The sequence below is a fragment of the Dipteris shenzhenensis genome, chromosome 32 (genome assembly GCF_047967505.1).
Source record: "Dipteris shenzhenensis isolate YYH24624 ecotype China chromosome 32, Dip_SZ_1.0, whole genome shotgun sequence".
Taxonomy (NCBI): domain Eukaryota; kingdom Viridiplantae; phylum Streptophyta; class Polypodiopsida; order Gleicheniales; family Dipteridaceae; genus Dipteris; species Dipteris shenzhenensis.
The window spans coordinates 39,977,497-40,049,585 of record NC_141627.1 but is presented as its reverse complement, the minus strand read 5'-3'; the positions used below and the strand labels follow the sequence as shown (position 1 = coordinate 40,049,585).

Sequence of the window (72,089 nt, the reverse complement as noted above, 5' to 3'; positions counted from 1 at the left end):
AAGTCTGTTGTTAGACTTCATATTGTAGAGTCAGTTTATTTCATAGTCGTAAATGTGCAGACTACAAAAGATTTGTGGAAGAAATTATGTGCCACTTCTGAGAAGGACTAGACAACTACAACATTGATATCTTTTGATTGGGAAGGGATTATAGGATAGCCAATACTCCAAAAATGGAAGTGGGCAAATATGATTTAAACACTTATTTATAGGTTGGGACAGATATGGATTGATATGCTTAGAAACTTAGATGACATGAAAGGGATTTATTTATGCTGGAGTAAGCAAAGATATATATATATATATATATATATATATACATATATATACATATATATACACACACACACACACACACACATATATATATACATATATGATACTCCACAAATAGAAGTGGGAAAATATTATTTAATTTATAGGTTGGCGGAGATATGGATTGATATACTTAGATATCTTTATATAGGAAGGTATATATAAACTGGTATATATGGACATTGGTTCAATGGGTTACCCATGCAACACATAGGGACTTGTATAAAGGTACCCCCTTATAGATGTAGAGGGGGATATTAAAATGAGGAAAGACATCCCATAACAACTAGGAAATAAGAGAATTACTCGGGAACATTATGTATAGCTATATATATATATATATATATATAGATAGATAGATAAAATGCTTTTTACATTGTGAGATAACTCCTCTAATATTGTAATTGAGTGAAACTTTAAATTGAGATTTGGTCAATAAGACTTGAAACACTAGTACAGAATGTCACTAACACTAGTACAGAATGTCACTAACTATCTAGAAGATAGATCATAAAAGAAGATGGCACACATTCAATAGAGTGAAAGTGAATGGTTCATCGGCCCCAAGATGCCTGAACATCTCCCAATGTAACTCTCTCAACACCATTCTATCTAAACTACATGAACGAGGAAAGGAGACTGAGGAGCAAATTGATAGAGAGCCAATCGCTCATGGCAATTCACCACATAGAACTTCAGCATTGCAAAGAGAACCTAGTTGAGAAAGGAACCAATAACACAAAGCTCGAGGCCCTGACTAGTCATACAAAGAGATCTTGGAAGGATTAGGAAGAGCGACATTATCTAATTACTCTAGATACCCATGTGCATTGGATATTGGATAACCAAGATTGAAACAGCATATTAAGCTCGCCCTTGACTATAATGCCAAGCTACCCTTTACGAACAACTCTAAACCTCCACGATACCATTGGACAATACATTTGGACTTTAGGTGAGAACATAAAACCATGGATATCACTTAGATAGAGGATGTAGAGATTCAATTTAGGATAAGGAGCCGTTAGTCCCTCCTGATGTTCACTTCTCATCCCCATCCATATACTCTTACACTTCAACATTCTTGCCATCGACCTGACTATAGATAGACAATTTAGAAAAAACGAGCCATAGAGCTAGGAAATTGATTAGTAGCACTTGCACAAGAGGCTAGTCGAGGGCTAGTTGAGTGCTCCATGGTAGTACAATGAGAAAACCCATAAAGTAGTAGGATAAGTCACTCTATAAAAAGGCCTACATGCCCTCAAATGGAAGGAGTATTTGTGTATATTTGTATGTCATTAATGTGTGGGTCAAAGACGTGAGTACTCAACCCCCTTTGTCTTCCATTTGTGATTTGTTTCCTATGTTGACTGCATCGATTCCTTTATAATGATGTATACCCCAAAGGACGTTAGGGATCTCGAAACAAACCTGTGCTACACATAGAGAAGAAAATGGTCTGGGAGACAAATAGAGGAATGCTATATACATTGTCATTTTTTACCTTATATGTCCTAGGTCTTGTAATCCCTTATGATACTGAGGATATTTTGAGTTCTTTAATCAGATGTGTGACGTGACATGCTAATGTACAAATGTACTAATGAGAACTATATTTTTTGTTGAGAACAGACATCATTTGATCATAGATTATAAGAGAAACTCTTGGTAAATCCAATTTAGAACATGTAATATCCCCACTACTTCAATCCCGGGAAATAGAGGCACATTTACTACTATATTACCACAAATATAATATTAGTTCTAGAGAGAAAGTTTAGCGTGTTCTTCCTCTTGATAACCAATAGGTTTGGAAGAACTTTGTAGAGATACAAGATTATGGTTTGGGATGCTTGTGTGTATATAAGCGGATTTCAAAATCGGTAACATCATATCCCATATGTAGTAATTGATTTTAATGGGATAGGAAAAGTTAGAGATTGAACACTATTTAAGATAATTATAGGGTTCTAATTGAACATGACAAAGTTCATACCTATGACCCCATTTGCATTATTCCAAAAAATGGTACTATGCAAGAGTTATATTAGAATAAGAAGTGGATTCGCACCCTTCTGGTTTACTGCATAAAGTGTAATAGAGTATAAGGAGTAGATTTTGGTATATAAATGAGAATATTTACAACTGAGAATTTATATCTGATATATGGGTGAACATGTTCTATTTCAGGAAGGAGTTATGAAACATTCCCTAAAAACCTCCCAAATAATTCACAATGGGAGGGAACTTATAAGTTCCATAATATTTTCCGTGGAGAGATTGAGATTCTTATGTATTTACTTACTTCAAAATTATCCCTCTTACTGAAATTGTCCTTTGAAAAGAAGTTCTATTACTTTTCTTTTGCCAATAAGATTATATCTTTGAAAATTAAGTGCCAAAATGTTTAATATTGCAAATTGAAATGAGTTACACTATGTACCAGCATGGATGCCTATAGTTCCACATTAAAAGGTCCTTGTTCTAACTTGTCCTTTATGTGGATGGATGCAAGTGAGTTGGTACATTTCTCATCTAGGTTTGAGGTTTGATGTAATTGGCTATATATGTTACTGGTGTGGACATATTGATATCGGCAACTTTAAGTGCCCCTTTTGTAATACATAGTACATGCAGTCATTATAAGGGAAGCTTTATGGCATCACCCAAAATTTTAGAGTGAATCCATTTTCATAGATGGAACTCCCACATACTTAGATAGAATCAGTAATTAAACTGAGAAATCCCTTTGTGGTCATTTTGCCTATGACTTTGGTGTTTAGATGTCATGCTCTAGAGGATGGCTCTTTTATCTGATGTCATGATAGAATTTGGATAGACCCAATGTGTTTGACAAGGCCCATGTATCCTTTCATACCAGACTATTCTCTATTATGTTTGCCAAAGGATGCTTGAAGGAATCAAACTTGGATATACCTTTGAAACATTACGTTGATAATTCCTAAAAATCGGGGATCATTTTGGTATATGATGGAAAGGTTTATGACACATATGGCATTGAAGTGTTTAATGCTAAGGGTGTGAGGATAAGATTTAGTGCAAGAAAGTTTTGGAAATATATGAATATTTGGTCTCCTTTAATTTCACTTGATATGGACTCAAGAATTTTATGTATGTTTGAAGTTGATATGGAAAGGAAAAGAGGAGTAGATATGTAGGAAGAACACGCACTAGTATAGGCATTGTGAGGTAAGAGAATATCATGACTAATGGTTATGCTTGGCTTTGAATAGTAGGCCTCTTCATGGCACAAGGACTTGATTGCTATCGAATATGGTTATGCTTGGTTTTGAATAGCAAGCCTCTTCATGGCATAAAAACTTGATTGCTCTCGGATATGTGGATCCATTGCCAACACTGTCAGTTGGATGCCAAGCCATAATGGCAATGCTGAATAAGAGAGTCCATGGAAGGATTATAGCCCTAGATATGCAGGAGATCAAGGTCCAAGGAATACCCTAAATCAAATAAACTATTGGTCATGCAACTTTCCATAAACTATCGGTGCAAAATATTAGTAATTGGTAAGGGTAATGTGGAGAAAATTGTGGAGGTCATCAATCAATTATCTTTGTCTTTGGATTAGTTAATGGAGGAGAATAATGCTGCCGTATTGGAATTTGCTAAAAAATCTCCAAATACAATGAGAAATCTATTTGTATATTCCAATTTTCCTCCTCCAGCTTGGCCGGTGTCCCCTGATAATTTGGGTTTTAAATTTTTTTCTATACCAAAAGGGTCTTCTTCTAATGTGGTACATTATAGCTTTTGTCAGCTTGAAGGGCTTTCTGAGGAGGTTTAAGAGACTATTCTTTTGGACCAACTAATGACCACTATGGTCACTCTGAAGAAGAGCTCTCTACATACATATACAAATGACTAGCTAATGACCACTATGGTCACTCTGAAGAAGAGCTCTTTACATAAATATATAAATCCTTTCTTCCCTCCACGTGTTTTGGAGGCTGAATTTCTAGCCTATGATAATAAGGTATGTGAACTACATGACATGAATCTTTTAGAACCCTTTGCACTAGACATGTGGATTTTCTTGGTAGATCTTGTTGACTCATCAAAATTGTTAAAGGTTGAAGCTAAAAGACAGGCACAAAACTTTAAGTCAGCGTCATGCACAACTATCCTCCTCTATCCAATTTTTGTCCGATGTCAACCTTTGCAACAAGCAAGTGCCCATCCCGCCCTATGTATTTGGGAGTTGTAAGAGTCATATTTTAGAGATAAAAAAGAGGATACTAAAGTATTTAAATGACATATTTAATTTTGTCCACCCATATATAAAGTGTAGATGCCTTGAAAACTAGCTTACAAAGCACAACCATTATGGTTTGATCATGCTATATGGTACATGATGAATAATTTACCAGCATTCTTTATGAACAAGCCACTCAAAGTTGTCTTTAATTCTTTCCTTTTATTTATGAAGGCAAGTGATATGTTTTAGTTTTAACTATATATCTCTTACATTCCTTGATATAAGAGCATGAGTACTAATGGCTATTAATTCCTTTTATTTATTTATGAAGGCAAGTGATATGGTTCAGTTTTGCAAAGCATCTCTTACATTCCATTACATGAGGGAGTTGGTATTAATGAGGCTATTAAAAATTTGGAGAAGAATCCCCATGCACCATTGTTACCCCAACCATCTCCAGGAGTGATGTCTTATGGTGAGCTGATGTTGAGATCTCCTGATTCATAACCCCTCAGGAGCTATGGATCTAAGAAGAGAGGACATTTTATAAGATGCATTGGATATATGAGGGGACATGGACGCACTTCGTCTTACGCCCCAAGGGGACTAAAGATGATTGAATGGTGGGTCAAAGCTGAGAGCTCAGTCCATTTAGATAGCCCAGAGTCATAGGTATAGCTTTCCAAGATTTTAAGGGGTGGCAAGACTATGTCTTTCATAGATATGAAGAATAAGAACCTTCCCATACAACATCTACTCTATGATGGCAAGGATTGACTGGTTATAGATATGTGAAGAGCATAAGAGAGAGGTGGTTGTTTTACCTCATGGCATAATAACTCTGTTGAGCATAAGGAAGAAATCTAACCACTTTATCCATGCATTATTTAATAACCCACTCCTAGAAATGTTTTCAATTCAAATTTTGATTATTAAGTTTTTACACCAATATGCATTACATGAAGTAACTGGCTTTATGAAAGATGTAAGCCTTACATTGATGTCGTCTGATAATTTGGATTCAATACTTTGTAAAACTTGGATGGATATTTAGATATGGTCTTGAGATTGCTTGCCACTACCAAATGGATCATTTTAGCAAGTTCATTAATAAGGAATAGAGACATGTATGCACCATCAATAATGACATCATTATTGAAGATACCTTGGATGGTCTTAGGACACATCCCTAGGATGCATCTCTTTGAAATTGATACACCAGATGGAATGTGTGATTCATTAGAGGGACTTTATGACCTTTTGTAGGAACTACTTGCTACAAATAATAGTAAACAAGAAAATGTTGGTTAAGGAAGGGGAGTCTCCCATGGAGACCTTGAGTATCAATTGGGAGATTCAGAGGTTGACAACGTCCCTTTTGATTACATCAACATATAAGTTTGTGGCATATATTTGTGAGAAATTTATATTTGATTTGGCACTACAGAAGTTTATCAAGTTAGGACTTCCACAGGGTTGATGATCTGAACATCCTTGACCGACTGGTCAAGGACATTTTACACTTCAACTTGCATTACCTTATCTTATGGCTAGCTACTACAAAGCCCACTAAAACACTTTTAGATGGCTTACAAATGCCCTCCTTTGTCTATTTTTGGAAATCAAGGCACATGTATCCTTTTATATCAGACTATTCTCTATTATGTCTATAGAAGGATGCTTGAAGGAATCAAACTTGGATATACCTTTGAAACATTATGTTGTTAATTCCTAGAAATCGAGGATCATTTTGGTATATGATGGAAAGGTTTATGACACATACGGCATTGAATGTTTTGTGCTAAGGGTGTGATGATAAGATTTAGTGCAACAAAGTTTCAGAAATATATAAATATTGGGGCTCCTTTAATCACTTGATATGGACTCATGAGAATTTAATGTATGTTGGAAGTTGATATGAAAAGGAAAATAGGAGTAGATATGTAGGAAGAATGCACACACACACACACATGAAACTTGATCCATATGTAGCCTTGTTCAACATTGAGAACCTTTTGGTTGGTCATTCACAGGTTCATGTGAACCAAGCCGTAAAGCTTTAGTAGTCGTGGTTGTAAAATCCTACGAGTTAGAATGCCAACAATACATATGATAGCTAGAAACACAAGATATACAACAACCCATAGAGTAGGCACAGAATGATAATGTTATGTAGAGGTAGTTGAGGTCATTAAAGGACTCTATGGAGAGGCATGATGGAGTGGATCATGCAAGCTTGTGATGTGTAGTATGTATGTGTGTTTCATTGAAAAAAGGTTTAATAATCATCAAGTGAAGTTCCAACAATCCAACAATAGTTGGGTGATCAAGAGATATCAACCGATTACTAAATATTTAAAAGCCTTATATGGGTGGAAGCATGTTTGGGTGGTATGCTTTTTGTGCTTGAAAGCATGTGCTAAAATAGCACTCTTTTAGCACATTTTGTGGGGTGCTTGGATAGTATTGAATGGTGTGACTTAAAAAACATATGGACTTGCATGGTTTTAATGTCCAGTCCAACTCACACTTTCACAACATGATGGCCACTCATATAGTTGTAACTGCCTCCCTTGTAACCAACTTGCTCTCTCTAGTCTCACTTCCTTCATCAGGTCACGACTCCTCTCTCTCTCGTAGGTTTGAGAATGGCTCATTGTGTTTAGAGATCTAGCAAGCTCTACCTTTCTCCATAGCCAAGGGAATCCTCCTTGGTAATCTAGCACATCACTAGCTTGTCTTCTATGCTTGCACCTCCCTTGCACCATGCATGTCGTCTCTCAACTGCCTCTCTGTGCTTGCGATAGCAAGGCATCATTTTCCATGCGAGCCTCCTTTCCCCGAAAGTGTCAGAGAAGGTGTGCTATAGCTTGTTTTAACTACGTGGACACCATGACTTCCATGAGTATTGCTTGACCTTGCTTACCCACTACTAGTCTACCAGGAGAGCCAATATGCATGTGATTCGAGATTGTGAAAGCTTATTGTTGTTTGCATGTCTGCATCATTGCAAGAGACTTGCCTATCAGATACATTATCTATTGCTCTTGGCTTGCACTTAATTTGTCTCTATACCAGTCACCTCTTCAATCATAGAAATATCACACTCAACCACTGAGGTTGTACCTAGGAGGTTCTATCATACTGCTGAAGACTTTCAAGAGTCTTATGGCCTTAGTATAACTGGCAAGTACCCATGAAAGTTGACAGATGTGGACTTGCAAAGTGGGAGTGGCTCACTGTGTTTGGTGAGCTTAGAAAGCCAAAGGACTATAGAATTAACTCCAAAAGCATTCATGACTCTGACCTTCTACAAGAAGCTACGCCTTTGTAGCACCCAACATATTACGAGCGTTCACCACCTCAGGCATTGTGTACATCATAGACGGTGTGCCACGTCCACTTGAAAACTTTTTAGATGATGGAAATAGCCCGATCCTAGGGGAACTCTGAACATCTTCAACCACTACTGTGGCCTCAAAGGGGTCAACAAAAAGACTCAGATTTTTCTAAAATCGATCATTTTACATTACAGGTTGCCCTGTTATTCAACTATGCACACCATATTTTTTGCAAATTCAGCCCAATTCACAGTGTAAGCATCCTTCTTTGTTGCATTTCTTGTAGCCCTGCAATGCTCAAGGGAAAAAACCCTCGCAAATGCAACCCTAAATTTATGATTGGGGGGAGCCTCTTGGTAGACCCAAAGTTCATCATGGCTCCTTGGTTCTTGTAACCTTGGCCCCAACCAGTCAAGAAGCAGTCTAAAACAACTCAAAGCAGTATGACTCCAACCATTCACGCAAAGTAGTGTGAAAGTAGTCTCAAACTCATTGCTCCAAGTAGTTAAAAAGCAATCTCAAAGTAGTTGCTCATTACTCCAACCAGTCAGAAAGCAGTCTCAAAGCAATTACTCATTGCCCCAACCAGTCAGAAAGCAATCTCAAAGTAGTTCAGGATGGCTCCAACCATTTGGGAAGTACTCATAGAATAGTCTCAAAGTAGTTACGTATTGCTCCAACTAGTCAGAAAGCAATCTCAAAGCAATTCATGATGGCTCCAAGCAGTCACATGAAGCAGTCTGAAACAATTTTCAAAGTAGTTCATCATGGCTCCAACCAATCAGAAAGCATCTCAAAGCATGCTCATAGTAGTCCATCATGGCTAGCTATCTCAAAGCATTCTCAAACAACAAGGCAATCTAAAAGCATGCATCATCAGTCTCCAAGCAGTATCAAACAAAGCATTCTCAAAGAAATGTCGAACAATCTCAAAGTAGTTTATCATGGCTCTAGCCACAATTCCTTAAAGCACTCTCAAATAGTCCCAAAAGCAGGTTTACTTGGTGTTTTTAATGCCTGGGGGAGTAAAAAAGTAGCTACAAATAAGCCAAAAAGCACTGAGTAGCTTTATTGCATGTGCTCTTCATCTAGTTCATCATGGCTCCAACCAATCAGAAAGCATCTCAAAGCATGCTCATAGTAGTCCATCATGGCTAGCTATCTCAAAGCATTCTCAAACAACAAGGCAATCTAAAAGCATGCATCATCAGTCTCCAAGCAGTATCAAACAAAGCATTCTCAAAGCAATGTCGAACAATCTCAAAGTAGTTTATCATGGCTCTAGCCACTAAGCATCCTTAAAGCACTCTCAAAGAGTCCCAAGAGCAAGTTTAATGCTTGGGGGAGTAAAAAAGTAGCTACCAAGAAGCCAAAAAGCACCAAGTAGCTTTATTGCATGTGCTCTTCATCTAGTAGCCACAAAACATTTTCAAAGCAATCAAAAAGCACCTCAATACAAAGCAATCCAAAAAGGCATAGTATTCCTAGGGGGACAATGAATGTCTAACGTAGTGTTGTGCCTATTGGAAGTACCCAATTCCAGCCCCATGAAAGTTAAAGCAATGAGTGCACTAGACCTGAGGTTCCTCTCATGAGAAGATGGACAGGGCACCTCACATAGCTTTTTCTCCCTATCCTCTTCTAATAGACATATTTCTTATTGAGAGACACTCTTGTTTCCTGAGTCCAAAATGTAATGTTGCTACATCATCGTTGTTGTCTTCGGCGCAAGGATAGCGACAACATTCCCTGATTTTCAACGAACAAACGACATTTTGTAGAGTAAAAATTCATTTTATGGACACCCAAAATCCTTGAAGCTTTTGTAATGTTGAATTCTTGGTTTTCTGGTCCATCATAGTTCATCACCATCATCATGGTAGACCTTTCGAAGAAAACTTCATTACAGGTTCATGGTTGCTTGACATGGGTTAAGGTGTTGCGGATGCTGGATACGATTTCTCCTTGCACAATTGAACTTCATTGTTGCCATTGGGCACATGCTTGACACTACAATGACAAATGATTTATTTGAAGATATCCTTTTGGCTACTAAGTCCATTCTGCTAAAAGAATGACACAACCTCATTCGGTATTTTTTGCCTTTTGTCCTCTGCTGCTGCTGAAGGCAAATACGTTAGGTGCACCTATGGAAAAGAAACATAAAAGATCACTACTTGGATTGCTACATGACATCTTCATAGCGTCATCCTGAAAATCAATCAAGAATGGAAAAGCCAATGTACACAAGCACCTACCATTTTACTAACAGAGAAAGATATACGACTAATAGTGGTATGAAGAGGTGATGGTTGACTCCTTGTTGTAATGAGCAAGGTGTGCAGCCTCCTGAGCAAGAGATTGTAAGATAAGACAGGGCAAACGTAGAGCTTGCAACAAAGGAAGAGATAATCTAGGAGAGACAAGAGCGACCTTGTAGGGCAGCACACAAGAAAGAGAGCTTGCAGCAAGGAGACACGAACCAAGAGAGACCAAAATAGTCAGGAGAGAGAGAGAGAGAGAGAGAGAGAGAGAGAGAGAGAGAGCACAATGGGAAGTTGTTGTTTTTTTGGCAAAAGACAACTACAAGGTTGTTACGAGCGTGGATGTGGAAAGTGGCATGTTGCACACGTCCTTTATTTTATATTTGGAAATCTACATTTGCAAGTTGCTTCTATAAGCACTCAAAAAGCAATGTCCATGGACATTGGTTTTTAGTCCAACCAATCATGCTTCCACCCATATCCTAATTCACCCTAAATCATGAGCTATCAACTGCATCATAGAGTTCACCTTGTGACAAATTTTGAGACCCAACTTATACATCAACACTTGACTCAAATTAGGTTAGCCATGTTTATTCAACCCAAGTCCTACATAAGGTTAACCATAATTAGTTCCACTCTGCTGAGATTCATCTCCATCATGTTTATAATATGCATATCACTAACATAAAAGAGTTTTAAGAAGGCACAAGGGTTGGGAAAATTTGAATCCAACCCAAACCCTAAAGGTGTATGTGTTCATTCATTCTTCTTGCTAATATAGTGTCTAGTTAGTCATTTGTTGTGTGGTCTCTATTTGTGCTGCCTCTCCTTATCTCCATTCTTCTTCTCTCCCTCTTCACATTCCTACAACAAAAGTCGAAATAGGGCTAACAAATGCAAGTAGCACATATGAGAAATGAATGCAACACAAGCCAAAAAACCGGGCCAATGACAAAGATAACAATCAAGTACCAGGAATCCCCACAATGTTGAGCACACGGACAGTAGCTAAGCCACTCTACAACAACAATAAGACTTCAATGATGCAACATACTCAATAGCGATGCTAAATAATAGCAGCAAAACATGAAAAAAGCAATGGAAAGACAGACGTAAAAAATACTCCATAGGTCCAAAGCTTCCACCTCCACACAAGGGATAATCCGTGTGCTAGATAGGGTTGGTCAAGTTAATACGTGGCACACAAGTTAGGCTACCTAGGTTTGTATAGGGTTGGTTAGTTGAGTGACATGTGGCGATGGCACCATAGTGCTACCCACCATACTACCGCATGGCACACAATATCACACTAACAACATCATCTAGATCCTCATATCACCACTTCATATCATTAGTGCCACATGGCACACAGTGCTAGCTAGCCAATGTTTACCCCTACTAGGCACACTATGAGCATACCTAACTCTTCAGATTCTTTAATATCAAACCTTGTAACAAATTGGATTCCATTGTTTTGTTTTGAGAGCCATCTTTGTTGTGTGAGGCACTTATCCCCTCCAGACATCTCATGGAGAACTCTTTGCCCCTTCCTTATGTATTTGGTGCACCACAAGTGTGGACTCCATGCTCCATAACTAACCAGAGAGTAGAGAAGATACCAAGACTCTAACGGACCCAAGCATACGGAACTTGCTTTGGCCCCTAGGCGTCTAGCTCACCATGCTAAAACTCCATTAGTTTTTGTACAAAAGCATTCATTCCTTCATTCGTAGTCTCAAAGTATACTAGTTCTTCTATAGCCATGATGGTAGTCATAAGAGAATAATTGGTGCTTTCAACTTGAATTACTTTGCCTTTCTGAGCATATACAACTTGGGTGGTGGTCTCTTGTAAACTATTGTAGTTGTTGCTCTTCTCTTGAGGATCCAGTGGCGATGCTTACTCTTCTTCATTAATCTTTTGTATGTGACTGAGCAGTCGGTGTGATTATCTCTTGTGTATTCGATGACTTTCATTCCAATTCTTCAACAAACACTACATCTCTTGAGATAATGACCATTTTGTTGATGGGATCATACAACTTGTATGCTTTGCTCTCATTACTAGAGCTAAACACCATGCATATAACTTAACGTCCAAGTTTTTGTGATAATTGTCATGTATGTGGGTATATGCTATGCGTTGGAATATGCAGAGATTCCCAATATGAGGATCTATCTAGTAAATGCCTCATGAGGTGTTATACCTTGAATCGGTTTAGTCAAAAGCTGATTAAGTAAGAAGTTTACAGTGTGAATTGGTTTTTCCCACTACTAATTAGGAAGATGCTTCTTACTAAGCATTGCTCTAGCATGTTTGTCAAAGTCTTGTGTTATGGTCTCCATCTGATACTTCAAGTACCATGATTGGAGTTGTCTAGATTAGCAAATGACTTGCTAGATGTAAACATGGTGCAAAAAAAGTACTCAAAGTGCATGCGACAAGGTTGCTGTATGAAACTGCAACCTACTCTACAAATGAGGATAGAATGAGCCGATGCCTAGAATGGGTATGGCACCTTTTACTGTAGTCGAGCACCATCTGACTTGCCATGGATGTTTTGTACAAAAACAAAACTTGAGATTTATGTGACTTGCCACCAGGAAAGAAGACGATTGCAAATGGAAATTAGGATCCCTTGTCCCACTTGAAAACCCCCACATGAGGAGAGCATAGGAACATGATACCAATATAAGATTGGGAGACTATTGCGTGAGCATCAGATCTGGGTGCCACATGGATAATTCTAGTGGAGGAAAACATCCAAGTGGAGGAAAACTTCCATAAGACAGCTACATGGGTAACCATTATAGGCTGCCATGTGGGGTGCCACATAGTCCACCATTAGAGATGGGTAGAAGCTCTAGAAGAGGGCAAACCTATGACTCATGAGCAACATGCAATAAGAACAGGGCACAAGTACAGGTTGTATAGTGACATTTGCAAGTCTTCTTGGAGCATCCACAATGCACACAACCTAGAAGTGTAAGAACATAAGGAGGAGCAAAGTTTCTACTCAGTGTAGAGCATCCACGACAGTCGACTACTACGCTTGTTTGGGATCTCTAGTATAGCTTTCTATAAGAGTGTTTAACTCAAATTGTACAATATATTTTGAGACATTTTGGATTGTTCTATTGTTGTCTATGTGCTTGTGATCTCTATCTTGTGGACACATAAAGTTAAAGTCTTGAATTTAGTCTCTTTGTTTTCAGAAATTCTTCATGCTCATCTTTGACTAGTCTCATTCTAGACTAGGCAAAGAGTGTTTAACTCAAATTGTACAATATATTTTGAGACATTTTGGATTGTTCTATTGTTGTCTATGTGCTTGTGATCTCTATCTTATGGACACATAAAGTTAAAGTCTTGAATTTAGTCTCTATGTTTTCAAAAATTCTTCGTGCTCATCTTTGCCTAGTCTCATTCTAGACTTGAAAGTCAAGCATCCGCAAATAGCAGCAACATTCATAGGTAGGTGTGTCTTTAATTTTTTGATGGTAACACCTTTGTGCCTTGTTGCAATTAGGCATGCCTTTTGCTCGTGCTCTTTTAGATCGATTCATCCTTAGAGGGGGGGCCTGGAGAATGGCATCTAGTGGGTTGTTGACGTACGGTAGGTCGTTTGCAGGTTGCGATTGTCGAGCTCTTGAGTAGATTTTGTAGACCTTGTTACAAATGCTTTTAGCACTGTATTTTTCGAGCAGAATTTCATTCTTGAACATCTCGGCTATCCTTCATGCAGGCTCTTGAGGGAATGCCTCCATCATTTGGCATAGTTTCTCCTCGTCCTCGTGTGACCATGCGGCATATTTTTGCTTCGCGAGTAGAGGGACAATAGTGTGACTATGTGGCATATTTTTGCTTCGTGAGTAATGGGGCAATAGTGGTTGGTTTGCTGGCTTCATTCCCAAGCACAAACATTTTTTTCACCTAGGTGTGTGGCCCACTTGATCACCATAGACGGTGGCTCTTGGAAAAGTGCAGCAATTATGGTTCTATGTCCATGTTGTTTGGATTTCCTCTGCAAGGTTAGAGGGCGGCATGGGGTCTTCGAACAACCTAACCCCTCACAAGTCACATGTTGCTCCACAATGTCCAGCAATGTCGTGTACTCTACTGTTGGGTAGAAAGCAAATAAGCACCTTAGGATGTCTGTGTTAGAAGGCCATGCATTATTGAATATTGCGTTTGGGTCCATAATACAAGATCGGGCAATAGGCCCAAGCAAAAAGAAACTTTTTTCGACAAAGTTGATTGAAGGCATTTTATGATATCTTTTCATTTTTTATGTTTTCGGCGCGAGGATGGAAGCCACTTCGAAAATGCACGCAATGCCTAGCTACACGTGTCAAGAGCATGCACTTTGTTTACAAATCCAGTGGCACAGAGCTAACAAATGATAGCAAAGCCATGCGATGCTTTATTGCAACAAACAGTGTGTACAATATGTTTTGTTATTTGGGCAAAAGGAAACACAAAACAAATTGGTGCATGCCAAGGAGAACTGTACAATCCTGTTGGCGAAAAAACTATGCGTGCTTTTTTTATTTTTTTGGAGGAGTGGCGGGCTCAAGTCATCTCCGTGAAAGCAGTCACGAAGCTGGCACTATTGACAGTGAACTCCCAAGCTGGCTTCCTCTCAAACAACATATTCCTGGTGGCAACAATGCTACGGCTATGGAATTCGATGAATTGGGGCAATGCAGGCCCAACACGTCATCAACATGCGTGCCGCAAAACAGAATGGCAACTTGAAGGCCCTCACGATCAATAACACAACCTTTCAAACAAGGATGCGCAAAGACAACTGACGCATTATGGCAACTGTAACAGAAGGGTCGCTGAGGGTCCCTGCTAACATGCACACCACCACATCCATCGCACTGGTACTCGACTAGCAGGTTGTTCAAGCCAACAAAGTGCAAGACATCGCTAACCTGCAAGTTTACAACAAAGAAAGGACGAGGGAAAGTAGAAAGTACTCTCTCTTAACTCTACGTTGCGCACTGTACCTTTTTCCCATAGCCTAGTTAAGACACCTAGCTGTCAAAAGTAGATTACAAGGTTGCGGGAAGGTATACGCCAAGAGCATGTCGTGCATGCATGAACGAAATGTTTTTTGTGACATACATCACGACACCCTCATCTACGAACTCTTGCACCAAGCGTGCAAGCATGTGTCGCCTCTCAGCTATGAAAGTCAATTGCGTAGCAACCAAACATAGTTAGTGATGCACAATAAGCGAGACATGCGAGGAGAAAGTCCAAGGCACGTGCTTGCTTACAGTGGCATGATCTTCATGGTTGGGGCCATTGGCGATAATTATCTGGTAAGACGGTGGACCGTCCAGGTCTACTTTGACGACAACAAATGCGACAGTCTCCATTAATGATACAAAGGATGCTTTGGTGGTCTCGACTTGGTTGGCCACCCATGGTCAAACACTCGTATAGTTTTTTCGGGGACAAAAGAGATCACACCATCAAATGGTTCACCCTTGATAATGGTTGTTGTCACATCGACACGTAGCGAGACGAAGGAGGTCCCACTATCGCCTGCAATTTTTTTGGTGATGACAGGTCCCTCGAGTCGGGAAAAAACATCGACCTATAGGAAATCCTTCAGTTGTGGGACAAAAGCGTGGGGGACATGGAGTGTGATTGTTTCGCAACATTGTGAGTCAGTTAGGTCCACTCGCATGAAGACAACATATGTCACGTCCCTTGCTTTGAAAGTGCCATACTTAGCCAAAAATTTTCCCTCGAACACGAAGCGATAAGGCATGTACTCGGATAGAATTTCTATGGGTAGCATAGGGAGGATGTTCGAGTTAACGAACCCAAGCTCTGTCGAATGGGACATTTGTTTGAAGCTCTTATCAGAAAAGGACACAATGTAAATATTATTGAGAGCCCTACTTGCTTGATTCACAACCTCTGATTGACGATCATCTTCCACAATGGATTGTCAAGACACAAGCTCTTTTCCTTTATTCTTTCCGAGCTGCTCGGCAACAAAACACATTTTAAATGATAGTGACCAAAAGACACTTTAAAGAAAATATACGTGCCGAAATCAAATTTCACCTTGCGCTACAACATGAAACACAATTTTGAGAGTTTTTGGGGTGTTCTTGTTTATCTTTGAGTTTTTGAGAAGTGCTGCATCTTTGGAAGCGGATTTTGATGATGTCAGGACAAGTGGAATGTCGGTCAAGGCGCAATGGTTTTTAGCAAGCAACCACCGGAGACTCAAACGTAACCTTGACTGGCAAGAGCGCGTACGTGTTCTGTGACAATCACTGCAGTGATTCGCTACCAATACGAGGGAAAAAGCGCGTGCTCGATAGAAAAAACGGATTGCTGTAGGAGAACAAAAAGCTGCTCTAGCGTTTCGACCGTATCCAACACTGGAAGCAGGGGAATCAGATGGACAAGGGGTCGGCTAAATGAAAGGAGCATATTATACGTGCGTAGATTTAGTTGCTTGTAGATCGCTACGCACTCGTTTTTCTGAGCGTCAGGGATCCTTCTCCAGTTTCGAGAACCTTGGGTTTGCGTTTCTCTGCGCCTAATAATGTTGCCTCGTTTTGGGAGGTGTGGGGAACATCCGCAACGGCGACACTTGAAGAATATGGTCGAGGCTCATCCATGCTCTTCATGTCTGTGAGTCAACCAAAAAACAGAAACGAAAAGGAACGAATGTGAAAATCGAAAGCAAAAGCGAATACGGAAGTGAAAACCCAGGTATCAACCTGCACTTTTTTCGAACTGCCTACTAGAAGTGTCCATGGAGTCTCTGGACAACTGCTGCTGTGAATCCGTTGACCCATGCTTTTCATCGCCAACAGACCGAGCAAAGCACTAACGACTCTCAGCATACAGCCAAGCTGTGGCGCTGCAACAACTAGCGAGCTGCTTATACTCCCAGGGAGGCATGGCAAACATGACCAGACGAAGGACCGGCAACCCAAATAGTACTTGCAGTATTTGCCCATGCCCTTCCCACTAACAGAAAGGAGGAGTTCGTCGATAGGAAGCTAAAAAATTAAAATAAAATTTACAAGAAAGAGAGGGTGGGCTTGTTTTCAAAAGAAAATGGACCCAAGCAAGGTGTAAAACCAGTTTTCATAGCATCACCAAATCAACATACTTGCAAGACCAACAACACTAAGAAGTTCGTTAATTTGAACGAGCAAAGTTTGGAGAAATCAAAGAATCATGGTGGCTGCTCCTCATCCTCGCTGCTGCTGCTCCTCTCCCTCCTCCTCCGACCTCTCAAGGTCCGACCAACTTACTCGTTTCTCCCACCTCCTCTCCATGGCCCCCGTCTCCCCCTCCCCTTCCTTCTCTTCCACCTTTCGCCACCCCTGCTCTCCCGTGCCTCGCCGTAGCTTCTCTCACCATTCCAGAACTTCCTTCATCAGAAACGGTACCCATTTCTTCCTCCATTTCTTCGTTCTCGAACTCTTTCTGTTTTTTGTTTTACCCATGACGATTCTTCATCTTTTGCTCTGGCAGTTTCCGGTCTGTCTAAACACCACGCGCATGGTGCGACTGCGATCAGCGACCCTGAAGCAGCGCTCAAAGGAAAGCTCTTCGAGAGGGCGGAATCTTCTGCACAGGTGTCAACTCCCTTGGTGTCAGATTCTTCGTTGACTTCACCCAGCCAAACTGCCCAAGAGGAACAAATTACTAAAGAAGAAGAAGCTGAAAGTCTCAGTGATGATGACGAGGACTTCGAGGGTAATCTCAGGATGAATCGAGTCTGTGACAGACTTATAGAGGTTTTTTTGATTGAAAAGACCAAGACAGAGGACTGGAGAAAGCTACTGGCGTTCAGTAAGGAGTGGAGGAAGATCCGACCTCATTTTTTTGAACGTTGCAAGTCAAGAGCTGAGCAGGAAACCGATCCCCAAAGAAAAGGCGATCTTTCTAAACTTTCTAGAAAAATGAAGGAGGTGTGCAGACTTTATACCTTCCCATTTTGTTTTCCTTTATTGTTTCCTACGCACAGCGTTTATTTTTCAACACAATTACCTGGCTTTCTCGTTACTCTATGCTTATATCTATATTCATGTTTGTGGTTTATAGTTATATCTGTAGATCATTCCGAACCCTGCACGCATTTCTAATTCACTCTTTGGCTGTTGGCCGAAAGATGTTGCCATTTGAGATCCTCAACTAGACCAAAGGGAGTCCCCCAATCCGAGTCCTTTCAATTTCACACTGCTAGCATCTCAAGGAAGGAGAGGAAGAGAAGGGACTGAGACAAGAGGACGAAGCGAAGGAAGAAACAAAAGGAGGGGAAGGAGCTGAAGATAGAAGAAGGAAAGAGGGACTTGAGAATAGAGTATGCGAAACATGCTCACAAAGTGACATTAATGCTGAAGACCATCCGCTTCTCATATGCCCAAGTTATCAGCATAACGTCAGCCGTAAGTAGACACGCTCTCCTTGGGCAGCAAGCGAGATCCTACATATACGAAGGCTTGGTACACCATATAGGAGGGCAAACACCTTGGTAAGATTCGAACCTAAAGTAGCAATATCGGACCATCCTTTGTCCCATAGATACTGATGGGTCTCCAACAAACATCTGTAATACCATCTCTCTCCGGATTTAGAGCCATTCTCAAGACGAGATCATCTTGCCTATCCTTGGCCAACTAGTGGATTTGGACCCACAGACAGCATACACAAGTCCAGTCACCCATATGGATAGCTGATTTGATCCCTCAACCTATTACATATTTCTTTCCCTCGAGGACAAGAAACAGGTTGAGCAAGTAACAAGAATCGAACGACAAAGAAATCATTGAGTGCCTTGTGGGCCTTATTTTCACTCGACTTTAGGTTTGAGATTGGGTACAGGTGAGTTGGTTCCATGTCTCTGTTGGAGCATTGCGTGTTTATTGGCTTGCACATATGTATGTTGAGTACACAAGTTTTGGATTCCATAGTCAAACACTTGAGTGTGAATTCTTGGGCTATTTTATCAGTCTTCCGTTGTTGCGGGTACCCTCTATTGTCATTTCTAACAACACTGTGTGAGTACACAAATGCAAAGGATAGAAGGGAGGTAGAGAAAGAAAGAAAGAAAGAAAGTATGTTATAGTCTACTTTTTTATTTTATGTGTAGATTTTTGGACTTTGGAACAACAAAAAATCTAAATTTGTATGATTGGACATATTCTAGTCTTATAAAGGTATATTCTAGTCTTACAAAGGTATATGTTATAGTCTACTCTTTTGAAAGGTCTACTAGACCGAAAAAGCCTGAGATTCCATCAAAACCAATATGCAAGTTAAGCATTGAGAGTCTATCCTAGTGTCTTAGAACACTTATGTATTACATAGGTTATAGATTGCATGTCTCCACATCTATGTTGTTGTCTTAGCCAATTTGAAATCTTCAATGCCTTGAAAGATATATTGCCCACTTGCTATCCTCTTGAGCTTCTCGTACTTTCTTAAGTTCATTAGCCTTCATCTTAAGCTGTTGAGGGGTAAGATCTTCTACTATCCATATCGTGGTGCCTTTCAAGACTTTGGTTTGGCAAAGGATTGCCAACCTATCCTCGCATGTCTTGCGTGTATGATTGCATGATTTTGTGGTAACCCATTGGAATGCCTCAACTATGATAATATCCCAAGTGAGCAAGGGCCTTGGTTATATTATCAAGGCATTGCTCAAACGATAAAGAAACTTGAAAATCCTTGCTTTGCCAATGCTTCGGTAAAAACCCAACCCACACAGTAAGTGCAAGTTTCTCCCTAGCTGTCTCCTCCTTAAGTGCTAAATCCACATGTTTTATGAGCTTTGATTTCACCTCATGCGCAATCAAATTATCAAGGTTGGAAATAACATGGGAAGGGGGATCACACTCACACTAGTGTGTAGCTTCTTGAATGTATTCTCAGGTAGATTGCTCCTCTAAATAGTTATCCAGTGCAGCTAGGCGCTTGAGTACCCCGTCCATCTTTGTTTTCAGCTCACTGTTCTCTTGTTGGAGGTTCCCGATTTGTTCGTACGAACGTGTATGGCTGCCTCCAGCAGGTGCCCGAGGTTGTCTTTTGCTGTGCTGAACCTTTTTGCACATGTTTATGGCTGCGTGATGGCTTGTGGAGCTGTTCTGGACTAGTGCAGGCTGCAGGAGGAACTTTCCCTGCTGCTTTTGGCATGTTCTCTGAGGAGGACTCAGGAACAGGTCCCCAGCCAGTCATTTCGGGGCAGATCTGTGGACCATCTTTTCTCTACAGCTCTTTCTTGTTCACCCTTCGCTCTCTACCTTCATTTCTCTCTTATCCTGATTGTTGGAAGACACTTGCACCCTGCCGGGAGCTTGGACAGAGGATAGGTGCGAGGAAGGAGCTCGCCCCTCTGCCCACAGACAGCGGGACTTGGTTCCAGGTTCTGTTTTTCATTGTTCTTTTTTGCTTTGCGGCTTTTTGCAGTGCATGCGTGTTGTTTGCAGTCCTTTCAGGACTCGTACAGGTTCTAGCAAGCACCCAGAGGCAAGGGTGATCCTGTGGTAGGCCTAAGGACAGTGTGGATGCATGTGATAGCCTTGAGGATGGCTTGAGCTCAGTTTGCCAGTGGTTTGGATGCTTGAATGCCTCTCAGTTGGGTCAGATAAGAAGTGAATGCCTGAGTATGCCTTGCTAGTGGGAATTCTAGTAGTGCACTTGGATTAGATGCCTTGAAGACAGGTAGAGGATTTGCAGATTGGAACAGTGCAAGGTTGAACTCCTGTTGTAAATCATTTCCATTCAGAAGCCTTAAATAAATACCGTAAGGGGCGCCAAGGCATTTGGGGCCAGTGGGTGCACTGTGTACTATTTTCATTGAGCAGGGGTATTCTAGCCTCACCTTTGCTGTTGTTGAAGTTTGTTTCTAAGTTGTGCCAAGTGATTGAAGTGACTGAAGCTTGCATTGTGGCTATTTATGAAGTTTATGATTGAGGAGAAGAAGATCACTGCCCTTTTAGTTATTGAAGGCCCGTTTCATGAGCTCGTGCCATGCGATACGTTTCAGCAAATGCTGCCTCAACCAGCTTCTAATACTCTTGCTGCTTTTTGGAATCCAAACTTGCAGTTTTTCCTTTTGCCCAATGGACTTCCATTTGTTACATTGTTATGACTAGCTTTTAGGATGGTGGGCTAACTAAATAATGACTAAGATTCCTTCTTTCAATTTTACTTTTCCATATTGTTCATAATACCCTCGAACCTCCTCTCCAGGCAATGGGTTAAAATAGATAAAAGCAAAGTTACTTAGGCTAGATTGGATAACACTAGTGGATAAAAAAGATAGAGCGGCAAAATGTTTCATCCCGGGTAAGCAATGATGCGAATTCATGCCTTATACCTTTTTTGACCATCTCGTTATCAACATTCCTATGGATTTTATGTTGAATTTATTTAATCCTTCTACATGCCATTTTGTATTCTGTGATGATTTTCCTTGGAAAAATGCCTTGGGATTTTATATTTTAACTCAAACACAAATGTGCACATGCCTTGGTGTTTTAGGTTATAGCTCAAGTATCACATCTTTTAGTATCATTGGTAAAGTCTTTGTGTTCCTTCTTAAAAGGCACATTTGTAATACTGAAAATTTGGAGTAACAGGTGGATGATGACATGGAGAGGCACAATGAACTCATTGCCTATGTCAAAGAGCATTGGTCCGAGTTGGATACAGTAGTTACTAGGCGGCGAAAGGACTTTACAAATGATTTCTTTCAACATCTTGAATTACTTTATCAAGCCAACGAGAACGAGAGTGACAAGCAAGCTGGTAAGATTTTAGACTTGAAGGACAAATATGCGAGTATTTCGGAAAGAAGATAATTTAAATAATATGCAAGCAAATATCTTTTAACTAGATAGTATGAAGCAAATTTCTTCAATAAGTTGAAAAAATAAATCTTAGAGAAGGGCTTCTTGGAGGCACATGTGGGAGAAACATGATGTTTCAAAACCGCGAGCCGGTGGAAAGTTGAATGCTGCAATTTTGCAATGGAAAATAGCAATCCATGCAAGAGATATAGACAAAGAGTAAGGAGCGGGTATAAAATATCAACCCATGTGAGAGAAAGAGCAAACACAAAGAGTGGGAAGAGTAATGGAGAAAACTTACAAGATGGGACAATCTTGCATGGTCCACATTAAAATGCCTCTCACATTGGACACCCTCGGGTTGGGAATATATCAGACTTGTTTGTCAACCCACAACTCCTCAAGAATGGACCCATGTTCTTTACCTTGTGATGTTAGCATGATCATGCCAACATGAGGTGTTCCTTCTTTACAGTGAGGTAGGGCGGGATGTTATAGTTTACTAGAACCATTGGCCATGTTAATTAGACCAAAGGGATTTACACAAAATGTTGCCATTGCCAATGGAAAGTGCAAATGTTATGGCTCCTCTTTGAACTTTGGCCACTGGCTCGGAACATAACTTCAAAACTTCGCATCTATGTGAATCCACATTGTCTCATCCGTTGCAATTTTAAGTATAAGTTGTGCCAATGAGGAACAAAGGAACATGTGTTTTATGCTTGTAACAATGGGCATGTGTTGCAAGACGTTTCTTTCTATTGCAATGCCTCGCATTGGGCCATTAAGTTGTGTGCTTATACTCGTTTCTAGAAAGAATACAATCATTTCATGATGAGCTCAAGGAATATAGTTATTAGAATCTTCTTTGCATCTTCAACAATGTGTGAAGCAACCTGAGGGGGGAAGTTGTTTAAAAACTCTACATCAGAACGTCAAAACGAAAGAGTGTTTTCAAGATTTGCCACCATCAGTCACCAAAAAAGGGACATCACGCCCATGTTTGATCATTCGTAAGTTGCTTGCAAATTTAAGATGAAGAGGAGAACCACAAGGTGAGATGTTTTAGATATCTAGCTTGGTTGTTGTCATCAAATAAATCAGTTTGCTAATACAATGTAGCAACTTGGATCGATTCGCAAACATTGTAGGCATTATGATCTTCTTTTTTGGAGTGCTGTCAGGTTTGCATTCAGACATATTTGATTATTTGAGAATTTCATCAATGTATCTTCTCTGATTGAGAAAGATCCCATCAATACCTATTGATCTCTGTGCCGAAAGTGTAATGCAATTGTGACAAATATCTCATGTCAAGTTGCTTACTCAAGTTTACATTGACCTAATTAATCAGCTTCATGTATTGCTTGCAATGATTAAATCATCTAGTTCTAATGCAATGATTGTCATATTTCTCTTTTTATTTAGAGTATGTCCCTGATCATCGTCATTTCTAACAGACTTTTTAATATCGTATCGAGCCCTTGGAGCCATTTTAAACCATAAAGATTCTTTCTTTAATTGGCATACTATATGTTCTTTCTTTTTATATCATCGTTAACATGCATTTCACTTGGGATACAAACCTTAATGTGCTTTGTTTGAGCTTGCAATGTAGCTCTGACTCTTTGCAATTGCAATGTAGCTCTGGTTGTCACAGTTCAATATGGTCGGATCATCTTGTTCTAGGACCGTTATCATCCAAGGACCATTTGAGCCATATTGCTTCACATGTTGCAATGCAAGCAACCAACCTGTTACTTTGCCTTTGTCAAAGAGAGTGCAATTGTAGGCTGCTTTTTGCTCAGCCAAGAAATGCAACTACCTGCCAACATAAAACAAAACTAAGGTAGATCTTTGGCAAGTTCAATCCTTTTAAATTCTTTCTTGAGGAGTAATTGGATGCAATTGTAGGCTGCTTTTTGCTCAGCCAAGAAATGCAACTACCTGCCAACATAAAACAAAACTAAGGTAGATCTTTGGCAAGTTCAATCCTTTTAAATTCTTTCTTGAGGAGTAATTGGATTTCTTTGATCTTCTCCTCATGGTCATTTGTTAGGACTAGACTATTAGCATATAGAAGCAGTAGGCCTTCTGCCATTTCGTTTTTTGCATTGCACATACCACATCTATGTGTAAATGTCCATATTGCTCATGCACAACTTACTAGAGTGTGTGTTGACTTGAGCATCCAAGGTTGTTGTAATTGCTTTTGAAGGTGTTGGCTGAACCTCGTCTATCGTCCACATCCTTGATCTTTGAGTTGATCGATTGGAGGTCATCTTTTACTGTGAAGTGGCGTTTCTTACACTTCGTTGAGCTTGAATAGTTAAAGCCTTTCTTTGAATTGAGACATGTAATTACTTTCATGTTCTTAAACTAGGATGCATGGTTGTTAAGACACTCGTGTCTTATGATAAGACACTTAAGACACGTGTCTTATCTTAAGACACCTTTAGACACTCTAGTGTTTTTTTTTTTTTTGGGTGGGAAGTAATAACACACATGGAGTTTGACTTAGCCATGCTATCATTGATGGTGACTTTGGATCTAGCAGTGGCAGTGACCTCATAGATTCATACTAGAATGAATCTTTAGGGATTTTAGTCTTGAGAGTCGAAAGCTTTCTTTCAATCATATGTATCGAGATGCAGTTTTCATTCATGTCACATGTGACAAGATTCAATGGTCAGTTTAAACCTTCTAGTACTCAAAACTTGCGAGCTCTTCAGTCGTGAGTCTTAACTTTAACTTTTAAGTCTTGAGTGACGAGTCTTGACTCTTCACTACATTGTACAAGTGCATTGTTTCTTCTTGCATTATTTAAGTGTAGCTTATTGTACTTCTAGAATCTAGCAGCTAGCTATGCTAGCAAGTTGTACATTTGTATACTTATACATATATTAATTATTATACACCACAATGGCGTGTCTTACGTGTCTTATCTTTTAGACACTTTAGACACTCGTGTCTGAAGCGTGTCTAACGTGTCGTGTCTTAACGTGTCTTACAACCATGCTAGGATGTATATGCCTTGATGATCAAAATATGGCTTCATCCCATCCTTGTGATTGCATGAACGGAAATACGATTCTGAAAGAATTTCAGAACAAGAAGAACATGAAATAGTACCTTGGTCCCTCCTTGTGATGAATGGTACTTGCCTGTATATCTCCCACTCCACACTTGAGAAGAGAGTTGTACCAGTCCAGTTATCCACATACTGTGTCCATAAACCAAACGTCCTTTGGTTTTGTCATCACGTTAGTAATAATAGGTATCTTCTCAATGTTGAATGTTGACATAACTCGTCAATGACAACATTGCCACAGCTTGTCTATGAAAACTTTGCAATAATTCATCATGACAACATTGCAACAACTCGTCAATAATCTTGTAGCAACAAAAACATTCCTATTGCTCTTTGTCTCCTTGCACTTGTCCTTTTCTTCTTTCGTATTAGCTGCCTTTTTTGCACTCGTTGGCATAGTGCTTGTTGGAGTACAAGCACCTGATGTTTTTCTTGGTCTCTAAATTTGAAGATCGTTCTTGCTGACCATCCTAGAGAGCTTAGCTTTCCCTTGCCGTTTGCATGAGCATTGAAAGCTTTACATCTTCATTTCAAATTCTTCCTCATGTGTCATGGTCGTGAGCTCCTCAAAAGTGATTGGGCTGCTCTATTATCCGTCATCAATACCGTGTGACAAAGTCTGCCACAAGGTAGGTTGCTTTGAGACAAGCTTGGTGATAGTCTTGCTATCTAGAAACTCCCCTATTGGAGCCACTTACCCTACAAAACCTTAATCTTTGTGAGGAAATGCCCATAGAATTCATGAGCTTTTTGTTCTCAAGTCCTTGTGATTTCTGGCCTAAACCCTCTACTATTTCACAAGAACACACTTTGAAGTGTGTGAAAAAGGATGAGGAGGATTATGAGTAGGCGAATATGGTTAGGAAGACTCTTTTCTTAATCCTTCAGCTTTACCTTCTCAACTTTGTCTTATTTTTCATACTATATTTAGCCTCTAGTCTAACTCCCCCATTATGCTCTACTTTCCCCTTCATTTCTATTGTAGCGACCTCCTGATCCTAGCTGGTCTTTCATAGTTTTTACCACTTTGTGCTCATGCTCTTAGGAAAGGTTATGAATTCTTTGCAAATTTTAATCCTCTCTCTTGATTTTCGGTGAGCATTGGCTTCAACCTTGGTTAAGAAAACGGAAATTGATCCTCACCTGCCGACGGTGTGCCTTATGCAATTGATATAGGGGCTCCTATAGTAGAGGCAGAAATTGGAGATATGGTATTAGAGTTTTCCTTGATGGAGGCTCTAGGGTTAATGTTATGGCCTATGAAACTATGCAAAAAAGTGCCCGAACAGGATTATAACCTATTCCCTTTATCATACGCTTGGCTGTTCTATCAAGCCAATACATGTTGTCTAAGGAGTGAGAAATATTATAGGAGGCTTGTCCTTCCCGGTTGATTATGTGGGCTTACGTACACTTTCATGGTCTTCCATCTTGAGTGAATATAGGTAGTTATGGAGGCTCAAGGTCCTCATTGAGCTGTCGGGATCACAACATCATGAGCATTGGGAGCCATATGGATATGCTGCTCCTTATATGTGGACAAAAACTACACGTGATTGCATCTTGCTACTCCCATGCTTGCAGCATTGTTGGATCTGGAGGGACCACTGTGGCATCTGTCAGTGTTGGTTGGGACATTGCATTGTTAGTGTTGATAAATCTATATGAAGTCAAGAGGTTTTTGACCTTGATCTTCCATAGGGAGGCCTATCAAGCTTACCATTCTCAACGTTTGGGATAGGTAATAGTTTTGCTGCTGCTGGCATCTTAGATTCATTCTGTACTGAAAATAAAAGAACCCTGAATTGAGAATTTACTGCTGTTGACAAAATGGCAAAGTTAAGTTATCTCTTTCCGCTTAAAGGCTAAGTGGATCTCCTTGATGAGACGTGTGGTTGTTGCCCACTGTGCTGTGGATTTTTCCTCGAGATATCAAGCACTCCTTGCTCTTGGTATGCCTTCAAAATCTCTCAACTGAGTTGGATCAGCCCTTCCTTGTGTTAGCTCTAAGCTACCATGGTGTAGTTTGTGGATTTGCTAGGATTTGGCCGACCCAAACAAGCTTCCCTTAGATTTCCTCAACCAACACTGCTTTGGTTCTAATACCATGCGAGAGGATTTACCATGCACTTTTGCAAGACCGTGGAAGCAGTCTTAGCCATGCGGGAGAGGGGAGATAGACGAAAAGATTTGTACAAATGCTGCCTAGGCAGGCTGAAATAGAAGTCCACCACTATACAAGAACAAGTAGCCACTCTGTTGGATGTCGATAGCCTTCAAGGACTCTCCTAAGGTGGGAATATGGACAATGCGTCTTGCCTTATTGCCACATCGTCATGTGATAAATGGCTCAATTGGGATGTCAATGCATCGTATGTCATCTTAGTGCTTCTGGCTTCTCCTCATATGGGCGCTTGAGCATCTACATCTAGGTGGATGTCTAGAGAGTGGAGCATTGATTCTCCAACATAGACATCTGTCTTGTTTATTGTCCAACCAAGGAGAATACAACTGGTATCTTCATGAAGGAACTTAATCGAGAGCCTCAGGAGTGTTTGCCCTAGCGTCATGGCATGGAACCTGTAGTGTCCAAAGTTTGGACATTGAGGGGCATATTGGATATCAACGCATCTACCTTTGGATTGTAGGTTAGTTCTCGCTCATTATGTAAGGTCTTCAGTTTAGGACCAAATGAGAATGTTAGGATTCAATTTGAAGGAATGCGGCTCATCTAAATTTGCCATGTGTGAGAAAATTTCAATGTTGAGATTTGGAGGACAAAAGTTAATGGGCATATGGATGGAGTTCCTTTGCTATTGTTTTGGTAGGCCTCTTGTTGGAAGGTTGATTAAGTGGTTAGGGGGTCGAACTTCGAAGCGAGGATCCAAGTTGGCCACTTGATTTGCTATGCATCCTCACACTTTAAGAAGGGGTTGCAACCCCTTGCCTCCTCATTAGCTTCTCGACCATGTATAGGAATTGTGTGGTTAGTCCTTGATGAGAATAAGAGTGGAGATAATTAGGGTTAAGGCTAGTTAAACCAAGATTTGGATTGGATCTAGGGTTTATGAGTAGTCTTCCTTGGAGCTGGTCATGGCCAGATGTAAGACTAGGCTAACCCAATATCAGTGTTGGATAAGGGTTTAACATGGCTAGATTTAGAACTAGACTAACCCAATATCAGGGAGTTGTGGCCAGCATGTGTGTCCTTTCTTTATTTGTTTCAACAATCCATTCCCACGTTGTAAGGCACATGATCTTTTACATATTGCCCTTTCCTTTTAGTTTTCCTAAAGCACCCCCAAGCATATGTGAACCCACTAAAATCACTTTTCTATGATTAAGACTAGACTAACCTAATATGAGCAGTCTAACTTGGAGCTGGTCATGGACAGATTTAAGACTAGAATAACCAATGTCGGCCTCTTGACTTGATATCATGTTAGATTAGGGACTGTTTGGACTGCAACCCTAGCAAAGTGGAATAAACTTGAAACACTCACTGATCTCCCTCAGAAACAGAAACAAACAAACCGCTCTTTTCTGAGCAGCTCAGAAAAGATCCAAGTACATCCAGCAAATGGTGCTGGGTAAAATCCCAGTCAAGGATGGCTGCTCCTACTGAGATCTACGGAAGAGATGATCTGCCACACTCTACAACACAATCTTTGGGACCTTCATAGGCTTCATTAGCTGCATGCAGGTGACCAAAAATGGCTGCCTATTCATAGGTGTAGGAGGGAGTCAGGACCTTGCCCAGTCAGCCGACTGTGTCTGCTAGAAACCTGACCAGGTCAGTAGATTTGGCCTGACTGTTCTGCGGCAAAACCTGTTTCATCTGGATCTTGTAGCTGTTGCAGGTGCCTGCTGCCCCGGCTGTAGATGGGCCCTGGCAGTGCACGAACCGTGCTGTTTTGCTGCCTTGTCTCCTGTCCTCAATGCTATGCAGACAGCCATGTGTCAGCGTGGCTGTTCAAGCTTCTCTCCCAGATGCAGTCATCCTCCAAACCTGCTGCAAACCCTGCACAAATGCTCTGTCCAGGTACGCTCCCCTCCTACAGTGCCCTAACCCCTTGTGCTCCTTATATGGGGGCTCAAAGCTGGGTCAGTGACACTCCAATAACGGAGTAGTACAGATTATATAGCTCCAACCAGCTAGGACAATGGTATGGAAAAGTGGCCAGAGGAACACTTTCCTGACTCAGGTTTTAAAAAAAGGTTACCAGTAACTATCTGTATTTTAAAGGAAAGGAAAACAAAGGGCTAGAATTGTAAAGCATGTATGCTTGCTATGTTGAGTGTTGAAAGCTTTTTTACTTTTCATTACAAAGTATAAATGTTGCCATTCTGAAAATCCTATAATTGTTTGTACTATGGGTGCCAAAATGCTGCAGACCTTGCAGCAGTTCTTCAAAAATGCATGGCAGCAGTTGAAACTCATGATAGGGCTGCAGAGGATGACGTGGCAATCAGTATTGCTCAGAAGAAGTTTGATGATATTTTGAATTCTCCTTCTCTTGGTGTAGCATGCAATAAGATTGATGAACTGGCCAAAAGAAACGAGCTTGATTCCACTATGATGTTGCTTATCACAAAGGCTTGGGCAGCTTCTAAGGAATCAACTATGATGAAGGATGAGGTTTGTGTTTTTCCGCTCTTAGCATATTAGATAGAATAGGGAATTCATCACCACCTTACATGCACTAATAAGTGGGAAAGAAAGTTATCAATTGACAGGAGAAAGTAAACAGTGAACGCGAGGTAGGTTTTGTGTAAAATGCTAGACTTCATGTTTTGTCAGGCCGTCTTCGTATGATGAACGTGGATCAGAGATGTTTTGTAGCACTGGATGCTGTTCAGTTTTAATTCAGGTCTTAGATCTTTAAGTCATTATCACATCTCTTCACAGAATGTCTCCTCTTTTCGGTAGTTACTTATTGCTTATAATTTCATAATTTCATAGCATGATTGCCAGAAATACACACATGTTTTAAATTCTTTCTATCTTTATTGGTGCGTTGGCCTATGAGCAAGATTGTCTAAGCATTTTTCCACTTAGATGCTCGTTTGGGAGAGACTAAAATAAATCGTATAGTCTTCTCAAGCAGTTCTAGCTTGAGTGAAGAGAATGTGTACTACTTTTTGATTAGCCCTCTCCTTTAGTTCTAACCTTTGTCATGGCTGAGTCTGCCCTTCGCCTCCTGAGTGCCGACAAAAACCCAGTACAAAGACTTTTGTATAAATGCATGTTCAAGTATGTGTGGTGTGTGAGTTTGTATGTGAGAGAGAATATATTTATACTATGGTCTACACCTGTTGTTGGGTGCTGATGAAGTAAGTGGGGATGTCATAGTAGTTAGTCCCTGCTGTGCGTGATGGAATTTATGGTTTTCAACCTTATAAGTGACTAGCATGAGATTGAAACTGCACTGTGTGGTGTGTTTTTAGGGGATGAGTTTGGGCACACACACTCTTTTTTTGGTGAAGATTGGGTGCACACATGCGCACACAACAAAATCTGAATTTGTACGATTGGATATATTCTAGTCTTATAAAGGTACGCACACATGCACGCCTGCGCGCGTGCACACACACACATATGTATGTATATATATATGTTTATGTTTTCCTTACTTTACAGAGGTATGCTAGTTTTCTAGGGTCTTGCATTTGAGTGTCGATTCCCAGCACAGGGGTTACATGCATTATGTCCCAAAAGTTGAAAAGTACATCTATGAGGTAAAAGACTACACTAGGGGATTGTTGGCTCTTGATGGATTGCATGGAAGCAATGGAGTAGAAAAACGAAGCAAGGGAGTAAAAAAACGAGTTGTAGACTTCTATTGCAGCAGCTCACAAGTGCAAGACAGTACAACTGAAGTGCTGGAACATCACTATGAATTCTAGCCCTCAAACCCTAGCCTGGTCAACCCATGGGGCAAAATTAAGCCATAAGAATTGACTTTATCCAAATGAACTAATAGTGCTAGTACACTAGCACTAGAACTTCTCTTAGGTCCTCATGAACCTCCTCATGACACTGTGAAGTACTTACTTGACTACTAGTAGTACTTTGGAAACATCTCAGAGATACCTGGAACTAATGCCATGGTCAGATGGTGTCCGCATTGGGCCACACACATCACTGTGAACCAAATACAACTTATGGGATGCACCAACAATCCCATATTTAGGGAAAGAAGACTGGTGCATTTTCCCAGCAGGAATCTCTATAAACATCTTTGGACAATGCATGCATCTTTGGGAGATCAACAACTATATCCCGTAAATGCAATTAATGAGGCTACTACAATTCAGATGCCCAAAGCGCCATGCCACAAATGAGTATCTGCAACCACAGAGTCCTCTACTGCATGTGCTTAGTATCTGTCTCTCTGTCATAGGGATCAAGTCTATATGGGCCCCGTGTCAATGTTTAAGTGATAACAATGGCATTACCATTTTTGAAATCAGAGCAGGAAACCAGGTTATGATCTCTCTGAATGCCGAAAGCACATAGAATCAGAGAAGCAGAGCAGCAGTCTAGCCTTGTACGCATGCTTCATCTTCCCATGAGAAGGATGAATCAATCAATGTTTCTCACCATGATTGGGCTTTTGTGGTTACATGCCAATATAGTCGTTCTATTCATGATTCATGCCTGGCAATTTATGATGCATTCAGCTCTTGTATTTTGACAATGGTGCTTCTAAGCACACTACTTCTTGCAAAAAATTGTTTCTTTCTCTGTCTAATGCACCCACTGTGGCATTATGACTTGTGCCATTAATGCATCTTATGCTGAAGAACATTGGTCAAGTTGAGCTTACTACGACATCATGTGCTCTTTTTTCTCTTCAGGATGTTTTGTATGTTCCAAAATCCCAAACAAAACTCATATCCATTTCACCCGTTTCTACATCAGGCTATAGAGTTATCTTTGATGACTACTGCTGTGTCGTCTAGCCAATTGCTCTTTGAAGTCCTTGACCTTAGCCAGATAGGCATCCATACTTGCAGACAAGGCACAAATGTAAAGAACCCAAAGATATCTGACTGAATCAAATGATGCTCTCAAATGTCTGATTCTGACCACACAAGGTCAATAACCTGCACAATTTTTGTAATTGAAATAACTTGCAAAAACCTGAGGCACAAGGGAAAATGTGCCAGAAAAAGGGGAAGGCAGGCCCAACTTCTTTACAGAAAAGCTTGCACAGAAAGTGCATCAAATGCAACAAGATACAGGACTCAAGAGCACCCTGACTGACGCAAAATTCCAGTGCAAGCAAAGGTGACTACACAGCTCCTTCCAGAGGGCTCCAAACTGCAGAAGAATACTGTTGAACTGCCCTGAGCAGCAAAAGAGAGATGAACTGGACCTCAAAACTGAGGCAGAAGCTCACAAATTGAGAAAACCAGTGTTGAAACAGTTCGAAATGTTCTTCTGAAGGTAGCTGCTCCACGGAAATGCATAGAAATGCTTCAATAGAGACTTGAACAGCTTTGAAATTCACGGAAGCAGCTCACAAATGCATTGAAATGCACCTTCAAAAAGCTGATTGGCAAGCTGTTAGAGCTGCAAGAGTTGGAGCTCAAAAATGTTCCTGCATCAGTCGCACAGCAGAGAAGAGGCTCTAGGCTGCTATAGATGAAATCGCACTGCCAAGAAACAGCTCCAAACAGCTATACAAGAAGTCGCACAGCAGGAAACTGAGGCACACAGTAGAGAAGCTCCACCTGGAGTGCAGAAAATGAGTTGCTTATGAGCAGATGTGATGCTGAGAATGGCGGCTGCTGCATAGCAGGTCGACAAGGGATGCAGCCCCAACTTTCACGTGAGAGAGAGTTGCCAAACAGGCTGGAATGCATAGGGCAGGGCTGAAACTCAAGCTCTAATACCATTGATGGGTTGCGTGGAAGTGATTGAGTAGAAAAACGAAGCAAGGGAGCAAGAAAGGAGCTGTAGGTTGTTATTGCAGCAGCACACAAGTGCAACAGAGTACAATTGAATTGATGGAATATCACTATGAAGGCTAGCCCTGAAACCCTCAGGCTGGTCAACCCACGGGGCAAAATTAATTTATAAGAATTGACTTTATCCAAATGAAGTAATAGTGCTAGCACACTAACTAGCACTAGCCTACAAGGCCTTATGCCAGGGGCTAACGTATCAGATCTTACTCGAACAAGGATGCATAAAGCCAGCCCTAGAGGCATAAGGCCCCTCTCATTTCTCATTGGCCTCTAGGGACCACCATTAACTCTGACTTCCTCTTGGAAAGACTCTGTTCTCATCCACCCCTGAGGGACCACCATTGACTTTTGCCCTCGGGTGACCACCATTGACTTTCGCTCTGCTCTTCATCTGTCTAGTGCTAGTAGGCATGGCCGATTCTTTCGGTTGTAACCTGCTGCTCCACTCCCTGTAGAATTCAGTGCTGCTAAAGTGTCTACTACCTCTTGGCCCTAGCTTATTTCATGCTTTTAATAGTTTGCGACCGTCTATAATGGGCGAAACTCTTATTTATGAAGATCATGTGGTAACTCAGCAGATAAACATCAATCCAAGCTCTAGCCATAGTATGCCATTTGAAAGGTCTTCCATGATCTGATGAAAATCCAAGGTTTCTTGATGTTCTTTGGCAATAAACTTGGGCACATTGTGAGTAGTCCATGGGATTCTTACCTTTTTTACTTTAGAAATAGGCTTGACATTCCCTATGGCATTATTCGGAAGTGTGATAAGATGAGCATTGGGTTCAATTCAAAAAGGACGGATATTTTATTCTCTTACCATCAATCATACAAAAGTTGACTAATTTCTTGATTGGATAGGTGTTATGGGCATTAGTCTACTGTCTCCCAAAAGCTGAGAAGTACATCTACGAGGTAGAAAGACCACATGCCTCCTACTTGCGTACCCAAATCAAAGACCAATCAAATGCATAGAATGTATACCAATCCAATAGCTAGAGAGAATCTTTATGGTGCCTATGAGAGTCTAGAACTTTTTCGAGAGTAATAGATTTGGTTATTAGAATTGTAAAGTATTGATCACCCAAACATTAGTGTCTTTAATTATTGGACAGATTGAGGTTCGAAAAACATAGTTCATTAAAGTAATATGTGGCAAAAATCAGCAATCGACATTTATCCCTTGACAGTTGGCACAATTGATACGTGGTATGGGACAGCCACATGACACGTGGAACATGTTATTGCATATTGTACGTGGCATAATGATACATGCATGGCATGTGCCATCTGGATGCTCTAGCATCCCAACACGTGGCACTCCCACCATGTGACACATGGCACCACTCTCCAATTCACAAGTGGTAGGGCCATTGTTGGCAAATGGCATCCACTTAAGTCTGCATATTCGTGTGGAAGTTTGGAATGAGAAAGAAAGAAAGAAAGATTCACGTCCGCAGTGTAGAAAAGGGGTAAGGGCAGATTTGGAGAAGGGGGATAGACTAGTAGAAGGGGAGAGAGATAGAGAGAGAAGGGGTAGGAGAGAGAGGATGAGGTAGGAAAGAGAGGGAGAGATTGAGAGGGAGTAGGGAAGAGAGAGAGAGAGTGAGTGTAGGCAGGAAGGAGGAAGGGAGAGTAGATAGGATTATATTTCACATCAAAAGGTACCATACAAATCATTAGGGGCTGACTTATATAGTCCCCCTTCTTTCTCCTATCTTACCACAAATTTCCCTTCTTTTTTCCCACCTAATTCCCTGCTATTTCCCACCTTCATTACAGCCATCCCTCTCCAAGGAATTTTGCCCTCAAAATTTTATATGCGGGCTGTTAAATAGGTGCAGCAAACAGCAAATAATAATCAGCCCGGTAGGAGATAGGGGTTGTCCTGGACAATGCTCTCTAGCTGCCATGAGTTCTCATCCTCAGGAAGTCCCTGCCACTTGATAAGATACTCAGTGTAGACTTTGTTTCGGAGTACGTGATCCCTGAAACCCATGATGCGCTCCGGAACATAGAGTATGTGGCCCTCCATATCCATAGGTGGTAGCTCAGGAAGGACTTGGACATGCTGTCCGACATGTGGCTTCAGCAAGGACACATGGAAAACATTATGAATCCTGGAGGTCCTGGGTAGCTCCAACTCATATGCCACCTCGCCAACTTTGAGGATGGCGTAACATGTATATGTATTTATGATGGACACCGACCGATTTGTTATGGCAGAGGATCATCTCAGTCGATAGGACTAGTCGAGTTGGAGCCATTGCTTCAGACAGCATCGAATTTGGACATGTGATATTTATTCTATTAATAAAAGCGTGCACACACGTGTCTAGGTCCTAGGGGCAATAGGAAGGGAAGGGTGCATTAAGGTGCATTGAATGGTAGATGCATGGGTCATAGGCTAAGGGTAGGTGTAATGGGAAGATGGAACTTGAGTGATCTCAAGGGACATTAATGAAAGGGTGTCACCCTTTCATTGTGAATCTCACATAGCATTCTTCATTCACCTTGCATTCATCGGACATCCGTCATCTCTCACACCCACCTTGCATGTAGGGTCGAAATAGAAACAAATACTCTCACACGAGGGCGCTCTTCCCCATTGGAGGGCCAATCAGCATTCAAATTCTGCATGCATTGCACACATTTGCATTCTTCAGAATCAATGGGCCAAATTTGTAGAGTAACTTAAGGCTACTTTCATGCCTCCGAAGGCATGAAGAAGAATTGACCTTCCACTAGGAAAGGTTCAGGCAATTCGATAACGAGAGTAATGCTGAATTTACAGCTAGGTCTCTCTTTAGAGTTACCGGAGAAGAGCGAGGATGATAGGAGGAGGAAGTATTTAGCAGCCCTAACCCCGAAAGTGAGGTATGAGGTTGAAATGTTCAACCCAACCACCTTGAAAGACCTCACTAAATTGGCTGAGATTGCTGAGAGGAAATTGAATCCTCGTAAACCCTTCAACAAGGAAAGGAGAAAGCTATTGTACAAAATGTTAACAGTCAATCACGTCCTGGATGGATACCATTTCCTTCCATGACTGATGATGAGAAGAAAAAGCTGATTAAGGAGGGTAAATGTTTCGGATGTAAGAAACATAAGCCAGGGCATCCATGGCATAAATGTCCTACTCTATTAGCCAAAATTGCCAAAACCAATTATGTAAAAGGGAAAGGCAAAGCATCCAGGCAGGAGGGTGAGGCTTCTACCTCCTCATCCCAAGACTCTACGGTGAACATAGAACCAAGAGTAAATGCTATCCATTCAGCCAGCACTGGTGTATGGATGTGTGAACTGAATAGCGAGTAGGCATATTCATTGGAAAGTATGGACAGAGAATAAATAATTTTATCCTTTGTGTAGAACGTCTGAAGGGATGAATAAGGGCTGAAATAGAAGAGTTGGAAAAAGAGGTGATGATCTAGTCTCTATAGATTAAGAAGCTCTTCATCACAAAATCATCTATAGCCAAGGTCCACCTAGCTCAATGAAACATTCGGGTGAGAGAATTGTTTTAATACTGACCAGTTTGTTGAGAATATGTTTCAGCTTATTGAGCAGGTTACTATAAAGAGATTTCAGCAGCTTGGTATCCAGAAGAGAATTCTGAGTATGAAGAGATATTGAAGAGGCACTACAGTGGTACTTCTGCATTTTGAATATGCAGCATCAAGAGGAATCGGAATTTGAAGATGAGATTTAAGCTCTGATTCAGAAGAGATCGTGTACTACCTAGAGGAGACTATTAGAAGATTATGAAGAGGAGATGCAAATGTAGAAGTAAAAAAGAAAAGCGTACGCAAGAGAAAGAGACAAGAAAGGATCCAGAAGAGGACTTCTACCCATTCAAGCAGGAGGGAGTGTCATGACAAGAGAAATCACTAATCCGTGATTGGTAGACATTAAAACATTATTATATATTATACGCCAATGGTGTAACATGTATATGTATTTATGATGGACACCGACCGATTTGTTATGGCAGTGGATCATCTCAGTTGATAGGACTAGTCGAGCTGGAGCCATTGCTTCAGACAGCATCGAATTTGGACATGTGATACTTATTCTATTAATAAAAATGTGCACACACGTGCCTAGGTCCTAGGGACAATAGGAAGGGAAGGGTGCATTAAGGTGCATTGAAGGGTAGGTGTAAATGGGAAGATGGAACTTGAGTGATCTCAAGGGACATTAATGAAAGGGTGTCACCCTTTCATTGTGAATCTCACATAGCATTCTTCATTCACCTTGCATTCATCCGCCATCTCTCACACCCACCTTGCATGTAGGTCGAAATAGAAACAAGTACTCTCACGAGGGCGCTCTTTCCCATTGGAGGGCCAATCGGCATTTAAATTCTGCATGCATTGCACACATTTGCATTCTTCAGAAGGCTGGTTCTTCACACGTGTCACCCTTTCATTGTGAATCTCACGTAGCATTCTTCATTCACCTTGCATTCATCCGCCATCTCTCACACCCACCTTGCATGTAGGTCGAAATAGAAACAAGTACTCTCACGAGGGCGCTCTTCCCCATTGGAGGGCCAATCGGCATTCAAATTCTGCATGCATTGCACACATTTGCATTCTTTAGAAGGCTGGTCCTTCACAACCCACGTAGCATTTCAGCATATCAAATGTTGTAGAATTTGCTACTTCACTTTGACCATCTGTCTGGGGATGGAAAGAAGAAGAAAAATTCAGATTCGTCCCCATATTATCAAATACCTGGGCATACCTGTTGGAAAGGTCACCTCCCCATCAGTAAGCCCCCATATGAGGAGAGCATGGGGGAGGGAGCAACAGGAAAAGAGAGAAAGGGGCTGCCACATAGACAGCATCATGGCTGGCATGAGGGCAGCACATCTAGAACTGTTATGGGCAGGACAGAGGGCCAGGAAAGTACGGAAGGATGGCAGAATACAGAAGCCTGCTGTACGGCTGGCGTACGGAGCTCAGGCAGGAGCCTTAGAGCTGGAACAAGCCCGGAGCAGAAGCAAGACAGGCTGGGACAGATTGCGATGGATCTAGACAGGAGGCGCATTGTCTGCAGTAGATTTTGGGGGAGGCTGGACCCTGTATTTATAGGGCATCTGCCCTTGAAAGATGGGCCAAGGGCCCTTGTAATGAGTGCCCCAAAAGGGCAGCCCACAGTCCCATAAATGGGGAGCTGTGGGGTCGGTTTTCATACAGACTGAGTCGGTTTTTTGGTACAAGCCTTGGGGCCTATATAAGGAGGCCATTCAGGCCTCATTTCAGCATCATCTGGAGCAGCAATTCCACCAGCAGAAGGAGCAGCAGCAGGGCTACCTTTGGGCCTACAGTAAGGAGGAGAAAGAAGTGCCTTGTGCTGCAGACTTAGCTTGCAGGAAGCTGCCCACCTAGACTGGTTTCCAGACAGCAAGGTGGAGAGTATCATCCTAGACGGAAAGTCTACTTACGCTCGAGGTGGAGCACGCAGACTCTAGTCTAGAGATAGCCAGCAAATAGGAGAAGGACTTTGTGGTAAGATCAGAGGACCACACCATTGGTGGGACTCTGGATCTGTCTCTCTTGTATTGTGTCCATAGTTGTGGATGGAAATATATTATTTGGTGGTTTCTCTATCTAGTTTGGTTCATTGTCTATTGATGAGTCTGCACACCTATTGAATGCACATAAGTAAAGAAGTTTGTGATTCCACACCCACACTGCACACTGTGTGAGCTCCTGGGCATTATTTCCGTTGCGTGTACCCTCTGTTGGGTCATTTCTAACAATACCATGGTGCTTAAAGATATGTGCCATGAAAAGCTTAGCCATATGATCTGCCTTTATGGTTTTACGAACCGGAATGAAATGAGCTTGCTTGCTGAATCTATCAATGATAGTTCAAATCCCATCATTCCCTGACTTTGATCTTGGCAAATAAAAAATTAAGTCCATTGCAATATTTTCCCACGGTGTCTGAGACACGGGAAGAGGCATTAAGTAGGCCAGGTGCCTTTCGTCTATCATACTTCACTTTCTGACATGTAAGGCATTCAGTAACAAACTGATGTATATCTTTACGCGTCCCTGGCCAAAAGAAATGGCCAAAAGAAGTACCTCTCTAGTGCTTGAGTTGTTGCTGTAATTCCTCTATGCCCAGCATAGGGAGGTGCATGGCATTCTTCCAAAATCTTTTTCCTCATCTCCTGGGTGATGCGTAGGCAGTCATCTTTCATTAAATACCCATCTTTCAGGGAATAGTGACTGATAGATTGCCCCTCTTGAACTTCCTGTAAAATCTCACAAAAATTTGCATCATTAGCATATTGCTCCCTCATGTCTTCCAGATCCTAATGATAAGCAATAGTCACATTGTTGACCTGGGGTCTTCGGGACAAGGCATCTGCCACTTTGTTCCGAACTCCTGGAGTATGGACAATCTGAAAATGATACATAGACAACATATTTGCCCATTTCATATGGTTATCGGAGAGTTTTGTCTGAGTCAGAAAATATCTTAGACTTTAGTGATCTGTTTTAATAGTAAAATCTGCACCCAAAAGATAATGCTTCCATGTATGGATGGCATGAATTACAGGTAGCAACTCTTTCTCATAGATTCCCAAATATCTCTCTGCATCCCGGAGTCTCCTGCTCTCATAGGCCACTACATGACCATTCTGATGCAATGCAGCCCCAACACATTCCCCACAAGCATCACAATCCACCTCGAATGACTGATACAAACAAGATTGGCTCTGTGGTCAGCCTCTCTTTAAGTGTGGTGAATGTTGTCTTTTGAGGAATTTCCCGTCTGAAAGCTGCATTTTTCTTAAGAACACATGCTTAGGAAACTTCGAACTTCATGCACAATTTTCAGCTCTAACCATTCCTGAATGGCTTGGATCTTTGTCGGATCCATTTGTATCCCATCTTTGGATATTATATGCCCCAAGTAATGGATCTCTTCCAAAAAGAATTCACTTTTCTTGCTGTTTGCATAGAGCTGATGATTTCTCAGCTCTTGAAACACTATAGCAAGATGTTCCTTGTGCTATTCTTCGGACTTAGAAAAGACAATTATGTCATCGAAGAAGGTACCTGTGAATTGTTTGTAGGGTCGGAAGCATAGTCACAATGAAACGCGTTTCATTGAATTTGAAACGTTTCGAAACGTGCAGCACGTTTCGAAACGTTTCATGTTCAATGAAACGTGGCTAGGGTAAGCTTAGATAAAAGTTTGCAAGGCCAAATCTCCCGTACGGCGGCGACGTGGCGTGTGACAGCCTTGCTCTTCGTCGTTCGATTACCTGCAAATCCAAGCCCACGAGCCTCGGCCCTCGACTAGGGGCTTTTTGACGACAGTCACGACACCTGCAGGCTAGGGGCTTTTTGACGATAGTCACGACACCTGCAGGCTGCGCCACTAGCTAGCTGCTAGCTCCAAGCGCCTTGGCCCCTACGCCCTGGCCCCTACGCAATACATGCACACTGCAAGCTAGCAAGCAAGTACCACGGTCCACGAGCAGCAATCGATATCTAGATTCTACTCCAACGCCTTTGAACGACAAACAGGTCCCAGGAGCGCCCAAGTGCATCGTGGACGCAGGTATGTTAGCTGTACATGCATGACGATAGTAGGCTGTAGCCCCTTTTGTTCGTTGCGTTGGAGCGTGGCAAGTAGATTGCTGCATGCATGATGCTGCTAATTGCCAGCTAGCTAGCTATTAGCTAGCTGCTGTGAGCAATGAGCATTGGAAGCAGTTGGCTGGTCATGTTCATTAGTATATACTATACGTAATACGTATTACTACCTACTACATTCACGATTCACAATACTAAATTTATTGTAATTTGTCTTGCAAGCTTGAAGCAACAAATAATCAAAGGGATTATTGGTTGTCTCGCAGGTAGTATAGCTTAGAGATGGGGCGAGCAAAGGACATTGTTTGGGAGCAAGTGCATGTGGAGCAACAGTATGGTGCTTCGGGTTCGAAACAATGGAAGTGTAAGCATTGTGGTGGCTCATTTTGTGGTAGTGCACCTCGTGTAAGGGCACATCTTCTTGGTATCACTGGAAAGGGTGTGAATCCATGTGTAGGAGAAGTTCCATATGATGTAATTCTTTCCTTGGGAGGCACACCAAGTGGCCCGTGAAAGAGGGCACGAGTTGAGGCCTCATCAACACTAGTACGTCCTGGATCTCCTCCCAGGAGTTCCGTTCTATCTGTGACATCTGGACCCCCTCCTCCACTTTCACCACCTACACAAGGGGCTTCTTTTTCTATTGGTAGTGCTTCCACTAGACGGGCATCAGTGCGAGTTGTGAAGCCTCCAAGGTTTCCAAATTCAACCAGGTTACCACCCAGGCCAGGGACTTTACGAGCCAGTTGGGTCACAACTTTGCTTGCCTCTGCTCGTCGGGCAACTCGCAAGCTCTTTTATGAGTGTGACCTTTCCTTTAACCTTGCTCGTACTCCAGCTTTTCAGGAGTTCGTTCAGGCAGTGGCCGAGGCTGGCCCTTCATTTAGGGCTCCATCTTCAGAGACTTTACGCACTCGGGAGCTGAAAGCAGAGGTCTTGCAAGTTGAGAAGGAGCTGCAGCCTATTAAGGCATCATGGGCTAGATACGGTTGCTCCATTTTGTGTGATGGGTGGTCAGATACCAGGAGGCGCCCGCTCATTAACATTCTTGTATCATCTTGCGTTCTTGCGTGGGTACTATGTTTTTGAGATCCATAGATGCATCAAATGAATCTCATACAGGTGAGTACATTTACAGCCACATTAAGAAGGCAGTAGAGGATGTGGGGCCTCAGAATGTAGTACAGGTGGTTACAGATAATGCAAGTAACTGTCAGCGCATGGGTGCGCTACTTGAGAGTGACTATCCGCATATCTTTTGGACTCCCTGTGCTGCACACAGTTTGGATCTTCTTATAGAGGACATAGGGAAGCTTCCTTGGATTTCCTCAGTGGTTGACAAGGCACGGAGCATGGTGACTTTCTTGACAAGGAAGCATAGAGCCCTTGCAATTTTTCAGCAACATAGCTCCCATGAGATTCTGAAGCCCTCAAAGACCCGCTTTGCCTATCTCTTTATAGTCTTGTCACGCTTGGTAAAGGTGAAGCCTAACTTAAGGCGCATGGTAGTCAGTGAGGAATGGTTGAGCTGGGATAAGTCCAGCAAACCAAAGGCACGTGCCTTTGAGGACATTGTGTTTGATGGTGATTTTTGGCATGCAGCTGAGGAGATTGTGGGGATTGTGCAGCCCCTTTTCAGTACCCTTCGACTTGTTGATAGAGAAGGATGCACAATTGGACTCGTGTATGAGTTCATGGAGAAGGTTGGAGAGGCATTGAAAGGGTGCACATGGCTTGATGCAACAAGGTAAATGCAAATCAGGAATCTTGACTTTTCAATTCACTGTTGGCTGCAATTAATTTTCTTATTTGCAGCTTTAAGGAATTGCATGTATGATGTTACATTTGTATTTAGAATCTAGAATCTAGATTCTAGGTTTGCAGCAACCTAAATATATTTCATTTGCACCCTACAGAGAGCAAGAGATTATGGCCTTGTGGGAAAAAAGATGGACATGGTTCCATAGGCCTATTCATGCAGTAGCACACATTTTGCATCCTCTATGGAGGAGGGAGGACCAATCGGATGATGCTGAGTTGACTGCAGGGTGGACAGGTTTCCTTGAACGTGCATATCAAGATGCAATATTGCAAGATGCTTTGGAGGACCAACTCCTCTCATTTAGGAACTCCTTTGGGGAGTTTGGATCAGCTCGTGCATGTCTCCGTGATGGTCAGTTGAGGCCTGTTACCTGGTGGGAGAAGTATGGTCGGGGCACGCCGGAGTTGAAGCGCATTGCCCTCCGAGTCCTTTCACAAGATTGCTCATCTAGCGCCTGTGAAAGGAATTGGAGTGTGTTCACACTAAAAAAAGGAATAGACTAGGCACTGGACAACTTGACAGGTAATTCATAATTTTGTGTGTGAGCACTCCGGCCTCGGCATATCTATTTTCTTTTATATGCACTCAGCACACAGCTCATTATTAGCATTTGAATTATAGTTATGCTACAACCTACATGTATTTACTGTTAATTCATGTGGTGTATGGTAGGCTTGTATATGTCCATGCCAATCTACGACTTATTCGACGAATGAAGACCATTGAAGGTCCACAGGAGGTGGATCCTGATAAGATACGTGTGCAAGTCCCTGAGGATGAAATGCTTCATCCTATGCATGAGGATGATGATGCATATGCATTCATTGCGCATCAAATATGGACATGTGACACTTATTTAATTAATAAAGACGTGCACCCGCCTGAGGTTGTATCCTCAGTGATAGCCACTCTTTAAGTCTATCCTGCTGAAAGCTGAAGCCCTATTTAACTGATCCAGCGCATCATCAATGTGCGGAATAGGGAATCTATTCTTGATGGTCATTTTGTTCAGTGCGCGGTAATCGACGCACATACGGAATAAGCCATCTTTCTTCTGTACTAGCAGTACAGGGGAACAAAAAGGAGAAGAACTGGGCTGAATCAGTTCCTTGGACAACAAGTCCTGTACGTGAGCCATGATCTCCTCTTGCTGAGTTGCACTAAGTTTGTATGGGGGCCTATTGGGTGGCTCGCTGCCAGGAATGAGTTCTATGCCATGATCCTCAGGTCTCTCAGGGGGTAACTCCCCTGGCAAAACGTTTGAAAAACAATCTTTAAAAGTTTCAAGAAACTGAAATTTATTATGATCTGCCTCACTTATTTCATTTCAGCATGCATTTCCATCTCTCTCTCTTTTACAAAAACCATATAAGCTGAAAGTGCAGACTTTATTTCTTTTCCAACATAACTATTTGATACAATGGAAATAGTTTCCCCTCTATTCCTAGCAACCACACGATGTACTTTGCCCCTATGTACAAACTCTTGCACTCTTTCAGGGAGAGTCAACTTCATTGCCTTGCGATGAAACCAAGGCATACCCAAAACTACATCATGATGTTTTAGTGTAAAAATAAAGAAATCTTCCTTATCCACATGAAGATGGAGCTTCCCTATCAAGGGAGTGACTGGCACAGGGTTCCCACAGAACATCTGGCCGGCATCTAGAGCCCTTCCCAACTCCTTCGTCTTTATTCTCAGCCTTAGGGCTAGATCCTTTGATATAAAGTTATTGGTATCCCTTGAATCAAATAAAATCAACGCTTGCTGGTCTCTAACTTCCCCCCATGATAGTAGCAATTCTCGTTCCTAATGTTTTGAAACATGACCCAGTATGTCAGGAATTCCTCCTGCCATTGGCTTGTACGGTCCTCCTGGCTTCTCTACCCCCTTTCCTTTCGGAGTGGAAGGCTTTTTTGGGCACTGGGCAGCCACATGCCCCTCTTTGCCGCATCTGAAGCATTTACACCCTCTTTCCTGAAAGTTTCAATCTGTTTAGAGGTAAGCTGTGGTCTTTCCTTATAGGGCTTTTGTACCTTGTTTCCCCTCGGTTTCTGAGGCTGAAATCCCCTCTTTTGAGCCTTGGGAAACTCTCTTGTTTCAAACTTAGGGGTTGCAGACTTTTTATCCCCCGGTATCCCTGCCTGTAGTGAAGGCACACTAGTAAGATCCTGCATGTACACGAGACTAGCCACATTGGTTGAATGCATGAGATCTGATATTTCTTTAATATCTTTAGTGTTCACTTGGTACTTTTGAGTTGTCTTGTCGAAAAATTTCTTAAAAGGCAAAACCTGCAAGTATGCGTCCCAAAATTTCTGATTGTAAGACTCAACCGTATCTTGTGATTCCATATGAATGCTCTCCCAACCAAGAAGGACATGATCCCGAAACTGTTTGGGAATAGACTGTTAATAGCAAGCTTTCTTGAAGTCCTTCCATTTCCAGGGGGCTACATAGTTGGCTGTTTTAGCTATCCAACATGTGTCTGTTGATACATCAATTCGCTGTCGTTCGCCTTACGCTGCTTCACCAGACCTTCACTCAATGGCGGAAATTTTCACACCCTTCGTCTACAGTCCGTGATTACTGTAGAGGCCCCTTAGTCTACGTAGCTCATCGTGAGTGCCCAGAGTAAAAATTGACCTACAAATTTCTCTTTGGGTCGTCCGCTCCAAGCACACCGCGCACTTTCTGAACCTTTTTTTTTTTTTTTTTTTTGTCAGGATGGTGCCCATACTTCACTCCCCGTCCACGACCCATAGTTGGGTTCTCTGTATGCATAACTAAATGACTACATAGCTTTACGTGTAGGTCTTCCAGGCATTAGAGAGAGCGTCGACCAGCATCGTCAAAGCAGCATGAACGATCGTCATATGTCTCTCATGACCAAATACCAACTCCAGTAATACGCTTGTTGATACCAACAACGATCAAATCATGCTTCCTATCCAAGCATCACTTATCATCTCGAGAGGCATCTCCTGCACTTGGATCGTCACAGTTTGGGAAAGCTGTGAGACCATGCTCTGATACCAATGAAATCTCAGCCTACGCAACTCAGCGCTCATTCAATGAAACGATTACTCTCCCTCTCTTCCTCTCTTTGCAAACAGCTAGGGCCTAGGACAATCTGTCGGGCTGGAGCCCCCCCAAGGTTTTCATTAAATGAGAGAAAACTGAGTACAAAGTGTTCAAACGTGAATCAATTTTACAAAGAGCTTCAAGCTCATTCCAAAATGGCAACATGCCACTTGTCAAAAATGTAGACCAAATCCTATTACATGCCTCTGAGGGCAATTTTTGGGGTCTTTGTAGCACTTGGTCACGCGGTGGCCTCCGAAATACTTGCTACGCTCCAAATTGCTTTGGTCTTTAGCCCCTCATAGTACCTATAACAATTAATTAAAGCGCACCACGATAGCACCCATTAATTGTTAGCGCTTTGCATGCAAATAGTAAACTGTGGACTAATCCTAGTCATGGTGGGCGTCCCCACTGAACACATGTGCACACATAACAAATATATAAATATATTCTCTGGTTGACCGGAGTCAACGCTCTTGATCATAATTAAGGGGGCTTTGACCAATGGTCGAGGCACCTTAATTATGGCCAAGGCTCTCCAACCGAAGCTGGCACACCTCTCCAGCCGAAGCTAGCACAACTTGGTTAATTGTAGTTAACCCTCTTGGCGCATGCCAAGTCTCGTTGACTGAAGACAACACTCTTTGACCGTAGTCGTCTCTGTGGTTCTCTGGTTAACTGCAGTTAACCCTCTTGGTAATAAACCAAGTCTTCCCGACCGAAATCAGGCTTACTTGACCAGAGTCGAATATCTTTATTTTTGGCCTTGGGCACGATTCTTGATGCAGAGGAGTGCTTTTCTGGTCAAATGCCCAGTTTTAAATTTGTTTACTGTTTCTCTATTTGACATGCAGGTCAAGGATATAATGCATCACCTTTATATGGTGGCTCGTGGCAACATGCAAAGGTTGGTACCGAAAGAGGTTCGCATCATGCGACATATATTGTCTTTTGAGGATCCCAAAGAGCGCTTTGCAGCTCTTACTGAGGCTTTTTCTCCGGGGGAGGAACTTGAAGGAAAGGAAATTGACCTATTATACACGTAAGTTCAAGACCATGGTATCTAAGAGGCTGCTGTGTGTTCTTGCAGCAATTCTAATATGCGTTATATATTTTAACGACCGTCACTTGCTCACTAAAATGTTTTCACTGCTGATTGACAGGACACCCGGAAAGTTGAATAACTGGATCAATATTGTGCTAGATGCATACTATCAGGAAAAAAAAAGCACCCTCATGGAATCAGTCCGTCAATTGATGAATCCCACACTCATCAGTCGGTTGCAGGTCCTTAAGAAAACAATGGAAGACCAGTTTCTGTAACAGCATGCTGTCTAAATCCCAATTCAGCTTGGGATGCTACTTTATTTGCTAGAGCCTGCCATTGAAACTGACACAACAACGTGTACAGTCAAAGACTTTGAAGCCTTAATGCAACAAACTTCAAAAGACTTGTCCACAGAGTTGCTTATTGTTGAAAGGTAAATAAGCATTGTCAATAGCAGTACTCTGCCATTTTAAGAGATTTTGTCAGTGGTAAATTTGCGATGGAATTAACATAACTTTCATTGGTCATGGTACGCTAGCTATGCTACTTTTATTCTGCAGTCTATCAGTGAAGAGGCTGCTTTGGAGGGAGAAATGCTTTGGTTAAGCTGAACTTGAATTGACATACTTTTCAGAAGGCGGCGTGTGGTGTCAAGCGCTCACACAATTGCAGGAGGGGAGAGTCTAGTTTATGTCAAAAGCCCAGAACAAGGTGCACAGTATGTTCTCTCATGAAGGGATTTTTTTCAGGTTGTACCATGGCTGTTTAAGATAAGCATTCGTTTCCACATTTGATGTTGTGGGATTGCGAAGCTTCAAATACGTAGTAATATCTATTATTTTTGCTAGTTTTTCTTTTACCAAAACTACACTACTAATGGTTGAAAAGAAGTCGATGTGAGTTCTATATAGTTCATCTTATTTCTGTAATTTCTTCCAGTTACTCTTTTACCAAGTAATCTCTTTTAGACTTCTACCAAGACTGCTACAGTCTACTATTGGTTTAAAGAAATCAAGACCCATCTAATTACATTCCTAGTATATCACATTGCAAGTTCTTAATTTGGAGTACAAATTGTTTCTATTTCCCTTTTTGGTAGAGGCATTGCCTATGTAAAATATCCATGAAAAATATTAAGGGCTACGACATTACCTTGTGTGAATAAGGAAACTTGGATAAAATTCCAGATATGTATTTAGATACCTCTACTAAGCTCTTGGATGGAAGCTCTTGCTCATGTTCTACATGGATGAACTATGGGAAACCAAGCATTGCATAACATGTGTTGTCTTGAGATGAAAAATATCCATGAAAAATATTAAGGGCTAGGACATTACCTTGCGTGAATAAGGAAACTTGGATAAAATTCCACATATGTATTTAGATACCTCTACTAAGCTCTTGGATGGAAGCTCTTGCTCATGTTCTACATGGATGAACTATGGGAAACCAAGCATTGTATAACATGTGTTGTCTTGAGATGACAGTCAGTCTATTGCAAACAATGAATTACCTTTATTTTGAAGCCTTGGATGTGGATACTTGTATGAAGTGCTAGACATCACCTCACGTAACGAAGGAAATGTAGATAAAATTCCACTCATCTATTTAGATATTTGATTGTCCATGCATGAAATTTGGGAAGACAAGCATTGCTTAATAGGTGGTGTCTTGGGATGAAAGCTAGTACATTGCAAAATTGAAAGGCGCTTGTGGAAAGCTTGGATGTGGATCGAAATATTTTGTGGAGTTTTCCTGCAAATATTTGGTAAAAGGGTACTTCATCTAGCCATTTCACGCAATTCCATTGACAACATTTGCCAACCACAAATCCCTTTTTAGTGCTCCTTACCTTTGTAAACATGAGTAGCATATTAATGTGTTCAATCATCATAAATGATCCCCCTATCCTTCTTTCCCTTTTTCTTCTCTCTCAATTTTGAAGAAACTTGTCCAAACTCAACCTACCTTGTAGTTTCAAATGCCATAGTATCCGTTTTCACACGTTATTTTAAAAATTGAAACATAAGATTTGAGTGTCTATGAGGGGATAGTGGTGTTGTTCCTTGAAGACTTGGTTTAAGAACTTACACCATGATTTTATGCTTGATCCTTGTCAAATAGAGAACTAAGTCATTGTCATTGCATGGACTCATTGAAGACTTGAATTAAGAACTTACACCATGATTTCATCCTTGATCCTTGGCATCATATCTTTGTCAATGATGCCCTCCATGGAACAAATAGAGAACTAAGTCACAATCAGCTTTGTCATTGCGTGCACTCATGTGATGCAAGCTTTGCATGTGGCTTGTTGGTAGAGTGATTTGCTTGATTAGGGAGGGCTTCTTTTTCCTTGACCTTTAAAGTCCATCTTTCTTTGAATAATCTGCATTTGACCTTGATTGAACCACTAGAATACTGAATTTTGAATTAGAATGATTTCCATAACTGAATTTTGACTTCGGACTAGTTTTTGCCACATTGAGGCTGTCGGAACTAGTTGAACTATCATCGGACTGCTTGTCCATGTTATGTCGATTGTCTAATCATCATTTGCTGAATAAAATAACACAAAATTTACTATTTTTGCATCCTTCAGACTTGTGAGATTGAAAATCCAGCTTTAAGATTATTTCCAACCTTTGGAATGCATCCGACCTTCAAACTACCTAAAACATGTTGGAACTATTTGCTGAATTTATATTTGCTATTTTTCCTTTCCCTAAGCTTTTATTTGTTGTATTTTTTGACCTTGAACACTTGCCAAGTGTCAGAACATTTTTGGTATGAAGTAGAGGTGATTAGGGGACTCCTCCAAGCTCTTTCAGCTCCTTTTTGGGCTCTTTTGGCTCCGGGTTAAGCTCTTCCATTTACCCTCATCTTTCATCCTTTGCATTGCATAAACGTCAGCAATTTCATTGCTTCTATTTGTTTTTAAATTTTCAATTTGTGCTTTTGCACTCAAGTCCTCTCAAACAAATGAATCTTTGCCAAAACTGGGATTTGAGTGTAAACCAAACTCTGATTGCATAATATCATCACTTGCATTAAAGAATTTATCTTCAAACTTAGTCAAAGATTCATAAAACATCTTGGACGTATCATCCTCCAAATTTGAATTTTCAGTTTGTGAAATTATCTCAATGAGTGATTCTTTTGGAACATTGTCCTTACCATTTTCTTCACCCAATGATTAAATTGAACTTATTTTATTCATTTGACTTCTTTTCTTTGTTTACCTCACCCTCAATTGATCATCACTTTGCCATGCAATGTCAATGGTGGACTATAAAGAAACAGTTTTTTTGTTGGACAAACATCCTTGAAGTCGTTATTGAACACATCCTTGGATATTGGCATGCATTGATTTAGCTCGTATGTATATGTACATGTATTTACTTCATGAATAAATTAAGACATGAAGTACAATAGCACGAATAGATTAAGACATCTAGGAGAATTTGTGCAAATGCTTGATTCCATATAATATTTGTGGTGTCTCAAATGAAAGTGGATTGATTGACCTAAAATTGTTTTCCAAGGGCTCCCAAAAGGGTATGCTCAACAAGAAGGCATAGACTATGAGGAGACTTACAAATCTTTAATGGCATTAGATGAATGTTGAATGGTCATTCTTGAACGGGGATTGGCATTATATATATAGCCAAAACGGCTCGTGGAAAAAGGTCATGAGCATTTGATATGTGGAATTGAGTCTTAATCAAGCTCCTGCAGAATAGTACATTAGGTCAACTCTTACTTCAAGCACGATTGTACCCTCATCCACATGTTCATGTCAAGATCCAAGACTACAAGCAACCCTACCATGTATATCATTTATCCTAGAAGAAACAACATAGAAGCAATGGAAATATGGATTAACCTCTAGCCAATGTCTTCCCATTGACTCTTAGGCAATCAACGAAGAGAACATAACATCATATAATGTACGTGCTTAGCTCTAGCACTATCGAGTATGCTCACTTCTTAGAGCTTTCAAGGTGCAAATCATTTGAAAAAATAAAATAAAATTTGGTTATTGTGTAGATGATTCCAGAGCCACAGAAAGAGCCTAAGAGGATCTTATCAAGCTCTTTAAGGAACTAATTGAAGAGAGCCAACATATGTAATGCCAATGGTGGAGGCAAATGGACATTGCCATTGCCTCATGATCAATGGCTTCACCACTAGAATCTTGAGGAGCCAGACCGTAGAAAAGTTCTATTCATGCAAAGTATTCTATACCTTAGGTTGCAAAGAGCTATAATGAGTCTCTAGATCTTAGGTTTGAAAGAGCCGTCCACACTCAACAAGATAGGTCAAGGCATGCAATTGTGAACGAGGTTGGACCTTGAAGAAGCGGACTAAGCTATTAGCTTCGCAACAAGCTTTACATAGCAACCATAGCACTATCATAGTGAATTCATCTTCAAAAAATAACAAATAGTTTGAGACCGGCACTTGATCATTGTGGGTGAGTAATGAAGGTTGTAGCTCCAACTCCACTAGTAACAAACTTGTAAGAAAGGGAGAAGGGAAGGGAGAAAGAATGGAGAGGGCATTGTTATGTGATGGACATATGTACCTAGTAAAATGGGGACTTCAAGAGTTAAAGACTAGTTAAGATTTTGAATGGGTGTGCATTCCACTTGGGATAGTAGGGCATTAAGCTATTTCAAAATCTCTTAATGGCATGTCGAGAATGCTTCAACCTCCTTTAAATAGGTACTTTAAGGAGATGCTATGAAAAGAATCAAGTAGAAATATAGAAAACAAGGGTTGAATTTAACATTAGGAAAAAGAAAAGCTTTTGTTGATAATTTTTTAGTGTTGAGATCAATTCAAAAGTATATAATATATAGCCCTTGAAAGGAGGAATATTGTGATATTAAGCTCAAAGAATGGACTTCATAGTTTTTAAAATATCCGTTTGATGCTTTCTTCCATTTTACTTCTCCTCCTTTCTAATGAATGAGATTTGGCTTGTGCCTATGAATATGAGTAAAATTTGGCATATTGTCAGTATTCCATGGGTTTTGTTGGGCTTGTGGGTTTTAAAATTGCATTTGTAGAACATATATGAGAAACGGAGTTATCATTTTACGCATCAAACATCTTATTTTTCAAAATGCACAATTGCACAAGGAGAAGAACCATGCATGTCTTTGCATGCTTACAAAATACCACCCATCATGGACTATATTGAAGTTGCACTTGCCATTAAAAAACAATATGTCCCTTGCAAGGCTTGTTAAGTTGAAAAAAGTTAGTTTTTTTCGTGAATGGAAAATGTAAAGTGCTATTGTGTAAACCGTGGACTTGGTATGAACTTAAAATATTAGAACATGAAAACGTTAGTGAAGAATGTGCTTGTGATAAATTTCTAATGGCTTTAAAGGCTTTCATTCTTGCAGTTTAGCAAGAACAAAACCCTTGTAGGATGCCCTTTCACTTGGAACTTAATAAGATTGTTAGATAAACATGTCTTAAGTGGTAGATTTTTAAAAAGGAGGTGATGATATTGCCCATAAATGGTTGTGGATTTTATCTCATTGATACTATTTTCTTCCAATTACAATAAGTTTTACTTGGTGTACTGCCTATCTAAGCACACAATTTGATTTACTAACAAAATATCTACACAAGATTTTATGAGTACCACTGCTAATGCTAGCTTAACTTGATACAACCTTGAATGAATTTAGGAGCTCTGACATCCCTTCTTTTATAGACTTGGCCTAGCTAAAAGCTAGACCAACTTTTCTAAAGCTACTTTTACAAAAGGTGAGCTTTCTTGCTTTTAGCCCCCCTTATTGGGGTAGCTTTTATGCTCTTTTTAGAACCCCATGGATCCTTCTTTAATGGTGCCATCTCTCGAGTGCTTTTTGCCTTATGGGATGCACTTTTTCCACTTCTTCCATCTTTTTAGCCTTTTAGCATCCAACACTTTAATCCATTAAGGATTAGTGAAATGCATGCATAAGTATCTGCAACATATCATTATATTAGGGAGGCAAATTCCTTAACAATATAGCCTTCTTGTCCGCATCAACTTGCTAATAATATAAGATCGATTAATAATTCTAATTTCAATAATTTTTCATTAATGTTACTTCTCTCAATACTGTAGTTTGATCATGTAGATATGCTTTATGGACTCATAATTGAAGAATCAACTACCTAGTAAACAATTGAGCACCAAGGGGAGACCAAGGGTTGGGCAAGGGTTGCATAGGTTGCCAAAGAAGCTTTTATACATCATGGAGAACCTCTCATAGATTGTAGGTGTTTAAGGAGTTTGAATAATCAGTAATCAAAGTTCTACATGTTATTTTATGAAAAATTGAGTCTTAGCAATGGGATGATGCTTTTAGGTTTGTAAAACGTTGTGTTAACATTTCTAGTGAAATGGAGCAATCTAGAGCACGAGTGAAATGAATTGTAAAATATGTTTTTTCAAGCAATTGGCATGCAAATTTATTGCTTTTACATAGGTCTCAAGATCTTGGAAATTTCACTAGTATATAATGACCCATGCATGATTTGCACAAAAATAGGCTAGTCATATTGGAAACATCTGATTGATCTAAAGGCACTTATGGAGATCACTTGAATATTTTACAAAAGGATAAGCACCTTGAAAAAAAGCTTGGCGATGACAAAAACACAACAAATTGCATGATATAAAAACAATTCTATACACAATATTTTACTTTAAAATCTATCCTTTTTGGGATAGAAGGCCACCTCATTTTGGCAACTAACATATATTCATGCAATGCTTTTTTATGCACTTTATAGCTTTCAAAGCTTGAGAATCCTTTATTGCTATAATGAAATCACATGAATCGTTGTACTTCATGATGAGCACAATCTTGAGGAGCCAAACCATAGAAAAGTTCTATTCATGCAAAGTATTCAAGATCTTAGGTTGCAAAGAGCTAGAATGAGTCCCTGCAAAAAAAGCCACGTACTCTAGATCTTAGGTTGGAAAGAGCCGTCCATAGTCAAGAAGACAGGCCAAGGCATGCAATTGTGAACAAGGTTGGACCTTGAAGAAGCGAACTAAGCTATTAGCTCGTAACAAGCTTTATATAGCAACCATAGCACTATCACAGTGAATTCATCTTCCAAAAATAGCAAATAGTTTGAGATTGGCACTTGATCATCGTGGGTGAGTAATGAAGGTTGTAGCTCCAACTCCACTTGCAACAAATGTGTAAGAAAGGGAGATGGGAAGGGAGAAAGAATGGAGAGGGCATTGTTATATGATGGACATACATACCTAGTAAAATGGGGACTTCAAGAGTTAAAGACTAGTTAAGATTTTAAATGGACGTGTGCATTCCACTTGCGATAGCAGGGCATTAAGCTATTAATCTCTTAATGGCATGTTGAGAATGCTTCAAAAGTTAACCTCCTTTAAATCGGTACTTTAAGGAGATGCTAGGAAAAGAATTAAGCAGAAATATAGAAAACAAGGGTTTAATTTAACATAGGGAAAAAGAAAAGCTCTTGTTGATAATTTTTTAGGTTGAGATCAATTCAAAAGTATACAATATATAGCCCTTGAAAGGAGAAATATTGTGGTATTAAGCTCAAAGAATGGACTTCACAGTTTTCAAAATATCCGTTTGATGCTTTCTTCCATTTCACTTCTCCATTCCTTTCTAATGAATGAGATTTGGCTTGTGCCTAATGAATATGAGTAAAATTTGGCATCTAAAAATAGTTTGTCCCTTGCAAGGCTTGTTAAGTTGAAAAAAGTTAGTTTTCTTTGTGAATGAAAAATGTAAAGTGCCATTGTGTAAAACATGGACTTGGTATGAACTTAAAAGATTAGAACATGAAAACATTAGTGAAGAATGTGCTTGTGATAAATTTCTAATGGCATTCATCCTTGTAGTTTAGCAAGAACAAAACTCTTATCTTTAGCATGGAACTTAGTAAGATTGTTACATAAACACGTCTTAAGTGGTAGATATTTTAAAAGGAGGTGACGATATAATAGCCCATAAATGGTTGTGGATTTTATCTCATTGATACTATTTTCTTCCAATTATGATAAGTACTACTTGGTGTATTGCCTATCTAAGCACACAGTTTGACTTACTAACAAAATATCTACACAAGATTTTATGAGTACCACTGCTAATGGTAGCTTATAGTGAAAATCATGACTTGGTTGTATGATGATTCATTGATTGGCTTACTTTGTCATCAAGGTTTAGAATTACCCATCATCAACTTGCTAATAATATAAGATCAATTGATAATTCTAATTTCAATAATCCTTCATTAATGTTACTTCTCTTGATACTATAGTTTGATACTGTAGATATGCTTTATGGACTCATAATTGAAGAATCAACTAACTAGTAAACAATTGAGCACCAAGGAGAGACCAAGGGTTGCATAGGTTGCCAAAGAAGCTTTTATACATCATGGAGAACCTCTCACACATTGTAGGGGTGTAAGGAGTTTCAATCATCAGTAATCAAAGTTCTACATGTTATTTTATGTAAAATCGAGCCTTAGCAATGGGACGATGCTTTTAGGTTTGTAAAACATTGTGTTAACATTTCTAGTGAAATGGAGCAATCTAGAGTGCAAGTGGAATGAATTGTAAAGTATGCTTTTTCAAGCAATTGACATGCAAATTTATTGCTTTTACATAGGTCTCAAGATCTTGGAAATTTCACTAGTATATAATGACCCATGCATGATTTGCACAAAAATAGGCTAGTCATATTGGAAACATTTGATTGATCTAAAGACACTTATGGAGATCACTTGAATATTTTACAAAAGGATGCCGATGAAAAAAACACAACAAATTGCATGATATAAAAACAAATCTACACACAATATTTTACTTTAGAATCTATCCTTTTTGGGATAGAAGGCCACCTCATTTTGGCAACCAACATATATTCATGCAATGCTTTTTTATGCACTTTATAGCTTTCAAAGCTTGAGAATCCTTTATTGCTGTAATGAAATGACATGAATGGTTGTACTTCATGATGAGCATTATATGCTAAAATTTTATTAGATTCTTGAAAATTGGGACCCAATGATGACCTCCATCACACGGCATGTCATTGATTTTTAGATATAGGAGAGATATAGATGAGAGGGGAACACGCTTCACCATATTGAAAGAAGAGTTAATCATAGCAAGCACAAACAAAACTCGAGAAGGAAAAAGTGGCAAGGATTGGGATTGGGAGATGGGAGGTGGGCGAGGTGATGGAGAGATATGGGAATCCTACTTGGATTCTTCACCTAAGACATATAGTAACACGAGGTCCAGGCCAAGATTTTGGAGCCGTGATAAAATAAAAAAGATTGGGTGGTTAGTTGGGTGGTCATGTCAAATGGGGGGAAGAGGAGTGCACCCATTCTCCTTTAATAACAAATGAATTTATTAGATTGTGGACCTTTGAATGTGATCTAAAAAGGGTTGTGAAAAGTAAACATTTATTAAGAAATCTTTAATAAGGGGTGTGAAAAGAGGGACAAGGTGGAAGATTTATTGTTCTTGGTAGGCGAGCTAAGATTCAAGTGTGTGAATAGAGAGAGTTTGTAGCTCTTACTCTTATTTATAGGTTCCAAAATTTTAGTTATTAGATAATTGGGTATCACTAGATGAGTCTGATATCACATTTTGCCGAAACTTTCAAACTACTCAAAGACAACCGCCCATACCATTCATTCTAACAACATAATCACCATCCTAAAAGAAGACGTTGAGATCATGTTGACGAAGGTGAAAATACAAGGGAATCCTCATGGATTGCCAAAGACATGCAACAAAGAACGACAAGGAGCTTGATTTAGGATTTTGTCTACTTGGGTGTTCAATTCTAATGGAGGCCATTTACTCCTAATTGGTAATGGGGCACGTTTATGTATGTAAGTGCATGTTTAAAGAAAGCACACAAAGTGCGGGCAGACAAGGTTCAAACTCCCAAAGCACTTGATTACATGGGGGCTTGGTTAGATTTGATAGGGATGTGGGGGATTCTATGATTAAACTAGTGATTAAATGCTGCACAAGGGAAGGTGCCAGGAGGGATTTTTTTGAAGTTGGAACTTGGAACTAAAAGAAACTGCTAAAGCCTACATAAGTTGGAACTTGGAACTAAAGGAAGCATAGCCATAGCAAGAGTCTTTTTTTGTTGTCTGCATCATCTTTATCACCTCAGTAGCAAGCACAGCATCATCATCATCGTTTCCACACTCAACAAGTACCTAGAGCACACAGATCCTGCTGCAGTGGACTCTTATCAGTACACCTCTCCATTGTGGGCTCCTTGACCCCTTTTTCTCCGACTCCTTTTGGTTCCTCGATCGCGCATTCCACGTGAAAGCCTCTGTGGCGACCCTTACCGGGCAGAAGACGTACGTCGGCCCATCCCGCCCCATCTTGCCAACACAAAGTACAGTCTGTGTAGTCTGCGTCGTGCGATCACCGCTTGGGTGTATTTAGAGTGGGCTGCGATCGGCGGTAGGAGATGAAAGGGCCGAAGGAGGACTGACGGAGTTACGGCGAAGTAGTTGCGATTACAAGACAGAAGGTGTACGAGAGGTGCGAGGCTGAGACAACGCATATAGGCAAACAGTAGACCAGTCAATTCCGTCACTTCATGATTTTACGAGACATGTCCTTGCGGTGCAGCCCTTGCCCTTGCCCTTGCCCTACATTTGACCCTCGGGCTATTTCCTCTTCTACCACGCAAACTCTTCATAACTCTACACGTAACATCATTGGCCCACTAGTCCCCGCTTCAGGTTCCATTCACACACATACATGCCTCCTTCCACATGGCAGTCTTTAATAGGCCGTTCAATAAGCTTTTGTTGTCCTCTTGAGAATTTGATGGGAGGCCCCCACCCAAGGTGCCAACTCTTCTGAAAAAGTAGGCTGTTAACCAAGAATCCTTTACTAGCTCAACAAACTATGTCCACGAGTCATCATACAATGTCCACACTATCGGAATCAAATAGTCCCCATGTCCGGAGGATGTGCAAACATTTGTGAATCGTCCCTAAATAAATGAATAGAACGAAGGAGAACATAAGCAAACTCCTCACATGGCAAGTAAGTACATGTTAGTTTCAATTTGGGCTTTACAACATGGAAAGTAAGTACATGTTAGTTTCAATTTGGGCTTTAATAGATATAAAAAGGTTGCTATGGGCACATGTAACATTAATACTTTGGATGTCAAAGTCCATCAGGTAACTCCCTTTAAGTGAAACTCAACTATTTTTCACATAATTCATGCCTCATAGTCTATGTTTAGACTCTAGAGACGTGTGGCCTTTCACATAGAGGCTCCATTAATATCAATACATGCTTTAGGGGTATAGATCACGGTCTTAGTATGTAATTTTGTACATCAATTAGTGTACAACATTGGTTGGGTTAACATAAGTTGATAGGTTTTTAAAGGGACCCCTTTAGCCACCTTTATAAAAGGCCATGTTGTCAAGGTTCATCTTTTAGCCAATAAGGCAAAGTCTTGCGGAGAGTTGAGTTCTAAATGTTAGAATTGGGATAGCCCTTTATCCTCCTCTTTTATCTTTACAACATTAAGGCAGGTTCTGAACTCAAGAATTGACCGTAATGATAAGCCTTATGCAAGTTATGTCCTTAACTATATAAATGGGGTTCTATCAACTTTCTCAGCTTTGGTTCTTTAGAGTGCACATGAGGTAGGGGGTTCATAGTATGCTTGCAACTAGTGGCAAACATTAAAGGCCACACATGAGGTGCACTAAAGCCCTTCACAAACTAGTTGCAATCAATGGCAAATTTGAGCAATTGGTAAATCAACAAGTGCCTTGATGGTGAATTGGAGGTCTTTTGTTGGTCATACATAGCAACCAACCACTTGCAAGCATTGATTTTAGCTAGTCACACAATATCCTAATGACCCCCTTTTTTTTATTGGGGAGGAGGAAGGGGGGAGGGGGGGCATTACATAAAATTATTCAAGTTGCTCATGGCTCATTCAAATTTTTTGGGTTCCCTTGAAACCCTAATCCTTGTTGGTTGAGTAGGCCTCTTAACCTGCACACTTCTGCAAGCTTTGGTAAGAGCACACATTTGAGCTTTTAAGGTTGATGATACTACTTTGAAACTAGAGGTGTGGCCTTTCTTGCTCACTCCCCTCTCATCAAGTGCCTCTTGGATTATGTTCGCATCAGTGTGCATTGTATTGAACTCAACTTGTGGGTGCAATTTTGTACATGTCATTATATACGAATAGAAGCTACATGATTGTATGTCTCATTCTTGCAAACTAGCTTGTGGGGATTGCGAATGTGGTTTGCAAATTAGCTTGGGTAGGTTGTGCATGTGATGTGCGTCTTATGTCATGCTCCCTTTAACTTTAAGTGGGCATTCTCTTGATTTTGGGTTCTTCACCTAAAGTGTTAGCCTACCAGACTATGGATAGATCAACATCCTTATATAGTGTTTAGAACTACTATAAGCCATGGCTTGCACTGTGAAGTTTTTCTTCCATGCGTAAGGATACTCTAAGTGACCCTTCATTCCTTTCTAGAGTCTACAGTGGAAAATGGACCTTGCCCCATACAACTTCCTCTTTCTTATTTTGGATTATATGCTAGTATATGAATATTTGTGGTTCTATTATGAAGGTGGGGTCAATTTGGGCTAGCTCCTTTTCGACATAAAGAGACTTTGGAAGGATCATCTTCTTATGTGTAGATCTTGTTGCATGTCATATATTGTCACATGAAATACCTATTGAGATCTTTTGCACATATTTAATGCACGAAAATAACAAGCCCAAGCTTACTCCTTTATGCCATGGGGGACTTTGAAAGTTATCTTCTTGCATGCAAATCCTCATGTAGGTTAATGGATTATCAAAAGGAAAGGTTGTTGTTCTTTAGTTTTTAATTTTTTTTCTTTGAGGTAGCTACGTCTATGGACTTTTTGGTTTAATTGAAAAGTGGATAAGGGGCTATGGAAATAATTCTTCCAACTTACTTTTCTATCCAGATAAACTATCTTTTACTCTCTCTCTCTCTCACTTCTTGCTCTGTGCTCCTGTTGTCTCTCAGGTTCTCTCTCAGTTTTTCTCTCTCTCTCTCTCTCTCTCTCTCTCTCTCTCAGGCTCATCTCTCTCATTGTCTCTCAGTCCTTAATCAAGCCTAAAGACCATGCAAAGTAATTTTATTGAACGCTTTCTCTTTCGCCTTCCTCTCCACCCAAACATCGATGGTTTTTGGCTATGAGAAATTTGTATGTAAAATTAGATTCAATCTAAGAAATAGTGTTTAGTTTGTAAGTTACGGATGAAATCAAAGGAGCCAGTAGGAGCCATATAGTAGTGTTGTTTTGGTTTGTACATCTATCTAGGCCAGCTATTTAAGCAAGTTTTTCCATGTATTTACTTAATGTTTGATTGGGGTTGAGCCTTTTGTTAAATGAGATTTCTGTGTTGCATTTGTTTGCCCACATACTTGCACCTTGTTCTAGTACTGATTTACATATTTAAGTCTTTAAAACGTACTGTTGTTTATCTACAAAGGCATGCAAATATTTTCCTTTATTTTACATTATTTCCATTTTAAAATCTTGATTATGCTCATGAAAAAAAAATTGTGTGAATGACTTCATAGATTGGGTCAGGTTACAAACACACCTAGTCTCTAGGCTTAGTACTGGAAATTGAGTAATGTATTTGCATTATTTGCCTTGCTTTATTCATCTCACATCAAGTACATTCCAATTCCAAACGAACAATTTAAGTTCTTCATCATACCTTTAAAAGCAAACATTCAAACTTTTGAAAGTATAGAATTGGGATAGCATGGATTCTATTGAACTTCCTAGAACATCAAATCTTTCCTACATTTGATTAGACTTAAAAGAGTGAAGGTAAGATCATTAAAAAAATGTGATAACACTTCTGATAGAGAAATCTATAAGTGCCTTTAATTAATTTCTTGTTGCTAAAAATGACCAAAACTTCAAAGCAGGCATTGGAATTGGTCCCAAAAATTCACATGCTAACATGCTTATTTTATGTTAGTTAGCATTTGGTATATATAATGTAAATGATTGATAGGGGGTTAATCACCACTAATAGGCCCCCTTTGCATGTAGAAAACTCATATACGAGTGGGTGGTGGTCATTGTATTGTTGATGATTCTTGCGGGCACATACACAAAATTACAATAAGAATTTTGCTAGCGAGATTCATGATCCTCAGGTAGCTCCTCCTAGGTGTTGTGCTCACCAAATTTCTCATCCAAGACCTTCACAACAGGGGCACTTGAAACACTATCCTATACATGCATTTGGATCATGCATACATACCATGTGTTTATAATTGCATAGAGTTGTGTGTGTGCATATGTTGAGAGAGAGAGAGAGATCATTAATCTTCCATGTTTTATGCAATGTAGAAACATTTATACAAGGCATCAAAACAAGAGAATCTATAGTAGGGAGGGGTGCTTATCCTTTTCAACCCTACGCAAATGGAGCTTATGTTTCTATGACAATGACAACACCTTGGTGGGTGCATCTCTCTCTTAAAAAATACAATCTCATAGTTGTAATAACGAGGTTGATTGTTGTTATCTCATGGTTACTACTATATTCAAAGTAGTTAGCTCAAAACGGAGATAACTACGAATGAAATACAATAGTCTATCAAACTTATGGGGCTTGCCACTCTTCTTGTTAATAGAATTTGCAATTGGTTGTTCCTTTGTCACACTCTTCCTCTTTAGTCAATTGTTTAAATTCTATGTGCATTCTATTAAGATAGACCAGAGTGTCTCTTATTCAAGTTGTCCGTAAACTCTTTTGTTGCTAAAGGTTGCAATTGGGTTCCTTCATCACACTCTTCCTCTTTATCCACTTTACATTCTATGTGCATTCTATTAGGATAGATCATCCGCCGTCTCTCATTCAAGTTGTCCATAAACTCTTTTGTCGCTAAAGGTCTTAATTTATTGAGTTTTGCTTTTTAGTTTAAAAAGAAATACTTTGAATTTTAATAGAACTAAAATTTAACATCATAGAGCAGGAAATGCATGCCTTTATGTTAGTGTTCACTTTGTTGTTACAAATGAGATTTCCAAATGCCATGCATACATAGATTAGTTTGAAAAAAGCAAATATAAATATAGTAGCATTTAATGATAGGTTAGGTAGACATTCATACTTGCAAAAGTCATGGAAAAAACAATTTTGAAGGCCTACCACCCAAATCCAAAGATAATAGAATCACAACCAACACAAATAGACTAACCGAGAGAGAAACATATGAGTGAGGATGGAGGGTTAACGCACAAAGGACATGCAGTTAAAGAGGTTGTGGAGAGGGGGGAGGTGAATTAGATCAATAAAAATGTAAAACAACAGAGATTCATGCATGTGTGCACCCAGACACGCACACACATGCATGTGTGGGTGCACACACATGCACGCATGCACGCTCACACACACACACACACATGAATGTAGATGTGCACATCCATATGCAATGCATGGAGAGGGAGTGGGGGGCTACCTTCCATGATATGCATCATTAAGGGTAGAGAGGAGGAGATTGTTGAAATGGTGTCATCGTGCATTTTTCCTCCTCTCGTCTTGCTCATGCTCTCCCTTGAGTAGCTTTGCCATTCGCCAACTACTCTAGCTCCTTTCAATTCCATGCAAGGATGCCTTGGCTGCCACCTTTACTCAGGTAGGTGAACCTTGACCTCGGAGCCTGGACTACCAGATGGATTCTACACTTTTGTAAACCTACCCTGTTTAGCTATAATACCTTCGAAATAAAATTATATCTCATTTCTTTTAAATGTTTAAATCTCCATATTTGAATTATTTTTAAATTTTAATTGTTTAGTTTAAGGCTAATCTATGACTGAATCAATTGTATGGTTTAATTATTGAGGGGATAATGAATTCTAAACACACACGCATGCATGCATGCATGCACGCTCACACACACACATGAATGTAGATGTGCACATCCATATGCAATGCATAGAGAGGGAGTGGGGGGCTACCTTCTATGATATGCATCATCAAGGGTAGAGAGGAGGAAATTGTTGAAGGGGTGTGTATGTGTGCGCACGCTCGCGCACACATGCGCGTGTGTTGGGGCGGTGCATTCATGCATGTGTGCACGTGTGTGCATGGGGGGGGGGGGAGAGAGAGAGAGAGAGAGAGAGAGAGAGAGAGAGTCTAGGTAGGGATAGGACCTAGAAACACGTCTCCCATGACTTTATGCAATTACTTCACGCCCAAACTTATTTTTTAAATAAAAGAATTGGGTCCATTTTGCCTTAACCATGACCAAGTTTTGTTTAAGAGCCTATTCCATCAAATTTGGCACTCATTTCTAAATCATCAATTCGTGGGCACTTACAGGAAGGAAGAAAGATCATCTCATTTTCACATTTGATGTGTGAGGAATTATGGATTGATTGGTCATCACCTTGGTGGTTGGAGTTTTTGCTTGTGAAGGGGGTGGTCTTCTCCAATGAAGCATTAAACCAATGGAATTAGCATTATCATTATCTCATGGATGTGAGCTTCTAGGCGATAGAGAAAATGGGGAATGCCAACCACAACCCTCTAATATCAGATATCTAGCCCTACATGAGAATGTGCTCTTAGATTATTGTAAGAAGGCTTCAAAACGAAGGCATCCTTTTTGTTTTGAAGTTGGTAAAGTACATTTGAGAAGTGAAGCTCACTAGGTAGGTCCCAATTACAAGGTGAGTGGACATACATATTGTAATGTAAGGATACACCCACAGATCCCCACGTATACTAAGAAATAATTTGCAAGGTACAAACTTATGATATTTTTTCGCAAAAGGATGACAACCAAAAGCACAAAAAGTTTAATATGAGGTCCTATTAGGCATGATGCATGCTAGTAGGAAGAGGAGTTTCTAGGTATCTTCATGCACATGTAGGTAGACAATCAAAATTAGAAGGATTGGTTGTTCGGTGCAAGTGTTTGCTAAAGTATATTTGAGGCCTAGACTAAACATAGGTGTATGGAGCCTAGGTGTGTTGAAAGTGGTTGCATAGTAATTTGTTTTTTTTTTTTTGGAAGAGTAATTTAACTATTTGAAGATTTGCATTTTTTGAATGCTGTGAACAAAGCTTTGAGCATGGATCTAAAACCATCGATACTATTTATAGTTAAGGAAAAAACTCAATATCGATGTAAAATGAAAGCTTGATCATTCATTGCTCACATAAGAATGGATTAGCATGTTTGACAACCTAGGGTATGAGAGTATTTGATCAAACTTACGATTTTTTTTGAAATTGATTAAAATTGATGCAACTAGCGTATTTTTAAAAACATATATTTATAAATAAAGAGAGATTATTATAAGAACAAAAGAATTAGCCAAGCTCTGGAGCCTTCTATTTCGTGAGAGCATGTACTTTAATTTAGAAAAAGGGAGTAATGAATAAAGAAGTCCCATAAATAGTTTACCAAAATACTCGGTCAGTAAGACAATGCATATATCAACGATCAAAGGTAGCCCATGGGAATACCATGATGAGGAGGCAAAAAATCAAGCTTAATATTGCCAACTAAAAGGGATTAACCCTTTGAAAATAATCACTTTAGAAGTTAGCTACACCATTGTATAATCTGGCAAAATAGTGTGGCCAAAACCCTCCAAAATCATGAATGGAATTTCCAAGATTCATGACTCATGATGTAGCTTGCCTTGTCAATTGATTTGGTTGGACTACATAAGTGAACTTTGGACATAAGGTTGTAGCTTGTTTGGCATTTTATACATCAGGGCATTCTTGTGTACATTTGCTCCAAGTTGCTCATCTCTTTTTGGAGGGAAGGAAAATTTTGGACTAAAAAAGCTTCTATCTTGTGGCACTTTATTTGGCTTTCTTGTTTGCTTTTGTTCGACTTTGGACATAAGCTTGTCATCCTGTGTGGCACTTTATTCCTAAGGCTATCTTGTTTGCTGGTTGCACCTTGTTTCTTTCTTCTTGCTCAATCTAGTGGTTTGATATTGCTTTTTACTCTAACCCATAGTACTTATGCTTCAATTGGTCATTCATCTTTCAATTTGAAAGAAATGCTTGTCTTTTCCTTATGAAGTGATTGTTTGATGTCAAGGGAGTCCTTTCGAAAGGGGCTTGCCCCTCTGGAGGAACTTATATCTTTATAAGCCCAAGAGCATGGCATTATTACTCTAACCCATGGTGGTCATTCATCTTTCAATTTGAAAGAAATTCTTCTCTTTTCCTTATGAAGGTGATTGTTTGATGTCAAGGGAGTCCTTAGGGGCTTGCCCCTCTGGAGGAACTTGTATCTTTGTAAGCCTAAGAGCATGGCATTATTACCTAGTGCTTCTTAAATTCACTTTAGCTCCCACCCCACTTTGGCATGTATGCTGACAGGACAACTACAATCTATAGCTTGGACCCTACCATTTTGCTTATTGTTAGGTAATAATTTGGGTTGCTTCAGCTTTTACCACAAGCCATAAAGTTGCACATGAGTAGTTAAATTGAGGCATACCCATGTTTTTTCAAAATAGGGGAGTTGCAAGTTGGAGTGCATAATGGCTTGGTTTTGACTAGAATTGTCACGTAGTGGCATACTGATGCTTGGACATGGGCATTTACACATACAAGTCTAAGTTCTTCAAGTCTTCTAAGCTTGTGAGATTTATATCAAATATTGTCCTCTACGATGCACAACTTGAGGAAGCATGAACAAGTGTATTCGGTTTGACTCGATATTGAAGTTCAATGATTAAACAATCATTCCTTTATTATAGTGTTTTAAAAACATTACATGAAGTTTTTAAAATGAAGTCTCAACATTCGTGTTCTTTTGGCCTTTGTGCCACCTAGGTGACTACATGTTGAGTAGGACGTGTACCTTGTAAAGTGTTGTATCAAGCCTCAAGCATCCTTTCTCAGCTAAACTACCTGTAAGTAAGCATCGGCTTCTAAAAATGTCCTTTGGCTTATGGTTACATTGGCATGATTGACTGTTATTGACTTGCTATAAAATTTCCTTCCTACTCTTTTTGCATGATTATACTATGTCGTCACTTTGCTTTAAAATGATTATTTTTAAAGGACTCCTTTGGGATTAGCTTCTTATTGCATAGCATACCTTGATATTTAAGTTTACCAATTTTGTATGTGTGCATGCGTGCGCATCTTTGTGTGTGTGTGTGTGTGTGAGAGAGAGAGAGAGAGAGAGAGAGTATTGGGGAGGGGGGGAGCTGTTGGTGGTGTTAGTTGAGAGAAGAGACTGTCAAGGAGGAGCAAAGGGTAACACAACCTCACTATAATTAGCCATCGAGTTGAGCATGGACAAAAGAGGTTGTAGATGAGGCAAGGTCATGGTAGTAAAATAGGCCTAACTACACTTAAATTTTTGGGTACATGTACATATAGATTTAGCCATTAAAAGACAAACACAAAATATTGGTTCAATTAATGTTGCTTTTAAGAAGTTGTTTGATTGAAACTATCACCTAGTACTAGCTTCATAACTTCTTGCATGCCAAGTAAGGTATTGACTTTCATGTCATTATAAGAAAAATTCCCTTTTGTAAGGCTATTGGATTGGATTTGGGGATTGTAACTAGTTGCAAGGGACTATGTTAGCATGCGCATCTTGGGAGCAAATAATTGTTGTTGAGATGGGTGTATGTGGTAATCCTCATGGGGACAACGTCAAGGTTGCGTATAAGGGAAGGCCAAAAGCCGTGATGTGAAAGCATGGGTGTAATTTCACACACAAAAAAGAAAGCATGTGTGTGTGTGTATGAAGGGAGTGATGCGTGAAAGTAGGAGGAAAGGCCAATTGACTTATGAGAAGAGGAGAGAGAAGGGGGCGAGTGACTGTGAAACTGTGATTGTAAGAGGCTTATGGTTGGGTGAAGTGGTCGGTACTTATGAGGAGGCTTAGGGGTGTGAGGGGAAGTGTCCTATGGGAGGTTGACCCGTAGCGCAAGATTCGATTGCCGGTTGGCGGGGTCTTTCAAGTGTCAACAAGACGGGCGGAGCTTCCCCTTTCGCCGGCGCAAATAAGGCGTCGCCGCCCACTTTAGAGGTCTTGCCCCCCAAAGTCGCCACCCCTCACGTATAAAACTTGTTGCGCGCTATTAGTTTGCTGCTTTGCTCTGCTCTCTGCTGCCAGCCATGGACAACCTTCAGCTCCACCACCCCTTCCCCCTCCCTAAACCCTCCTCCTCCTCCCTCTTCGACTTCTCCACCCCCCCCCTCTGGCATCCCCCCCCCTCCCCCCTCAACTCCCCCTGGGAACCTCCCTCCTCCGCCATTGATCCCCCCTTAAAACCCCGCCCCTGGGATTTCTTCGACCCTTCCTTGCACCTCAACCTCACCCAACACGAACAACGCACCGCTCGCGCTCCTCCTCCTTCCTTCTGTCTCGTTGGTGACGCCCGTACTGCCCTCAAAGATAGCTTCCCCTCCTCGCCTGCTTCCAGATCCCCTGCCCGTAAGCTGGATGTGGTCGCCGCTGAGGGCCGTGACGTTGGTTTCGCCCCTCGGTCCAGCGGAGCAGCCTTCCGTGGAGAAGCGGAAAGACATTGCAAGGACAAGAAAGGTGGTCCAGGAGGTGGGTTTCCCGTGAAAGTTGAGGTGGACGATCGTCCGGTGAACATGGAAGACTCCGGCGGGTTGGGGCCACTGCAGGCAAACCGTAACAGTCAGCATAGTCCTACAGATATGGATGGCAGAGGAGCGGAGTACACGGGCGATGAATCAAGTGCAATTATGGTGAAGAAGGAGACGCAGGAGCAGGGCGATGGCCAAGGATTGACCATGGCCAGTAACGGGGACACGTCTATCGGGCTAAAGCTTGGAAAGAGGACCTACTTTGAGGACGGCGGAGCGGGGAGCGGGGCTGAAGGTAGTCGAGGAGCATCTTCCGGGACGGCCATTGCTCCCCCTCCCCCTCCCCCTCCCGGCGGCGGCAAGAAGCAGAAGACTTCAACTCCCACAGCGAACGTGCCCAGATGTCAAGCAGAAGGTTGCAGGACCGACCTGTCCAACGCGAGGGACTATCACCGCAGGCATAAGGTCTGCGAGTGGCATGCCAAAGCAAGGAAGGTGAAGGTGGGCAATCTGGAGCAGCGCTTCTGTCAACAGTGCAGCAGGTATTCTTCTGACGTTCACTTTCAGCCCTGGTTTTGTTGGTTTGCTTGCTCCAGGAAGAATCGGTGCTGGCAGATGCTGCTGTTCTTCTATGGAAATCTACTCAGAATTTCACGTAGCTGGCTGGTACTCTTGCTGGTCATACAACAGAAGGTGTCACTTTGACGTTTGGTTACAAGGAGTAAGCGGCAGATCCAGCACCTACTCCTGTTGCAACAACCAAATCTTCCACTACCCCACAATCTCTCGCTCGGACCATGAGACACATAACTCTGTTTCGTCTTCAAATTCGTTTGAAGTATTCAAAACTGAGGCACGCACTGCAGAAGGTGACAAAGAGAGACACAGAGAGAGAGAGAGAGAGAGAGAGAGGTTCACGATCGTATTAACGTTCATGGGTTGAATACAACTTATGGACCAAAAGCAGGATTACAGTAGTAGCAAAAAGGGAGTGCGATTATGTGTGCGCCACCATGAAGGTGCTCGAGGAATTGTTTTTCTGGTCTCCATGATTTAGGCTGCAGCATTTGTACAGCTCTATTGTGTAATATCCGTTCTTCCGTCTTCTGTTTCTTGGACTGGTTGTCCAAGCTGTATGGAGAAGTTTACACCTGTTTGTTGACATGGAGGATAATAGCTGTTCACTAATCAAGGGTGCAAAAATCCCCTCTTGCTGAGCAAATTCTGCTACCATTTCTTCCAACATTATATGCACAGGCCAAACGAAGTGGGAGAAAGGCAGCCTTGCCTGACTTGAATATCGTGAGAGAGAGAGAGAGAGAGAGATTAAATAAGATGGAAGGAATGGGGTAATTTTCATAAAGCTTGGAGGAGAGAGGCATAGGGTTGAGAGGGAGGGATGCAGAGGGCGGAGAGCTCAGAGAGAGAAAGGTGAGTTTTGGTTTGTATGAGGCATTGACTGTGTATATGGGGCAGGTTTCATGTGCTGTCTGAATTTGATGAGGGCAAGCGAAGCTGCAGGAGGCGGCTGGCAGGTCACAACGAGCGTCGAAGGAAGCAGCCACAGCCAGATGCCTTGCCACTCCTCTCCTCGGGGAGCTTCGCTTACTATTCAGGTGAAATGTGGTGTGATGCATGGTATTGATCACAGTCCAAGATTCCTTTACTTACTGTGCCATTCTGTTTCTTTTGAGTTCCTGCAGATAATAAGCACTTGCTCGGCAGCAGCTCATTCCTGCATCACCCGTCCTTCCTCCAGCATCAGGGAGCACCTATGGCTTCTTCCTCTCTTGACAATGCATTGCACAAGCTCCTCCGCATCCCTAAAGAGGAGCCTTTTTCCTTTCCCGCTCTTGAGCTTCATCACTTCATGCAGGGCACAGGAGCTCTCACGGGTGGGCCGGGTGTGGCACTCTCCAATCCACCAGGAGCAGCTGTTCTCGGTGCAGAGGCTGTGTCTTCATCTGGGATCGCTGCCTCCGGGCGTGCTCTCTCTCTTCTGTCATCATCTCCATTGGGCTCCCCAAACAATTCGTGCTTTATGTCGCTTTCTGTAGCACCTCATCCTTCCCGCTCCTTAGAACAGCTCTTAGCTGAGAACCAAGCTCATCAAATTGTGCCCACCTCCTCTGGCCAACTCTGTTTCACGCCCTTTGCGGATAAGCTAATTGGAATGGCACCTCTGCCACATAGCCTCACAAATTCTAACAGAGTTGTGACGAGCGCCCCCATCATCTTGGATGGGGAGCAAGCGAAGTCATCTACGGTGTCAAGTTTTGATGGCCATTCCATGTACCTGCCACAGCACGAGACTGACTTCCAGGGTTTGCAACATGGGGATTCTCAAGACAACCAACCCATACTAAACTTGATGCAGATTCCATCCTGCCATTCTCAAAGTAGCTGCCCATTATCGCTACAGCAATCTGTCAATGTCCACTATGCGGATTTGGAAGGGCTGAGGTCGTATGAATCCATGATGGGAAGGCCAAATATCGTGTAGTGCAGGCAGCAGGTTCCAAAAGGCATGGCTGGCTCTTATCTGACATCCTGAACTTGTGCTGTCTTTTTGGGTGCTATGAATGAAAAGGAGGGAACACTTACTTCGGGGCAGGCAAGACTGTTCCTCTATCATGTTTAAGAGTTGGAGCCCTACAAGTCCATATTTCACATACAATGAAGAATGAAGCTCCCACAAGTCCACGAATCAAGTACATTGAAGAATGCAGCTCCCTCATGTCCAAGTTCTCCCTCTTATCCAAGTTCAGGTCCATACTTCATCATCGGAGAATGCAGCTCCTTTATGTCCAAGTTCTCCCTTTTGTCCATGCTCCCCAATGTCCAAATCAAGTTGTTATTTGCTTTGGATTGCTGATGGTCCAATACCAAGGCTGTTGCACCTACCTTCTCCTTCTTTGACTGAAGCTATCTAATTTGACCTCTGTGGTATTCAAAGCCTGGCTGGATAGAGAGGAAAAAGAGCATCCCTTGGTAACAGAAGCAACTGTGTCATTAGCTTCTGCTATTGTTTGATGTCATGGTTTCATGGCACCTTCCCATGGTGGATGAGCTTCTGCGTCCAGTGCAAGGCTAGTTTCTATTTCTTGTTGTCATAACATGCTTTACAGTACAGAAACACCTTCAGCTAGTGGGGAGGATTTCACAAGAAAGACCATTTGGAGAGACCAAAATTTGTTGTTGCTAGCCTGGATGGAACTCTCAAGAAGTCCAATGTGGGCTGCCACCAGTTGTGCTGCAGGCTGGTGTCAAAGGTTCCTGCAAAGATTCCCTTGAAGCCACGAAGCAGTCCTGATGTTAACCATAGTGCTAGATGGTATTTTGCGCTTTTTACAATCTTCTGTTTTGTTTGCTTGAATGTTGTGTGTGGAAGGATGGGCAGAGATCAGGTTTTCAGGATGGTATGGCATCATTGATTGCCAATTTGCTCTGCTTTAATACTTTTAATGAACATTGGTTTTGTTTATTTGGTCTCTCTCTCTCTCTCTCTCTCTCTCTCTCTCTCTCTCTCTCTCTCTCTCTCAAGTATTACTTGTTTTCAGCCTTTTAGGAGATTTCTTGATTTCAACGACCACTGGCCACTTTTTGCAGATATATATATTTTCTCTTTTATAGAGCAGCTGCATCTTAAAATGATTTTTCTGGCCAACTAAGTTGTGGGCTGTGTAGGATTCATCAAAATATGGCCTCAATGTGTTCAGGGTGTTGTCAGACCTCCTCTATGGGGTTTAAGAGGTTCTGGGGGATTCCATTAAGCACATGCCGTCATGTATTAAAGGTATTCTCATATTCTGACATGGAGGGCCAAACTTTGAACGCACTTTAATGGTGTGCCTGTACCAAAATTTTAGCTGTACTAAGGTTAGAACAAGATGGAAGGAATGAGGCTACAAGGTCTTACCTTCTACTTGCATGTTGAACTCACAGCTACATTAGAGTAGTGAAGCATAGTCCAAAGGTAGGGGATGTGGACAATCTTTGAGAGACAAGCAAGGTCTCTTTGCTTAGCTCCATCAAGCTTAGGATTTCGAAATAGACATTTTTCTAGCCCTGCCCATGGTCTTCTGCTTCACAAGCTCTTCGCTGTTTTGGTTGACTCTAGATTTGAACTAAAGTAATTCTTGTCCAAATTAAGTCACTTTGAAGGTTGATGACTTATTCTTGGAGTCTTTGTGGCATGTAAGCTTACTACTGCCTTTTGAAGAGACTATGGCATGCAAAGTGGAAGTCCTATTCAAATGAGTCCTTAATTGCAAGATAGTTTCAGAGGATGTTACAGCAAGTTGTCTAACAAATCATGTCAATATGCCCTAGTAAGGGGATAATGGTACATTATTTCTTGCCAAGCTGGTGTGTTATGCCTTTTAATGCCTATTACAGTTCGATGTCTAGTCATACCTTTTGGTAATCCTTCTTTTTCCAACATGTATGTCAGCTGACCTTGTGGAGGCAAGGGTGGGTTGGTCAGTTTTGCCTATCCTCGTTCTGGTCTATTCCTTACCTCCAAGGGTGGGTTCATCAATTTTGCCCATCATAGTTCTCGTCTACCCCCTTGCATATTATCTATAATCTTGGAATTTGCCGCTTTTGTAGTTAACAAAACTATGTTGTTAGGCTTCAGCATCCTCTCAAGGTTTTGTTTTGTTTGCTGAAGTTAGGGGATTGGTATGACATTTCCTTGGAGTGCAGAACCTTTTAAGGTCTAATAAATTATGGAGTGCAAATGAGTGTCCTATAAAATGGAGT

The 72,089-nt window shown here is 40.9% G+C and overlaps 2 protein-coding genes and 1 pseudogene across 4 annotated transcripts; all 3 read left to right on the top strand.

The window, feature by feature from the left end:
- Positions 1–17,015: 17,015 nt before the first annotated feature.
- LOC147880742 (uncharacterized protein At4g37920-like) lies at positions 17,016–47,791 on the top strand. 3 transcript variants are annotated; one of them, XM_087370965.1, is made up of 7 exons: positions 17,016–17,595; positions 17,685–18,124; positions 21,797–21,965; positions 29,624–29,736; positions 46,463–46,650; positions 46,772–47,089; positions 47,291–47,791. In XM_087370965.1, exons 1-6 carry the CDS (start codon positions 17,385–17,387, stop codon positions 46,929–46,931), a joined length of 1,281 nt encoding a protein of 426 aa, XP_087227091.1. In that variant the 5' UTR covers positions 17,016–17,384; the 3' UTR covers positions 46,932–47,089; positions 47,291–47,791. The 3 variants fall into 3 exon arrangements, with proteins under 3 accessions (XP_087227091.1, XP_087227090.1, XP_087227089.1); XM_087370964.1 differs by having other exon boundaries at positions 29,492–29,736; positions 47,294–47,791; XM_087370963.1 differs by having other exon boundaries at positions 29,492–29,736.
- Positions 41,034–43,437, top strand: LOC147880743 (uncharacterized; annotated as a pseudogene).
- A 19,073-nt stretch (positions 47,792–66,864) lies between the features above and the next one.
- LOC147880741 (uncharacterized) lies at positions 66,865–70,789 on the top strand. Its single transcript, XM_087370678.1, has 3 exons — positions 66,865–67,867; positions 68,802–68,941; positions 69,029–70,789. Exons 1-3 carry the CDS (start codon positions 66,888–66,890, stop codon positions 69,826–69,828), a joined length of 1,920 nt encoding a protein of 639 aa, XP_087226804.1. The 5' UTR covers positions 66,865–66,887; the 3' UTR covers positions 69,829–70,789.
- The last annotated feature ends 1,300 nt before the right edge of the window (positions 70,790–72,089 follow it).

Coding starts and splice junctions, on each gene's coding strand:
- LOC147880742 (XM_087370964.1), top strand. CDS start 17,385: ATGGTGGCTGCTCCTCATCCTCGCTGCTGCTGCTCCTCTCCCTCCTCC. Junction 18,125..21,796: donor TTTCTAGAAAAATGAAGGAG/GTGTGCAGACTT, acceptor TTGGAGTAACAG/GTGGATGATGACATGGAGAG. Junction 46,651..46,771: donor GAAATTGACCTATTATACAC/GTAAGTTCAAGA, acceptor GCTGATTGACAG/GACACCCGGAAAGTTGAATA.
- LOC147880741 (XM_087370678.1), top strand. CDS start 66,888: ATGGACAACCTTCAGCTCCACCACCCCTTCCCCCTCCCTAAACCCTCC. Junction 67,868..68,801: donor TTCTGTCAACAGTGCAGCAG/GTATTCTTCTGA, acceptor TATATGGGGCAG/GTTTCATGTGCTGTCTGAAT. Junction 68,942..69,028: donor GAGCTTCGCTTACTATTCAG/GTGAAATGTGGT, acceptor GAGTTCCTGCAG/ATAATAAGCACTTGCTCGGC.